This window comes from Zonotrichia leucophrys, chromosome 12 (genome assembly GCF_028769735.1).
Source record: "Zonotrichia leucophrys gambelii isolate GWCS_2022_RI chromosome 12, RI_Zleu_2.0, whole genome shotgun sequence".
NCBI classification, from domain to species: domain Eukaryota; kingdom Metazoa; phylum Chordata; class Aves; order Passeriformes; family Passerellidae; genus Zonotrichia; species Zonotrichia leucophrys.
In genome coordinates this window covers 1014274-1082693 of record NC_088182.1, presented here as the reverse complement: position 1 = coordinate 1082693, position 68420 = coordinate 1014274, and the positions used below count along the sequence as shown (strand labels likewise).

The window sequence follows — 68420 nt, the reverse complement described above, 5'->3', positions numbered from 1 at the left end:
CAGGGAGGGAGCAGAGAGAGCCCCCCTTGTCCCTCTCGTGTGACATGGTGGCAGCTCCTGCAGGGCAGCCTTTGGGACACCCTGGGGCTGCCCTGGCACCAACGCCAAAGGCTGCAGGAACCTGAGACAGAGTGGAAATTTTCTAGAGTAGAAATCTACTCTGGTTTAGGTGAAATGTGCATCTTTGAGTTAAGTCTGTAGTTTGAAAACAAAGCTCTTTAGTCTGCCTGTTCTGGTAAAAAGCCAATGCTCAGAAAACACTGCTGCAGCTGAAGATCAAGAAATAGGAGAGAAGCAGACAGAGAGACAGACAGACTGCTGTGAGAGCAGGCCAACCTGACCCAGGAATTCTTTCTGATAAAGAAGAATTAGCAGCAAAGGCAAAATCAGTAAAAGTGAATATGTATGAACCTCTTGTGAAATTGCATGCATATGGATTTGACACGGTGATAAAAAAGGATCTGGAGTTCCCAGAGGTGTGCGTGCCTTTAAAAGAGAGGGATCTCCACATGTGTCCAGCACTGTAATAAACACACAGGCTTTACAACTTTCACAAAGCTGTGGAGTTTGTTTGCTTGTGCAAATCAAACCCCATGGCACCATCCAGCAGCTCAACATCATCCACCAGCTCACCAACATCCAACACCCAACATCCAACACCCAACATCCAACATCACAGCATCATCCACCAGCTCACCAACATCCAACATCCACCATCCAACATCGCAGCATCATCCACCAGCTCACCAACATCCAACATCATTGGCATCATCCAACAGCTCACCAACATCCAACATCACAGCATCATCCCACAGCTCACCAACATCCAACACCCAACATCCAACACCCAACATCCAACATCACAGCATCATCCAACAGCTCACCAACATCCAACACCCAACATCCAACATCACAGCATCATCCCACAGCTCACCAACATCCAACATCTTGGCATCATCCCACAGCTCACCCGTGACCTCCTGAGCCCAGCAGGGTTTGGGAGGGGTCACTGCAGTTTGTTCTGCCCCAGGCTCTGCTTTGGCTCCCATTCCTCAGGAGCCAGGGACCAGGGCCTGCCCCACATGCTCTGGGTGGGAGGGGGTGAGTGTGGTGGTGCTCGCAGGGGTCCCAGGATGAGAGAGGGGATGAGAATCTTGACTCCATGTTTCAGAAGGCTGATTTATTATTTTATGATAGATATCCCAGCTCCCAGGAGCAGGGAGCTGTGGGGGACCCCTGTGTTCCCTTCCAGCCTGACCCACTCTGGAATTATCGGAACTTTCCTAAAAGTCTCAGAATTTTAGGATTTCAGAGTTTCCTGTCTGGCCCCGTGCTCTGCTTGAGTTTAAAAGACAAGCAGCAGGCTCTGTGGCTACTAAAAAAACCCCAAAAAGCTATTTTTATTTGTTTTTTTTTTCCTTTTGTGTGTGAAAAATGAGTTTCCCATTGAAAGAAGAGCCTGTTCCACACCGCTACATGTGTTTCATGCATATTCACAAAGAAGCAGTTTGAAAAATACACTGCTGTGCTCTTGCTGCTGGAGATGGAGGAGAATATTACAAATTCCATTTTTTCCCTACTGCTCCACTTGTGCTGCTGTGCAAACAGCGAGTGTTTGTTGTGCTGTTGGGATTAACTGGTGTTTGTTTAAGGTGGGAGAGGTGTTTTTAGCAAACAGATGGATTTGGACTGTTGGCTTCCCCCAGGAGCTGCAGGGATGGAAGCTCATTTAGAATTGCTCTCTGTAATTTTTGCTGCTGGCTCCGAGGAGGTGCTGAGAGTCTGCATTTCCCTCTGTCCTCTCACCTGCCCTGCCTCAGCTCAGCTCCTGCTGCTGCTCTCTGCTTGTGGGGCTCCAGAGGATGAGAAATGCTCTGCAGATACACTCAGACCTCATCTGCCAGCTTTGGGGGCATTTTGGGTCTTTTATTCTGGGTTCTGCTGGGGAGAATTACCCACACAGGGTGGGTGTGCAGATAAATGAGGAAAGGCAGTGGAGCACTGTGGTGGTGTTTGCAGGGATCCCAGGATGAGAGAGGGGATGAGAATCTTGACTCCATGTTTCAGAAGGATGATTTATTATTTTATGATATATAATATATTAAAATGATATATTAAAACTGTACTAAAGAATAGAAGAAAGAATTTCATCAGAAGGCTTGCAAGGAATAGAAAAAATGGAATGATAATAAAACCTTGTGACTGACCAGAGACTGGACTGTGATTGGCAATTAATTAAAAGCAACCAACATGGACCAATCACAGATGCACCTGTTGCATTCCACAGCAGCAGATAATTACTGTTTTTCTTTTCCTCTGAGGCCTCTCAGCTTCTCAGGAGAAAACATCCTAGCAAAAGGATTTTTCATAAAATATTTCCATGACAGAGCACTGAGATAACACCTGGTGGGTGCCCCAGGAGAGTCCCACAGGGAAATTCCAGGTTCAGAGCAAGGCCAGGACACGGGGACAGCTCTGGAGCAGGTGCTGGGTCTGGGGAGGCAGCAGCACCTGGCACCTCTGTGCCTTTGGCTGCCAGGTGAGCTCAGCAGCCCAGCTGTGCCCAGGGACAGCAGTGCCAGGCTGCAGGCCAGGAGCAAAGAGCTCATTGCAGAGTTTAGTGCCCAAAACCAACCAGAGTTGGGGCAGAACCTTCAGAGCTCTGCTGCTGATGTGCACCCACTGCCCTTGGGAGCTTCCAGAGGTCAACCCATGTGTGACATTAGGAACACAAAGGTCCTTTGGGAACTCAATTATAGCACTGAAATATCCATTTTAAGGATATTTGAGGTTATTTTAAGGTTTAAGGAAAAATTGCTTTCACACAGAGCAGGAGGGGAAAGCCCTGCTTGCTGTTTATTTTAATTATATAAAATAAATTTAATTATATATACACACAGAGGGTGATGTTGGCATTGCCAGTGCCATGAGGAGCCCACAAATCCCAGCCCATCCTCTCCACTGCCAGCACAAACAATGAAGAAAGCAAAGCAATGAAATTTCAGGCTTCCTTTCAGCAGAGGACACCTCAAGATTCCCCTCTGTTGTACTTCAGTTCTGCTCTGCCAAAGGAAACAGCTCCTGCTCCTGCAGAGAGGGCTTGGGGGATGCTGAACATCAGTTCTGGGGGAAAAAAGAGAGAAATCATTAACAGCAGAGAAGGGAAAGGGCCCAGAACTGCACAACTTTTTCCAGCTTACAGATGCAAAAAGCAGGAGAGCATCTTGGAGGCTGCTGGGGTTTGGATTGGCCCTGGGGGTTTGTTTGATGTATGATCTGCCTGGGAGCAGGCAGGTACTGTGGGTTTGGGGGCAGTGGAGCACAGCCCCATAATTCAGGGGAAGTTTAACCCCAATGGGGGTTGGGAGTGGCAGGAGGGGGCTGTTCTGGGGTTCCTGGGGGTGTTGTTGGGGATTTGTTTGGGGGATTTGTTTGGGGGTTTTGTTGGGGTTTTGTTCGCAGGCTGGGAGCTGAGCTGGGGTTTTGTTGGGGTTTTTGTTGGGGGTTTTGTTTGGGGTTTTGTTTCCAGGCTGGGAGATGTGCTGGAATTTTTGTTGGGGGTTTTTGTTGGGGGTTTTGTTTGGCGGTGTTGTTGGATCCCAGGATCAATTATCAGCAATGGCCCTTTGGTTTGTTCCCAGGCTGGGAGCTGTGCTGGGGTTTTTGTTGGGTTTGTTTTTGGGGTTTTTTTTGGGGGGGTTTTGTTCCCAGGCTGGAAGCTGTGCTGGGGTTTTGTTTGGGGCTTTTTTGGGGGTTTTTTGTTTGGGGTTTGTTCCCAGGCTGGGAGCTGTGCTGCTCACACCACCCTCCCTGTGGGGCTGGGGGAGTTCTGTGCCCTGCAGGACCTGCTGAGCCTCCCCTGGCACCGGGCTGGGGGTGACCCCAACTCAAACAGGGCTGGGGAGCTCCTGCTGATGGCCGGGGGAGCAAAGCCATGGATTTCATTGATGTGTGACACCCTGGCAGCCCCAGGATCAATTATCAGCAATGCCCCTTTGGTTTTCCCTGCTTTCCTGGAAGCTGTGCATGGGCTGGAAGGTTTGCTGCCATGTTATTGACTGAAAACTGCTTATCCAAGTCAGCCAAGCTGAATTTATCCCCTGCTCTGGGCCACGAAAGCTTTGGGGTGTCACACACATTCGAGGGGTCAGTTGAGCTCAGCATCCCTGAGACTCTGGCCTGACATTTCCAAGGAAACCTCCTGAGCCCTGGAAATGTGGGGGGGTTTCTCTGAGCCATTGCCCCAAAGGGATCAGGAGGGAGGAGCTGAAGGGGCTGCTCTGAGCCCAGAGGTGCCAAGGTCCCATCCAAGGAGCAGGGAAATCAGGATGCATCCTCTCATCTGTCCAAGCCCAGCTCCTGGAGGCACAGAAGTGTTTGTGTCACATCCTGACTGAGATCTCAGGGACTCTCCAGGAGATAGGAGTGAAACCACCTTTAAGGGAAATATTGCCACAGGATTATAGGCCAGCAATTTGAAGGGTTTAGAATTGCTTGGGCTTTTTTTATAAATGAGAGCTTACTAAGAAAATGGCACAAAAGAGTGCAAAATCCTGGCTTTATTGTGAAGAAAAGGAAATGTATTTTAAGGTGCAGTAAGTAGAAAATATTCAGACAATCCTGAGTTCCTGATATAACCACGTTACACTGGAGTGCCAGTCACCTGCATTTCTGCATTTCAGAATTTTGTGTGATGCTATCAGAGCTGGTGAGAAGTCTGGAACATTTGTATTTCTGTCATCAAACAAGAATTATTTTCAGAAGCAGGAGGTGGAAGGGGTTTGTCCCTGTGTGGCTTAGGGACAGTGCATCAGACAGATATAATTAAGTTCCTCTCATTTAGACATGACAGCAGTGCTGCTCTCATTGTTCTGCTAAAATAAACTTTTTAATTTAAATGGAAGACATAAAACTTTTCCTCCCCTATATATATATATATATTGGTTTTTTTTTTTTTTTTTACTTGGAGAAAACAATAATTCTGAATCTATCCTGATATCCAGCCAAGTTTCTCCTCCTTCTCTCCCATTCCAGCAGAGCAGGGACTACAAAGCTCCCAGACTGGCACTTCTTTGATCACAAATATGAAGATGGTGCATGAGAGTAATTAAATTTTTCCTCTCAACTAATTGAATTTGTTAGCAAAAGAGGGGGAAAAGCTTCATTGCAAACAGGAAGAGGCAGCTTCTTCCACCTGACTTTACTTGTACTTGACTAACTGCTTCATTAGAGCCCAGGCAAGTCCAGTGACACATCATTAATTTCCAGGGCTGCAATCTGGGAAGAGAAGAATTAGGAGGGGCTGCTCTGCCAAACCCAGCCTAACTGAGTTAATGCTTATTAAGGCTAAGCCTTAAGTCTGTTCTCGTGCTGCCTTTGTCATGTTGTGGATTAATTAAATGTATTAAGACAGCAAAGGCAAAGATGCAAAAACAAATGATTTTTTTTTTTTTTGCAAAAAATGCAAAAACAAATGCAAATGACTGTGGGTTTATCAGAAGGATGTGGTTTCCTATTGGAAGAGGTGATGGCTGCTGAAAAGTGGGGCCACAGCTGAGGGGGGTTTGGGCAAAACAATTTTATTTGGTGCTATTTGGCCTCCATGGTTTTATGCCTTGCATCCAAGTCCCCATCCCTGCAGTGGCTTTTGGCATTTGGGGACATGGACTGGGTGATCTTGGTGGGTTTTGGAGTCCCCAATGGGTCTATGGGTCATTGCCTTCCAGCCCCAGCTCCTGCAGGACATGTGAAATTCCCTGATGTAACAGAAACCTGTGTAGGAATGCACAGCTGCATTTCAAACCAAATAAATCCATTTAAATTTATTAGATTTATTTAATGTCCATAGCATTTCTGCTGCTCAGCCACCAGCTCGTTAGGGCTCTGCTTGTTTGTTCTCTGTGCATCCATTACTGCAAGCTGAGGGAATGGGGCTGGCACTGCCTTCCTCTGCAGTTACCTGTTGCTAAAACCCTTTTATTTGGGCTGTAACTTTTTTTCCCTGCCTTTATTGCCTCTGCAAGGATCCAGCCCAGCTGCCAATAACCCCGTTGGTGGGACTGGAGGTTGTTTGCACAGAGAGAACACTCTGCCCAAACCTGCAGTAAAGCCAGGACAGAGCCTTTGTTTTCTGCAACACACAGACGTGAAATTTGATGGCAGCACTTCCAGCTTCATTAAGTCCTTTCCAGGGCCTGATAAAAGTGGCATTCATGGGAGAGGCTTCTGGAGGAGGAGTTCTGCTGTTTGTTTCAGTGGGAGCAGGGGGCCCAGCAAGGAGAAAATAATATTTATTTCACGCACAGGCAGTGGGTGAAGCTCTCTAACGTGAGGCACAGGGAACAGGGAGCATTTTGCAGGGTTTTTCCATCTCACAAGCTTTGCCACGCATTCACTCATTCCAAACCTAAAAAAGCTATACAGATTTTTGATGCTCATTCATTTAGGCAACGTTACAAGGGCCAGGAGAGGAAAAAGTGAATCACTGGGGATTCAGAGAGCTTCCATTATTTCCACAGCCGTGCAGAACACGAACTCCTGGAGAACCTGCCAGGTTTGAGGTCTCTCACCAGGGGGAGGGGGTTTAAGTGCTTCACAGGATTGCTCTCTGAGCTATTGGATGATGTGTGATAGAAGCCAGTCTGGAGCTCCCAAAGACTGGCGGTAGTAAACATAATTCTGTTTAGTGTTCTGCAGCCTCACAAAAGGATTTGTTGATTCCCACAGTGGTTACATTGATTTTATACCTTTCTGAGCACACAAAATAGCAATTAGTCAATGCTGCACATTGCATTTCTGACAGGTATAAAATTATAGTGCCAATTATTCTGCACAGGTTGATGAACAACAGTAGGGGTTTCTGAACAGTCTCTGAGACAGTGCTGGCAGAGAAATCTGTCACTTCAATGTTTGAAAGGTGTGACTGTAATTTCCAACACAATTGAATAAAAATCTTTGTGATGTGTGCATGCTGTACACTTATTATAATGATGGCCTCCTCTTTAAGTGACACATAATAGCATTTGTTATATTTTAACCACTGCAGAATAATTTAGTACTGTCTGAGGTCTCTCTGACTTTACCCTTCCCAGAGGAATAATGTGAGGAGTTCTGAGCTTCCAGTTTGAGGGAAATAAATCTGATCCCACCTGACCACAGAAAATCTTTACCCATTTGTGCCACTTATTTCACTTGCAGGCAGCTGAAACAGAACATTTTGCTCCAGGCCAAGTGGAATTCCACACCTCCAGGAAGGTGGGGTTTGCACAGAGGTTTAGTTTAATTTAAACCTTTATTTAATTCAATTATTTCATCTCTGTCAAACGAGTAAATGACAATTCCAACAAGCTCTGCTGCTGGCTTGGGCTGCTGAGGGACAGCTCAAGAGTTCTGCTCTGTCCTGCAAGGGAGTTTTCCAAGCAGGAATGCCCTGCATGGGAGCTCACACAGTGTCATTGTCACTGCAGAGCCCATCAGTGAGAGCAGGGTTGGGAATTCCAGAATTCCATTTCAGAGCTGGCAGGGGAGCTCACACCCTGTGATGGCAGAGCCCCATCACTGAGCAGGGTTGGGAATTCCCTGTTTCAGAGCATGGGAGCTTGTGGTGCTGTTCGCAGGGGTTCTTGGATGAGGGAAGAGACGAGGATCTGACTCCATGTTTCAGAAGGCTGATTTACTATTTTATGACATATATTACATTAAAACTATATTAAAAGAATAGAAGAAAAGGTTTCATCAGAAGGCCAGCTAAGAATAGAATAGAATAGAATAGAATAGAATAGAATAGAATAGAATAGAATAGAATAGAATAATAACAAAGGCTTGTGGCTCAGATGGAGAGTCTGAGCCAGCTGGGCTGTGATTGGCCATTAATTACAAATTAATTATAAATTACAACTCTATGAGACCAATCCCAGATGCACCTGTTGCATCCCACAGCAGCAGATAACCATTGTTTACATGTTATTCCTGAGGCCTCTCAGCTTCTCAGGAGGAAAAATCCTAAGGAAAGGATTTTTCATAAAAGATGTGTGTGACAGGAGCTCACACACTGTGACTGCAGAGCCCCATCAGTGAGAGCAGGGTTGGGAATTCCAGAATTCCATTTCATGGCACAAATCCCTGCCTGGCCCTGGCAGATCCTGGGGCACATCCCAGGTGTTCCCCATTCCCTTGTTGTCCTCATGGGATGGTCCCTCCCAGGGGTGGGGGCACAGCGAATTTAAGGCTCCAATTTCCTCCTCCATTATTTTTACTGAGCTGGAACCTTGTTTGTGGTTTCCCTCCAGCCAAGGACCTCATCCAGCTCCTTCCAAAGGTAATTTTTTAGGTCTTAGGTTGTGTCAGCCAACCCAAGTGCTGGGGTGAATTTATTTAACCCAAACTGAACAGTAATATTTAATTTCTGTGCTCTCAAAATCCATTTTTGTAGCCTGAGTTTGCCTGCTCTGCCCCCCTGCAAGCAGCTCTGTGGTGTAGGTCACCCTCTAGGGAAAAGGGAATGAGGTTCTCAAACTTTCTTCTCTCCTGATGGCATTGTAACAATTTGATAAAAATTTATTAGCTGGGAATTTGGGTTGAACATATAGATGTCTCCTGAATGAAAGGTTTTCATAAATGTGTTTAAAAACCTGAACTGCACCCAGCTGTTGCCCTTTGGTTAAGGGGAAGGTTTTTCTTGTGCCAATAAAAGTAAATTCTGTTCATCCCTTTCACCTTTACACTCCTTAATTTAGGAACTGTGTTTAGTAGCTTGCTGAGCCTGTTGAGTTTTATAGAAATCATTATTTTTCCTCTGGGAGAGCTGGAATTTTTGGGAAGGAATCTTTGTGCTTTTGGCCTCGGGTGGCTGAATGGGGCTGTGCAGGGTCTGGCTGCTTTTAGGGGGGCTAAATTTGACCCCATTTGTCCACCCCCAGCTGGGGACCTTGGAGATGGGGCTGCTTGATGGGATGGGATGTTCCCTTCCCTTGTATAGGGCTGCTGAGATGGGCATTTTAAATCCAGTATAAACCAGTAAAAGAGCTATCTAAAAAAGAAATCCCTTCAAAGATGATGGTCATTTAGAGACAAACAATATTCTGGTTTTTGCTCTTGTTTTCCTGCTGCATTGATGATGTGTAGCTGACTCAATTCAAGCCCCAGCTATTGTTTTTCAGGTCGACTTTTGATTTTAATGAAGTGGAATAAGTGGTTTTGAATCGGTTATCACGCTAAGGGAAGGAAGGCCAGGGAAGTGTCGGGTTGGTTTGACGGGTCAGGTGAAATATTTCACAAATTAGCGGCACATTTAGCTCTAAGCAGAGGCAATGAGTGGAATTTCCCTGCTGATGTTATCGGCTGGGAGGGAATTACAGCAGGAGCAGGACAGGAGCCAGGGGCAGGGGGAGATTTTGGGAATTGGGGATGGACCTGGCCAGCCTGGGGGGTTCAGCAGACCTGGCTGTGAACAGCTCTGAGCTGCAGCCCAGCCTGGCCAGGGCACTCTGGGACTGCTCCTGGGTACTCAGAATCACAGAACGATGAGGGTGGAAGAGACCTCTGAGAGCATCATCCAACCCGTGCCCTAACACCTCAACTGTAGCACCCAGTGCCATGGCCAGGCTTTGTTAAACACATCCAGAGATGGTGATTCCACCTCCCTGGGCAGAGCATCCCAGTGCTTTATTGTTCTTTCAGTGAAAAATTTCTTCCTGCTGTCCAACCTGTCCCTTCCCTGCCATAGCTGCAGGCTGTGTCCTCTGGTCCTGTCAGGGACCAACCCCACCTGTCTGCAGCCTCCCTTCAGGAAGGTGCAGAGAGCAACAAGGGCACCTCTGAGCCTGCTCTTCTCCAGGCTAAACAACCTCAATTTCCTCAAACCTTCCTCAAATTCTGGACAGAAATTAAGGAATTGGGACTGGGAAGGGTTTTATAACTCGAGAGTTTGTAATTGCAGCCACCTGGACCTCGTGTGGTTTCTGTGGGAGATCTCAGTGCTTGATTGGTTTTCTACATTAACCACAAAGAACTTTCTCACTGAACTTTGTTCCCACCATGACTTTTGCCAGAACAACAACAACAAAATATTTGGTGGGGAATTGCTCAAGGGGTTTCTTTCACCACTGAATGTGTTTTATTTGTATGGCAGCACCTGTGCTTTGTCCCTGCAGAGGCAGAGGAGGAATTGAGCAGATTCTGTTCCCTACCAGCCCTGGCAGCAATGCAGAGTGTGGTGGGCACCTCCTGCTCCTGGAGCCAGCAGATTTACCCTGCTCACGGATGCTCTTCAGCTTCCTTAGCTGTATAATTCATTCACAAAGCTCCCTTCAGGAACTGCTGTTTTATTGCTGAAAAAGCATTTGTTTTAGTTTATTTTTGAAGCATTTTAGTTGTTCTGTGGGGAGCCCAGAGTCTGGGTTTGCAACTCCTTGAGATTTTGGGGTTGGTGTGAAGAGAAGCAGAACCAGGGAAAGGCAGGGGTGACTCCAGCACCCCATTCCCAGGTGCTCTGTCCCCCTGGAGTGGAAGGCCAGGAGAGTTTGGGTGTGGATGTTTCTGCTGGCTCCCACCAGAACTCTCTGCTGTTACTGCATCAGGAGCAATTGCTGCTTCCCTTTTGCTTGCTGGGTCTCAGCAGTTAAATGGAAACAGCCTGTTCTGATTTTCTTAACAAAAACAATCCAAGGCGCTTCCCAGAAGGTAGGGATCATGAATAATGAAAGATTTTATTTTTAATTTCCAGAACAAAATAAGACTATGAAATGGTTAGGCAAAACACTTGAATCCAATTAGGAAACAACTCGGTGAAGAAGAAAACATTGACACTTATTTTGAGTATTTGATTCCCTACAATATCAATTTAAATGTAAATTGTGCTTTGGAGGAGAATGCTTCCATCGGAGGCTAAAAGCATGTGGTTTATGCTCAGCGTTTTACAGCTGGATTATCTCAGACCTGGGTTTATAGTTACTGCCTGTGGGCAGAATTCCACCTCAGCACTCAGAGCACAGGCAGTAATGCCCTTGTGCATCTATTTTTTCAGCAGATTGGTGATAGAATTGTGTGATTAAATAAGGAATTTTATGATTTCTTTTCCCATGGTAGATTGCAATCGGTATATTTAGGTTTGATTTTGGCTATAAAGTTTGTAGCCTGCGAATAAGTGGGGTGAGGAGTTGCAGGTTGAATTGTTACTGGCAGAATTGAAGTGCTGAGACCTCAAATATTTAAAGATGAAAGGTCTCAGGGGGAGCCCTGAGCTGTGTTTAGTGCCAGGTGGGGAGGTGTGTTCATGGCTGTGCTTTATCATCTCAGAGCTGGGCTCTGTTCAGCTGGACCCTTCCAGAAAATTCCATGTCCAGCGTTCCCCATGGCAGCTCTGAGATCCCTCTCAGGTGCTCCAGGTACAGCAAGAGCCCTGAAACCAGCCTGGATCAGCTCCTGACTGGGGATCAGAGCACCCCAGGTAATCTGTGGTGTGAGAAGGGTCACAGTGCCTGCAGGAGATGCCCTGAATAATCCAAGGGGCACGTGGGGTACCTGGAGGGGGAAGAAATGTCAAACAAAATGATGCTGGCTGTTATTCCCAGGATCTAACAAGGTTTTTAAAACAGTATCTCAAGTGTCTGAATGCATTTCAGACAAGCTGTTAGTGCAGGGCTTGGATCCCTTCAAATGCAGGTTTCTCACCAGCCTGGCTGGTTCAGGTTTGGCTTTGAGCAGCTCCATCCAAATATTGAAGGTAATAAATGCTCCTGTATGGCTGCACTTGGAAATAATCTCTTGAAGCAGTGAAAATTTGAAGGCTCAGTGGTTCATACTCCACAGCTGTGGTGTGAAATACGAGCAGGCAATGCCAGGGAAGGGAAGGGTGGTGACCCTGCCAGGAGCTGAGGGGCACCAGCCTGGCAGCCTCCTCACCATGGACCTGTCCTGTGTGTTATGGATGATTCTCACATGTGCTCTCAGGCTTTTTTATTTTTGAAAGGGAGATTTAGTTCTTCCCATTTTAATCAGCGTCTTAAGTCTCATTTTTCCTTGTATTTTCCTCAACAACCCCATGGCTGTTGGGTGTGGAGCTGAGCAGGGGCTGGGTCAGAACTGCTCAATCCAGGAGATTCCTTGCACTGCCCAGCTGTCACAGACATATTTTATGAAAAATCCTTTTGTTAGGATTTTTTTCTCCTGAGAAGCCTCAGAAGAAAGGAAAACCAATGATTATCTGCTGCTGTGGAATGCAACAGGTGCATCTGTGATTGGTCTCGTGTGGTTGTTTGTTTGTAATTAATGGCCAATCACAGACCAGCTGTCTCAGACTCTCTGGTCAGTCATAAGATTTTATTATCATTCCATTCCTTTCCTTGTTAGTCTTCTGATGAATCTTTTCTTCTATTTTAGTATAGTTTTAATATATCATTTTCTTTTAATATATTATATATCATAAAATAATTAATCATCCTTCTGAAACATGGAGTCAGGATTCTCATCTCTTCCCTCATCCTGGGACCCCTGTGAACACCACCACACCCTGCTAACAGGGATTTGTCCCTTCTTATTCCCAACATGTGTTTGTTACACCTTGGATTGATGTGTCAGGGCTTTTTCCCCCTTTTCCTTCAGGAACTTTCCTCTGTCTTGGCATTTGCCAACTTCGTACCTCAGCCTTGTTGTTCTGCTCTGTTCATATTTTTAAGATGTGTGCTCTACAGGCAGAAAATAAATTCTGAGGTGGAGGGCACCCGTGTGGAACAGCCCCGTGTCAAAGGCAGATAAAATATCTCCCACTCACTGACAGCATTAGATTTTTGTCACCCTGCTAATGCTGCTTCCATATCACTCAGGAGGAGAAACACTTTGCTTCTTGATTTATGGGCCCTGACAGGGAGGTGTCCAGGATGATTAATTACAGCCCTAAATGACAGTGCCCTCATTCACACCTCCCCGGCCCGATGATTGAAATTAATAAATATATCTGTAAGGCTGTGGAATTTGCCATTGCCTGTTCAAATATTGATACACTTGACATGCTGGGAAGGGATTTAGCAGAGGCACAGCCCTGCAGTCAGTACCTTGCTGCATTTAATAGCAGTTGGTAGGGAGGGAAAGAAGCAGAAGATTCTGGAACTGATTGGAAGGCTATGAATAATTTTCAGAGAAAATGTTATGACATTTCTTTGGCAGTTTAAACCCTTGCTTTCTGCAAGTGTTTTGATGATTTTGTCTTTATATTTGTCATTTATTTTTTGAAAATATTGGCTTTGAAAGCCTATAAATTATTTTTGGGGCTGTGTCTGGCACGTTGGGACTCTCACGAAGCTCTGCCTTGCCAAGAGGAGAGCACAGCCAGAGGAGCATCCAGAATTATCTGTCCTTGTCTAGACGCCTCCTTTTAGCTTTGTTTGGGTGACTCTGGGATTTAATGAATTGGGATGTGAGCAGAAGGAGCAGAATCCCATCTGGAGCCAGGGCTGGGGCTTGGGGTGACTCAGGGGCTGCCCAGGGCTGGCAGGAGGTGCAGCCCCACCTCAGGAGGGATGCTGAGCTCCCTTTCCCAGCTCCTCCAGGTTATTCTTGGAGCAGCTCTTGCCCATGCTGGGTGGAGATTCCACCTCCTGAGACTCTGCAGTTTGCACTAAAATTCTCACCAGTACCCCTGGGATCAGTCAGGGGATGCCTCTGCCTCCCTGGTGGCTGCAGCAGGGCTGGGAGGGCTCAAGCAGCCCCTTTATTGTGTTATTGCTTTATTCTGGTGATGGAGAACAGGGAAAGTGAGTGCTGGCCCCACAAAGCAGGAGCTGTGCAGTGCAGCCCCTCAGGGATGCAGCAGGTGATGAGGGATCCCTAATTATGTGAACTTGGAGAGTGGTGTTTGCTTCTCTAGCAGCACTGAAACCCTGTCCTTTAGATCCCTTAATGTTGTGTTTTTGGGGCTGCATGGATCCCTCATTACCTGAACTGGGAAAATGGTGTTTGCTTCTTTATTAGCAATGAAACCTTTCCTTTAGATCCCTTAATGCTGATTTTCTGGAGCTGTGTAGATCCCTCATTACCTGCACTTGGAGAGTGGTGTTTGCTTCTTTATCATCACTGAAACCTTTCCTTTAGAAAGGTTAATGTTGTTCCCTTAATGGTGCCTTTTTGGGGCTGCATGGATCCCTCATTACCTAACTTGGAGAGTGGTGTTTTCTTGTTCATCAGCACTGAAACCTTTCCTTTAGAAAGGTTAAGTTGTTCCCTTAATGTTGATTTTTTGGGGCTGCTTCACTTCCAGTTCCATCCATGCATTCACATGGGAAGCCCAGCATGGAGCACCCAATGTGGGGCTGGTTTGGGCTGCTCTGAACCAAACTCTGTTTTCAGGCTCAAGGTGTAAATCCAAGCCTTCAAAGGCCAAATGGAAATTTTCTGTGTTCAGGTTGTTTTTTTCTGCATTCACCTGAAACCTGAGCTTGTCCAGGTCCTCCTCCTGTGCCCTCATGGAAAGGCAATGCTGCTTTTGGAGTTTGTTTCAACCACAATATTTCTGTGGAGTTTATGGCCAGCTTTCCTTTCAACTTGAACTCTCTGCCTCAGCCCCCTGTGTGCAGAGTGGAGATAATTTTGCTGCCTTACCTTGTCAGTTTAATTAATGTTGTGGAGCATTCAGATAGCGACAAACAGGCTAGAAAAGCCCAAAGGAAATGAAAAATTCTTTCTTGGGAGCAGTGTTTGGACAGTCGGCAGCAGATAAGGCTCAGGCACACACTGAAAAATGAGGCAACCCCAAAATATTAAATCCAGGCTGGTTTGGGAGGGAGGATGGAGCTCGGTGTGCTCAGAGCAGTGGGAAGGGCTGATGATGTAATTAAAGACTTGCAAATGAAGGAGCAGGTGGGGCTGAGGATGGAAAGACAAAATTATGCCATGTCACTAATTCCTGTAATTATCGAGGGCCTTAAATGAGATGTTCTGGCTGGTTTTGCCCTGAGCTTGTACTAAAAACACTAAAAACATGAACACTTTTATTTAAAAAAATGAACCACTTAAATTTCAATTAGGAAAAATATTTCCCTGTGAAGTTCTATCTTCTTATTATTTCTGGGTGGTTTCTGATAGGAAAATGTGTTATGGATTACAGGGACAGATGTTCTACTGGAAAAAAATATATTATTTATTCTCAATTGAACCTTAAAAGAGAAAAATAAATGTAGACAGGCACTAAACCTGGGTTTTTTGATTGGGTTTTCTTTTTATTAATATGAGAACATCCCCTGATGTGCCTGAAAACCCACCTGCTTGCGGATGAATTAATTTGGCCGTGATGTTGTGCTGGTGGCATCAGGGAAATGATGGTCAGTGCTGGGAGGAGATGGGATGAGCGGCTGCCACAGGTCAGCTCCTGCCCTTTATTGGCTGCCGGGGCTTCCAGAGGCTGCTGACAGCTTCATTCCCATGCAGGGGAGGGGAATTGCAGCCTGATTAGGTCCAGGTCATCCGAGGGTAAAGCTGAACATCTAAATTCGTGTTGGGAGCCCTTGGTGTGGTGGAATCCACACCCAGAGCAGTCGTTGTCCTTCATCTGCCTGCTGAAGGGCCCTCCAATGCACAGGGCTCCTCCCGGAGAGGAAAAAACCCTGAGATTAATTGCAAATTCCATTCACATCGTTCCCCAAATGATTTTTAATTTCCTTTGAATGACAAGCAATTATGGCCTTTTTTCAGGGCTGCATCGGGAGATAAAATGTCTCTCAAATTCTTTCAGGTATGTTGTTAAACTGTGCTCGTAATTGAGGGCTACAGGAATTAGTGTGAAGTCTAATTGTGAGTAAAGAATGAAATGAAAGATTCTGTAAAGCGTCAGAGCTGTTGCTGAATTGTTCAGGTTTAAACAGGTGTGGCACGTTCCTTCAAGGGCTGGGAAAAATAATCTGGGATAAACTGCGGGGGAAGGAGTGAGCTTGTGTGGAGTGATTTACATTTGTCTTAGGGGTCTTGGAAAAGACAAAACTGGAATAAAATCTCTTCCTGAATCTCCTCCTTTTTTCTGAGAGCCTTCCTGCTCTTGCCTGCACTTTTTGACAGTTTTAAACCTAAACAGGGGCTGGCTCAGTGTTGTTTGTGGGACAGCATAAAGCAATCTGCCATCCCCAAAATCCCAAAAGGATTTTGTGGCCATAAAAAACCCTTTTCTATCAGCAGCAAACCCCTGTGGGTCTCGGCTCTGGTTTGCATCCAGCCCTGGAAGGGATAAACGGCAGGAACACCAGAGGGGAGGCTGCCACAGGACAGGGAGGGAAGGGAAGGAAGGCTCTGCTTGGAGCACAGATCTGAAACGCTGGGGAGAATCCCCATCAATCTGGGGCTGCTCAGACCCAGTGGCAGACGGCAGGGAGGATAATTTAAGTACTGGATGTGTGCATGTGAATGGGTTCATTTGCATCATAAATTGTTACTGCACTCCAGCCTCGCTGCCTTTGTGCCAGGTCTGAGGGAAGGAGTATTGACTCAGGGAATAAAACTGACTTTTATTGGGATGAGGAGATCATCCAGGAGGGGCTAGCAAGGAGTTAATTGTGGCTCCTTCTGTGGTGGAGCTTTTGGTGAATGGTTCTGGTGCCCACTGAGGGAATTTTCGTGTCTTTGGATGCTGTGATCAGTGAGTTCACTCCAGTGTGATTTGTGAGCTGTCTGAGGCAGCAGAGATGTTCTCCTCTGCAGAAATACAGCCCTCAGGAGTCTCCTGAGGCTGCTATTGCTCATTTATCCTCTCGTGGCACCATGGGATCAGCAGAGGTTGGGTTCCCGTGTAAATCATGGATTCCTCAGGGGCTCTGGGCTGGCTCTGTGTGTCTGCACATGGCTTCTGCTCCTCACAGTGACCCTCCTGCCCCCAAAATGCTTCACCTTGGCCTGAGCAGAGCACTGTGCCCATCAGTGACCCATCCCTGGGAGAGGGGAGCCTGCAGGGAGCTGCTCCTGCATTTCCTGCAGCCTCTTTGGTGCTCCAGCCCTTGGATTGCCCTCTTCTGGCAGGGATGTACCTGGAATGAGCCCCACAGGCTGCCCCAAAGCCCCCAGACCCTGGCATGGCTGTGGCTGCCCTGGATCCCTGGCAGTGCCCAAGGCCAGGCTGGACAGTGAATGTCCCTGCCATGGCTCTGGATGGGCTCTAAGTTCCTTTCCACCTAAGCTGTTTGTGATTCTAATAGAATTTCTTGCCTTCTCTGTCAGTGCTTCCACGTGTTTGACAAACAGCTCAGCAGCCTAATTCTTATTTTTACAGTTCACTGCTGTTTCATATTGACAGTGTCCATCTCCCTCCCTTTATAGTGAACCTTTCATTGATTTATTGTGATGGTTCTTCAAATCCCTCGTGGAACAGCAAATAATCTCTTGGCATTTCACACACCTTTTAATTATAAATAAGTTAAAGAATGGAAAATCACTCAGAAGCAAAAAACACCTGCAAACAAAACCTGTGGTTACATCTTTTAGAAGAGAAGAAGTGATTGTAAAGAAAGGGAAGAGTCTGGAGGATCATAAAGGAGCTTACTCTGAGTTGTTTATTCCCTGTGTGCCTGGTGTGATGTGTCAGTGAGGCTGAACTGTGCATTTTATGGATTCCTCCCCGGATTGTCTCAGACACGTGTCCATAAAACCCTGCTGGGTTACAGCAGCCTGAGGAGCATCACTGCTGCTCTTCTGGAGCTCTTTAATTCCCTGGCTCTTCCCAAAGCAGCCTCACCTGTGCTTGGTGCCCTGCTGGGAGGTGGGATCTGGGCCAGGGGCTGTGGGAAATGGAATATCCTGGGCTGGGATCATGGTAGGATCATGGAAGGGGCAGCTGAGAGGGGTCAGGAACGGTAATATCAACAATAATATCAATAATATCAACTGCCCCTTATTCAGCTCTGGATAACTGACATGCAGGGAGCTGGCAAACAAATGCAGTTATCAATTCACTTTGGCCATAATTGCAAAGTACAGCTCAGTGCTGCTCAATTCTGCTTTGCTGCAGGATGGATGAGGCTCTCACCCACTGAGGCAACACTGGAGCCCTTTTAATCGTGCTTTTTGAAACAGAATTTCTTGTTGTACCCACCAGTGTTCCCAGTTATCCTGTGCCCATTCCTGACTGGGCTGGAATTCTGGTTCAATGAGATTCTGCTGTTAGATCAGCACCTGCTCCCTCTTCAGGGAAATCACAGGGAATTGATCTCTGATTTGGGGTTTTCCTGAAAAACCTGCACATCAGGAGAGAGAAAAGAGCCCTGCCATAACTGCTGAACAGATGCCTCATGAAATAATTCCTAGAATTTTTTATTTTCAATCAGGAAATTGCTCTCAGGGAAGTTCTCAGTGGGGCAAACTGAGAACTTGATGCTTCCGTGGGCCTGAGCTCTCCTGGATGCTCTGGTGCTTTCATCAGGCTTTTGGCTGATCTTTAGGCTTTGTTACATCCCTGCCCTTCTGCAGAGGTGAAATGGGCAAATAATTCCTGTGAAATTCTGCTCAGCTGTTTGATCCCTGCTGTTCCTGACTGCACAGGGTCACTGTTACTGTCTGTGAGTTGGAGTCAAACTGAAATTTAGGAACTGGTGTTGTTGCCTTGGATGAGTTTCTCTCTCCTGAACAGCAGGTTTTAATCCCAGCCCTGCAGAGACAGGCACAGCTCTGCTGTGGAAATAAATTTGGGTAAATCCTGCAAGTCCACAGAGTCCTGTGTGTCTGGAGAGCCCAAATCCCTCTGATCCCTCCCGTGCCTCAGTTTCCCCCAGCACATGTTCCTGCCCCTGTGGCTGGGAGGTGAAGCTCACCTCTGTTTCCATGTGCTTTGAGCCCCATTCACTGAGATAAGAGTTCCTATAGAAACAGCCCTGCTAAAATGACTCATGCCTGGGAGGTCCACAAAAATCTTTATAGACACACAAGGTAATTAATTAGAAATAGTCCATTACTGGGGAATTGGTTTAGGATTCAATTTTTAATTTAGTATTAAATTGCTTAGGGACTATTTTCTTTTACATTTTCTTATATCCTTAGCTTGCAAAGAATTCCTGCCACAATGTTCTGTAGAACCTGCTGATGCCAGGGGCACTGAAAGCCTTTCTGGGAGGGTTAGTCAGGGTGGAGCCAGAGTGCATGGAAATGTTTTGGAAAGAGCGTTGCAAAAAGCAACAATGTGATTTATGAATCAGTGGAAATGGAAGTGATAGGCCATATTTTCACTGAGAAATATCATAACTGTCAGGGAACAAAATTGTCTTTTGATTGTAGCAATATGCATTGAAATCACTGCTGGGGAAGTTCATCTCCTCAAGGTTATGGGATATTTTTTTTGGCTGAGGATACACTTGTAAAAGCTGTGGTTTTGTTGAGTTGTTTCCCCCATCTAAATTACCAAAGGGTGGAAGGAAAGGAGAGAGAGCCAGGTGCCCTGTGGGTGTTCTTCCAGGAGAGGGGACAGGCTGGGTGACATCCCCTGCAAACCCTTGGGTCTGGGAAATGGTTTGTGTCCTGATCCTGGAGAGTCAGGGGAGCAAGGCATGGGGTGGCTGGGGCTGAACAGATCCCTGTGCTCGTCCTGCAGGATGGGACTGAATAAATCCCTGTGCTTGTCCTGCAGGGTGGAACAGGCTGATCCCTGTGCTTGTCCTGCAGGGTGGAACAGGCTGATCCCTGTGCTTGTCCTGCAGGGTGGGACTGAACAGATCCCTGTGCTCGTCCTGCATGGGAACAGCCTGATCCCTGTGCTTGTCCCAGAGTGGGCACAGCCTGATCCCTGTGCTTGTCCTGCAGGATTCCCTGCAGGGCTTTAAAACCCCTGTGGATGTGGCACTGGGGACATGGGCACTGCTGGAACTGATGGCCTTGGTAGCTTGCTGAGGAGCTCATTTTTAATAGAAATAACTTATTTATATGCTTAGTTTGCTCATCACTCTAATTTAGGAGAATGTTACCCCTGAGCTGCCTGTTAACCAGCTGAACTCCAGAAATTCACGTTCCCCTGGCCTTGGAGGGCTTTTCCAGCCTCAGTGATTATTCCATGACCAGGAGCAGCTTTTCCAGCTCAGTGATTATTCCAGGAGCAATCCCCTGCAGCACTGGGGGAAGTCCTGCAGCATTTTGTTTCACAGGTTTGGTTTTTGGAGGCCAAGGAGAGCCCAGGATGTCCCAGCCCAAGGAGAGGGAGCCCCAGGGGATTTGTCCCCTCCCAGCACAGGGGAAGGGTCCAAAATCCCGTTTTGTGCCTCACTGGCCGAGTCATGATGGGCTGATTGATATTCTACATGGAAATTGGATTTCCAAGCACCTTCAGGAGAGCTGCAAGGAGGCAGCTGGGCTGCTGGGGAGATTATTCTGTGATATCAGTGATGATGGAGCTAATGAATTAGATCCAACCACCTACGGTGAAATCTGTTTGCTGTGTACAAAAATGAACAGGAAAATGAGGTTTTTATTAAAAATATCACAACTATTTTTTCCTTCAGCCAGAATGTGCAGCGCATCAATACATCACCCACACAGCTGTAAGGGCAATGCTGCTACACCACAGACATTCCATCTAAATAACAAAGTTAATATTGAAATATTGTTTTTACCAATGGCAGGGTGGTTTTTAGCAGCCCACTGACATCAAATCACATGAGCAATATCCACTCCAGCTGCGTTTTTCAGCTCTTCAGGCAGGTGGGAATTCCCTTCAGGTGCCATCTCTCTCCCCAGACAGGGATGGCCACCAGGTCCCCTCTCCCCCTGCATTCCCTTGGCTGGGTGTCAGGGAGGAGAGATGAGAACTGTTGGTGAAAAGAGCATTATGTGGTTTTTTCTCTGGCAGTGGTGGGGCTGGTGGAGGTATTTTGATGTTTTTGGAGGATATTGGTGGGAACTTGATGCTGTTTGTTTTGTCATTTTATTTAGGAATTGGATTTGAAATGTAAAATCATAACCAGAACTATAAACAAAACAAATATATGTGTAGAAATGGGCATAAACATTTATGTGACAATGCCACCAAACACTGTCAGCTCACAACTGGCTCTTTTTGGAATTGTGTTTAAGGGGGAGGTTTGGGTGCTTGTCCCAAAATCTGCTCAGGAACTCATTTTTAATAGAAATCCCTAATTTATGTGCTTATTTTGTTTATCACTCTGCATTGCAGGAGGCTGTTACCCTTGAGCTACCCTAAACCAGCGGAACTCAGAGGTTCCTGCTCACCTGGGCTGCAGCCAGGTGAGAGCTCTCCTGTCTCACATTTGTTCTGCTCAGAAACCTCTCCTGGCAGCTCTTCCAGCTCTCCCTCTTGGTGGGGCTTTGCTGGGGCCCAAAGGGGCTTTGCTGGAGGTTGGGGCCAGATCTCAGCGTGGCCTCAGCAGCACATGTCCCTCTGAGAAGGTGTCCTCCTCTCCTCCAAGAGGTTTTCCATCACTGCCCAGCACAAGGTGCAGATGAGGAGAGCCTCCAGAAGGTTTTGTGCTCCCCTCCAGCAGGACAGTTTCTCTCATGGGATGGTTTATTTCCATTAAACAGCAAACAGAGGTTTCTCTCTAATTAACCTGGGCTCCAGGGATTTGCTTTATCTCTCCCCAGCCCGGGGCTGAGACCACCAGCCCCTCTCTGCCAGGGAAAGGTGGGGATGCAAATAGCCAGACAAGCCTCAGACTTATTAAAATTCCAGGAGAGGAATGAGCTTTGATCAGATAGAATCCATTCTCAAGCTCAGTCTAATATCCCTGGATGGCAGCTCTTCCCTAAATCTCTTCTAGGTTTTTTTTCCCCCTCTTATTTTATCAGGCAATTTTCTCATGAACTTTCTCCTTTCTCCCTGCAGGACCTTCAACGTGGAGAGATTTTTTCACAGTGATGATCTTAAATAGGGATCAGCTGTGCCAGAAGAGGGATTTTTTTTTTAACCCATGCTGGAGCTCAGCCTGCAGCAGCTCTGTCCCTGCTGCCTCTCATGGATGCACTGACTGGGTGTCCTGGATGTGCAGAACCTTTCCACCTCCTGGAGCTCTCCAACCTTTGCTCTGTACCTGTGCAGCTTTACCACAAGCAGCTGACAGTCTCAACAGGAGGATGTGATTTTGCCCAATATTTGAATTTGCTCCAACATCCCTACCACCGAAGTGCTCCTGATCCAGAGGTGCTGCTGCATCCAGAGGGACACGGCTGGCTCATGGACCAGAGTGTGGCTGCCATGGCAACAGCCTGAAATTAGGAATCAATTAGAGCTGAAAAAAGTGCTATCACTTCAGCAGACTAAATGCTTTCCCCTATCTCCTCAGTCTCTGTAGCTTCTCCATTTTGACTCGCAGGTAATTGAAGTTTTAATTTGTTGCCGTGTATCAGGTTAATGAAAGGAGCTGGAAATGGAGCTGAATTCCCTGGTGCCCCCAGAGTGAGTGTGAGAGGAGCAGGGCCCTCCCCGTGTGCCTGAATCCCTGCAAAACACAGCCTCGAGGGCTGACTTTGGGACTGAACCTGGGAAAATGCTCATTATCAGGCAGGGAAGGGGCATCCAGGGCCTGCTAATGGCTCAGTCACTCTGCAGAACAATTTGGGATTAAAAAAAAACCAAAAAAGGAGTTTTCTATTTCTGCTGATTTCAGGAAAGGGAGAGTGTGCTGAGCAGTGACAATAATTGGCTGTAAGCAGGCAGTGTTTGCTTTATGAACTGTCTGGGAGTGGGATGTGGAACACAGCTCTGGAGCAGTCCCTGCTCATCCTTTCCAGGTTAATAAACCCTCTGGCACAGGCTCCTGCTTCAAAGAGCAGCTTGAAACTGCTCCAGGAGCTTGGATGGCCCTGCAGGTGCTCAGGGCACATCCAGGTGGGATTGTGGCACTCAGATCTCAGCCAAAACTTGCTCCTTGCTGGCCTCTTTATTTGGCATTCAGATCGGGATTGTCACCTGCCCAGGGAGATCGAGTTCCGCTGAAAATCAATGGGATTTTCACACTTCTAATGACTGAAGCACTCAGAAATGCCATCTTTAGGGCTCTAAATGAGTCTCTCATTTCCAGGAGTACTCAGTGGCTGTGGTTGGGTTTTGCAGCTCCTCAATTCCACCTGGGCCTGTCTGACTCTGCTCCATAAAGGTGAGGAGGGTTCTGGGAGCTGTGCTCAGGGCACACCTTGGGGGGTTAAATCACATTTTTAAAACACTTGATACCAACCTACAGCATAGAGGTGAAGCTCTGTGTTATTCCCTCATCCCTCTTTGTCAAGGCCTCAATTCCCTGTCTGATTTCCAGGATCTAAATAAATCGGCCTTGCCAAAAGTCTAATTAAATATGGAGATTGCAGATCTACTTGAACTGAACAATGAACCCTTGGTACATTTTCATTGAGATCTGGGGTTATAACGAAATTATTTGTAATTTCCAAATTGGAAGCATCAGAAGGAGCCCCAGTGTTTGTGCTGGCTGCAAACTGCTTTGTTTGCATCTCATTTTTTGGTGTCAACACCTCCCTCTTTGGTCAGTGACTGCCCTGAGAAGGTGGCATTGCCCATGAGGGACCTTCCTTTTCTGACTGAAGCTTTTCCAGACAGAGCAATGCCTCAGGGAGTGGCTGAGCTTTAATCTCTCCCATTTCTGGTTCCAGTAGCTGAACTCAATCTGAGGCTTGAAATGCCACACTAAAAATAACATTTGGGGCTGCTGCAGCTCTTCTCCTGCCTATAGTCTTAACTTTGGCTGAGTTCCACAAACGCAATTTAACATCGGTAGCTAGTTTGATGTTTTTTCAGGAATAGTTTTCAATTGTTCCATAGGTTTAGAAAGTGTGTGGAGGTCAAAAATGAAGTTCTTGCTGAGGTGATCATGGTGGCATGATAAACTTGGTGGTAAATCCAAATTTATCCTCATGGCAATGAGATGACCAGGGCAGAGGGTTGCAACCAGAGGCTCTTTAAGGTCCCTTCCATCCCAAACTGTTCTGTGGTTCTGAGAAGAAAAAAAATACATCTAAACACTGATGGGATAAGTCCTATTTGCAATATTTACCAGATAGTTGACAGATGAGATTAAGAAAAAGACCTTTTTAATTTAATTAAAATCCATATAAATTGTGTAATTTATTAGTGAAAATCAACTCTTGTCATCTTTGCTTTGGGTTTCCCATGATCTGGCATAAAACTAATGTGTAATGTAAATGTTTGTACCTTGGTGGGTCTCGTTAAGCCATTTAAAGTTAAGTAATGTTTGCCTATTTCAAAACTTTAATTAGCATTTAACAAGAAAGCAACAGTCTAGCCAATTAGAGATTTAAGCAATAACACACACTCACTTCCATTTTCTAGCAATTAATTGATAAGTAGTTTACTCTGGGCTAATAATTAAAAGGGAAAACATTCTGAGCAAATTGAAAGCATTGATGCAAATGAGTTCTGCATTTCTTCTTTTCAGACTCACTGACCACGGTATCTAATCTGCTGTGAGCAGAGGAAGCTGAATTATCCCAGCCCTGCCTGGGCTGCCTGACAGCCTTAAAGGGACTGCAGGGAGCAGAGCTGGGGCTGGGATTGAGGGGTGAGGGATGGGCTGGCTGGGATTGGGAATGGGCTCCTCTGGATGCCTCAGGTTTGGCTTTTCTATTTTCCACATTCTGTGCTGCTTTAGTGTGTGGGTCTGGGATTCACATCAGGGCATGGTGAGCTCTGTGCACAGAGCAGGGAGACAAAACAATTCCTGCTCCAGCTGGGCACCAAGGACAAATGATCCCAATCTCAGCCCAGGAGCACAAACCCCGTGGGCTGGAGAGAGAAAAACAAGCAGGGTGGGACTGCCTGGGCTAAAGCTGGGATGGGACAATGAACTGCAAGGTGCAAATGGAGCAGAACTGATCCCAGGGACAGAGCCCGTGCCCCTCGTGCATTTTGGGGCCATTTTGGTTCATCTTGGGTGCAGCCCTGGCTGGGCTCTGGTGCTGCCCAAGGTGGATCCATGGAGGAGATGCTTTGAATACACCCCTGCTTTATTCTGGAACTCCATCCGTTCTCTGTTCCAGGTCAGCCTGCACAGGGCACCACTCTCGCTGTGCTTGGGATCAGGGCAGGGGCAGAAATCGTGGTGGTGCTGCTGGGGCTCTGCACCCCCTGTCTGCCTGGGTCGTTCCCAAGGGAAATCTGCCCTGTGCCTGGATCCAGGGGCTGTGGTTCCACTGAGCAGCAGGCCTGGCTCTCGCTGCTCTGCCAAGAGCAATGGAATGTTTAACAAAGAAGGATCTGAGTTGGCCAAATCGCTTGGTGCATTCTGCCGGTGGAAATTGAAGGCATTTTTCTCCAGAATGCAGCAGTGATCACTGGGAATAGCTCCTTACAAACGGGAAATATCCCTGGCTCCTGCACTTCAGGTGCAGCAATCTCCCTGGATGGAGGAAAAGGTCTCATTTTGTCTCGGAGTTCACTCATTTATGAGCTCTTCCTCATCTGGACGGGCAGCGAGGTGAAATTGCCTGAGCTCTATTAAGCTTTAAACACGAGCCGTCCATCCATCCCAACAAAACACTCCTCAGGAGATTGTGCTGCTCAGTTCCCCTCCTGCCTGCTCCCAGTGTGCAGGAATAAACTCAGGCCATGTCCGCTGCTTCTCCAGCAGGATGGAGCTGTGAACCTGGGAGGTGACACCAGCAGTTCCTGTGACATTCCTGTTTGTTTATCCTCTCTGAAATAACTGCTGGGCTTTTCCAGGGGGAGCTCAGTGTATGGGACCTCCTGGCAGTTCTTGAAATAATTAATTAATCCCTTTAATCTCAGCAAGAATTGCCCAAAATATTAATTTGTGTTTGAATTTTAATGCATTGTGTTTAATATTGTGTTTTCCCTCACTAGGCTGGAGATGATGGAGAAATGAGGATGCCAGCTATGCTGAATTCCAGGTTTAAGGCTTTAAACAGATCCTTCTGCTTTCCCTGGAGCAGAGCCTTGGGAGAGGAGCTGAGAGCAGCCCTGGAGTGGCCATGGCAGGATGGTGACCTGGAGCCTCCTGTGAGTGACCAACCCCTGGTTCCAGGTAATCCTGTGAGTGACCATCCATCCCCTGGTTCCAGGTGTCCTGTGAGTGACCATCCATCCCCTGGTTCCAGGTGTCCTGTGAGTGACCATCCATCCCCCGGTTCCAGTGTCCTGAGTGACATCCCTGTTCCAGGTAATCCTTGATGACCATCCCCTGGTTCCAGGTGTCCTGTGAGTGACCATCCATCCCCTGGTTCCAGGTAATCCTGTGAGTGACCATCCATCCCCTGGTTCCAGGTGTCCTGTGAGTGACCATCCATCCCCTGGTTCCAGGTGTCCTGTGAGTGACCATCCATCCCCTGGTTCCAGGTGTCCTGTGAGTGACCATCCATCCCCTGGTTCCAGGTGTCCTGTGAGTGACCATCCAACCCCTGGTTCCCCCTCCCCTGCCCTTTCCTGTTTTATATTCCCAGAGAATCCATCTGCTGCTTCTCCCTCAATTGCTGTAAATACAATTTCTCCCAAGGCTGCTGTGGCCATTCCCAGACAAGCTGAGGCAGGGCCTGTCCCTTCCCAGTTATTTAATAACCAGCATTTACTGGGATCCCCAGTAAGAGTCTCTGGCTCTCCCTGAAATTCTTTCTGAGCGGAAAACCAGATAATATTGGGAGTAACTTGGACATTTTGGGATATTTCATGTCAGAGAAATATGGTAGAACTGCACAATAAGTATTGGCTCCCATTTATCACTGCTTCATAATACTTTTTTATTAAACTTTATTTAATCCTCGCTGTCCAACTCATTCTGTTGTCTCTGGCTGTGCCAGGCTTTGATGATTTATTATCTCCTGTTAATAGATATACATTTGGAGCTCCAGAGGGGAGAGCCAGATTAGTTCCTTCAATCTTTGCCAGTGCCCAGGGAGGATTACTTTGGGGAACACTTGCCTGAAAACCCTTCCTAAAGCTCATTTCCAGTTGGAAGTAACTCCAGTGATGGGTTCAGAGCAACCTCAGCCAGGGTTTGAAGAAAAGGTTCCAATCTGGGAATCATTCTAAAATCTCCATTTATCCAAATTTGGTTTTTATTCCTGCAGAATGTCACATTCCATAGGATCTGGGGTAATGGGGTTGTTTCACATGGAAATAAGGGCAGAGCAAACCTCATCCTTCCAGTTCGCCCCTCCTTCCCAGCAGCTGTTGGGAACACAAATATTATCCTGCTGTATATGCACAGCTATAATTTGAAATTATAAATAGTGCCTAATTTTACTGGTATTTACTCCACAGACATAAATAGAGCTCAAATGAACTGGAAAATAAAAATAAAAGAATGTTTCTATCTCGTGGAGATGTCAGTGCTAGGTTGAATTTATTTTGATCTGATTAAGTATCACATATAATTTTTCATCACACTGTATATTTAACAAAATCAGTCTGTGATTTAATATTTAGAAGAAAAATAGTGACAAATATAAATGCTATTTATTAGGAAGCAAATGAGCATGCCCAGTCACCAAAAGGGTTGAATTTTATAGTGAGTGAGTGTCAAAGTAATATAAATAGTATGGATACTTCAGGTAAAAATGTATTTTTTTTTAATGGGCAGATTGAAAATTCTGAAATTTGGCAAAATAATTATTAACCATAATGCTCAGGAAACAATTTATTCAAGAAATAGAGCTCCTTATTTGTGGAGCTTTGAGACATTTCTTGCATTTATTCCCACGTTACAGCTTATTTATGATTTATTCCGATGTCCTTCAGAAGTGTCCCCTCTGTGGGGTGGAAGGGTGTTGTGCCATTGCCATGTGCAGTGGGGACCCCTCCAAAAATCCCCTGTGCTGGGTTCATTCATTGCTGTGACGGCCCCTGAATGCTTTTTGCTCTTTTATTTTAAACCTGCTCGTTTCTCCTGGAGCCATGACTGAGGTTTGTGATTGCCATCACCCAGTGCAGCATTTTCAAACCCAAACCACGTCCTCCAAATCATTTCAGGGAGCAACTGAGACAATTTGTTAATGAGCTGATGTCTGGAGTGGCTCCTCATATTGAGTAGCACCCTAGAGCATGGAAATTTTCTTTATTCCTGGCTGTTAATAAGTTATTATTCCCCCATTATCATCACTATTATTTATTAATGGCTGTTCCAGTGCTTTGGTCATGCTCATCATCCCCTTTTCCAGCAGCCATGCTGGGCTGTTGATGCTGTCCCACTTTCCCTGCAAACACAGCCAGAGGTTTCTCTGCTGCAGGAGAAAATCCAGATTTGGGTCCTGGTGGCTTCTGGGGTGGAATTTCCTGGGAGGGACGATCTGAGCCACTGCTGGGAATTGGAGTTGTTCCTTAAATTCCGGGCTGGGAGCTTGGAATGGCCCAGAGCCACCTTGAGCCCCTGGAGCTGTCCCTGGTCCTGATGGGCAGAACGGCACAGGGCTCTTAAAGGCTCTGAGAGATGAGAACTTTGAACTCATGTGTTTCCAGAAGGTGATGATTTGTATTTCTAGATATTTGTATATGATATTAAAAGAAACTATATACTAAAACTATACTAAAGAGAAAGGAGACATCAGAAGGCTGGAAAGGAATGATAGTGAAAACCTGTGACAGACTCAGAGTCTGACACAGCTGGACTGTGATTGGTCATTAATTAAAACCAATTCACATGGAACCAATCAAAGATGCACCTGTTGGTAAACGATCTCCAGCCCACATTCCAAGCAATCAGATAATTATTGTTTCATTCTTTTCTGAGGCCTCTCAGCTTCCCAGGAAAAGAACTCCTGGTGAAGGGATATTTCAGAGAATATCCTGGTGATGAGGAAGTGTTTGAGCAGCTCCTGCCCCTCTCTGTGTGTTGGGTAAGGTTTATCCTGTTCAGGGCAGAGCTTTAGGAAGGCAGCACCTGGAGCTGAGGGGTGCCAGAGCCAGCAGGGCTGGCACCAGCTCCCCTGGCATTGCCCTCCTTGTGTGCAGGATTTCTGCTCTCCTCCAGCAGAGTGCATTGCAGCAGTGCTGTTCAGCTCTCCTGCTCCGCTCTCCTTGTTTTGCTCAGTGCGCTGTTGCTGGTTGTGTTTATTTTTATTTATTTATTTCCGGTGGATTGCTTTCAGGGAAATATTCAGCAAACACATAAAGAGCCGTGGGACTGTGCTGCCCATAGGATCTGCAGACTCCAGCTGAGATGGGATGGGCAGGAGCTGCTGCTGCCTCAGACAGAAGGAGCCCCTTGATTGCACCTGTGGGAATCCTTTCTCACTGTGCATTACCAGGCTGTGCCCAGCTGGGCATGGGGGAGAGGGATGGGGAAAAGGGGACAGGATGTGCCAGGAACCCCTCTGCTTCCAGCAGAGTGCTGATGGACAGCTGGCAAATCAGTGTCCCAAAGGTGGTGAGTTTCTATTCACATTTATGAAAATTCCCCACTCTTCTGCCTTCTGTCGGGAATTCACTCAGTAACTCAAAGCATTTGGTGAAACTCTTATTTCCACATCAACAGAGCTCCAGGGGAGGTATCCCCTCCTGCCCAGCCCTGCATGCCAGCACCCTGCCTTTCCAAGCAGAAATATTTGTTTAAATAGTTTGATTTGTGTCTGCTGACTCACAGCTTAATGGGATTTTAGATCTGTTTGTCTCAGTGCCTGGTTCCGGTGTCTGGTGTTCCATGGGACAAACTCCAGCATCTCCCAGGACACCCAGCCCAAGGGCAGCTCAGGGGCTGGGGGTATGGCAGGACCAGCCTGCAGAGGGAACAAGGAGAGGAGCAGGGCTGGGTTGTGCTCTGCAGGAACCTTAACAAGGCAGGAGATCTGCTCCCAGTGTTTTTCCACTTGACTGCACTGGTTTTCTATGGAGGGGAAAAAACCCAAGTACTTTTTAGTGTTCTGTGTTGTTTTTAATAGCTCAACGCTTACTGGATCTGTGCAGTGTTCAAGACCTCATGAATTTTTAAAGAAACCCAACAGAAAACACAAACAGAACATGTTTGCACCCGGGAGGGTTTTTCACGCCTTTTCTGAATCCTGTGTCAGCTCTTGGGGTCACAGCTCCTCCTGCAAGGCTGGAGAGCTCCTGGAAGTCCTGGGGCTTCTCCTTGGTGTTTGAGAGTCACAGGAGGCACAAAGCACTGCTGGGTTTGACCTTGCTGGTGGGAAAGCTCAGTGGAGTATTTGGGATTGTTGGGGGGCACTGAGGGACACCCCAGGGCTGTCACCCACAGGGCTGGCATTGCCAAGCAAGCAGGAGCAAGGAAGGTTTATTCCCATTAACCAGTGGTGGTTCCAGTAAGGATTTTGGTGGTTCAGAGGAGTTCCTGATCTGCTCCAGATCAGGAGTGTTTCATGTCAGGTGAGGCCCTGGCACAGGTGCCCAGAGCAGCTGGGGCTGCCCCATCCCTGGCAGTGCCCAAGGCCAGGCTGGATGGGACTTGGAGCAGCCTGGGACAGTGGGAGGTGTCCCTGCCACGGCAGGGGTGGCACTGGGTGGGATTTAAGCTTCTGTCCTATAATTCAAATTTCTCCAAGGTTGTGCATGCACCAGGCAGCTCCAAGGCCTCTCCTTTCCCTGAAACAGTTCCCAATATTTCTGCCTTACATTATCATTCTTCAGTGAGAGCATTTTCTCTTTTCAGCAGTTTCTGATATGGGCTTTTTTTTCATTCCCTTCTGGTCCATTTTGTGAGAAAATTGAAGCACATTTCAGGACAGGTTGTTTTGACAGAAGGGAAATAACCCTTTTCTTCCCTGGTGGAAGCAGCTCTGTCCAAATTGGTGAGATTCTTTCCCTCCCAGCCATTTCTGCTCTCCTGGAAGGGAAGCTGGGCAGTCATTCTCTTGCCACATGGAAAATGAGAGTTCTGCTGTTGGATTTCAAAGTGAGAACAGGATGCAGATGCCTCCACGTTATGGGAAAACAGTATTGCAAAATCTGCTGCAAACAGCTCCTTGGGAAAAACTGCCCATGACAGGGGACAGGCACTTTTAACCTCATTTTCTGTATTTATAGAAAATCTTTTGTGTACCTCAATGGAATTCATTGTCCTGTGCCAGAGGGAGGGTGCAGACTGGAGGAGGGACTGAGTGAGAGGTGTCTGAAATGAAGCATTCCAGCTTCTCTGGACATCTCATTTCCCTCACCCTGTGCCTGCACAGCCACGTGCCCAGAGCAGCAGGTAGGCCTGGAGAGTTCTCCTTCCCTGGCAATTTCATCCTACACAGGCTAGAAACTCCTTGGGATAGCAAAATCCAGGAAAAATACCGCTTTTATGGCCTTTAAATCAGAGATTCCTGACAAGCTAATAATGGGTACTGTGCTGCTGGTGACAGGGATTTTGCAGTGGCAGCGTTAGGAATTGCCTTTGTCATTGCTGCTGGCTGGACAGGGGTTATGGATGGACCTTGCCAGGGTGCTGCAGAGCAGGAATGATGCCTGGAGAGACCCAACCTCCTCTCTGGGAGCCTTGGCAGGGTAAGGACAGGGCAGGACATTGCAGCAGTGCTGAGCAGCTCATTGCCATGAGGGCTTTATCTCTGTAGGGTGATGTGAGTGAGGTTTTCCCCCTTGCCAGCACTAATTGTTGAGGATTTCCATAAACATTTGCTGTGCAGAGGGAAAAGGGTCAGGATCAGCTCTTCAGGGAGATGTTCTATTAGGAGGCTGCTTTAATAGGCTCCCTTGTACTTCTGAGGCTTCATGAGGAAAGGTTGTGGATATTCTAGCCTTGATCTTATAAATTGCTTTTTAGCACTGTTTACAGTGACATTATCAGTGTGCTGGAAATTGTCTGGGTGCTGGAGTGAGGCAATGGGCCATCCATGGGGAGAAACCTCCTTTCCCCAGCAGCTTTTGCTTTTATCAGCTTTCAGAGAGAGCCCTGGTGAAAATCTCTTGAATCTCTCCCTGGCTGGGAAACAAACAAACATATATTTAGAATATATGTTGAGGAGGGGAGATTCAGAATTTGCATGTTGGCCCAAGCTCTGTGTGTGGGAAGGGCCATGTGTGGATGGGGAGGAGTGAGAAGGTTCCTCAGCCAGGTGTGGTTTCCAGGCCAACTTTGGAAAGTCTCCCAAGCAAACTTGTTTATCCCCTGCCGTTGTATTTCTCTTTCAATGTGCGCTGGAGGTGACGTCAGGTATACATCAAGTAAATGGCTCAGGAGAAGGGAGCTGTCAGGCAGCCATAAATTACTGAGAGTTATGGTCCAGTTTATGGTTCTTCAACTCTTAATACACCTTGCAGCCTTAGCATAGCACTTGAGCTCTCAGTGAGACAACAGTTGACAGGATTATATTTTATTTTAAGAAGTTTATATTTTAAGAAGCCCATTTGCTGCTTTCTTTTTCTCCTACTTCAGTTTTTGTCTTGGAAACAAATGATTATGGAATTTGGGCTTCCTTGTCACTGTCTGAAGTGCCCCCTCAGGTCAGTTTTTTTTTCCTTCCCTCTTTTCCTGCAGGTTTAGGAGCACCTGGCCCAGAAGATGAAGTGTGGCTTAGTGAGATGCTGGGTTTGGAGCTGGGCTTTGCCTCTCCCAGGTACCTGCAGGGTCAGGACGTGGAAGGAAGGCAAGGAACAACTCTGAGCTGAGGTTAAATGTTAGTCCTATGGCATCTCCATGGGATAAATACAAATATCCAAATGGCTTAATGATCTATTAAAAAACAGATGTCAATAAATATTCTCATTTTTTATATATGCATAGATGGAGGGAGGTGGTTCTGCCCCTCTGCTGCCCCTTCCCACCTTTCCTGGTGAGCAGGACAGAGCCTTGTCCCAGGTGAGCCCTTGTGCTGAGCCCGCAGGTGTGCAGGGATGCTGGGGCAGGGATGGCTCCCAGCCCACCACTGCCTCCTGACAGGCAGGCATTTGGCACTCTGCTCCCATGGCAGGCTCCAGCTTCATTTTCCTGTGCTTTCAGCCACTTCTGACTCACTGGAACATCCTGAACAGCACAAAACTGACTGGAAAAAGGACAAACCCCAAGGACTGTGTGTGGTTATTTACCCCAGTTTGTGCCTGGGGCTCTGAAGGAATTCAGCTCCTTTTCCTGGCACAGGTGAGAGAAGGCAAAGCTGGGGTGGGGATGTGCTGGGCACTGGGTAACCCCGGGGGACACAACTGAGCAGCTGATGTGAGCAGGTCTGCCCGGGGTTGCTGGTAGATCTGCCAGAAGCAGCAAAGCCTCTTTGCTGCTGCCTCTCTGCTCTGGAGCTCTGCTCTCAGTGCCAAGAGCTGCAGACCATTTCCACAGAAACAGTTCTGAGCCATGACAATATCCTGTAGAACAGCAGGCTCTTGGGAGTAGGGAGAAAACAGCATTTAAAATTAAAAAAGAAATTGTATTCAAATAGACCAGTTTATGGTTCTCACATTCATTTTTAACAGGGCAAAAGGAGGAAAACCCCATGAGTTCACCTTTCTGTGTACTCCTGCAAACTGGAACACCCTGTGCCTTGTTTATTTGCAATTCTCCCTGCATTTTTGCAGGGTGAATCAGCTTGGATGAAAGGAGAGCCAGCCTCATTCCTGCCAAACCCTCGGGGACCTGGGGACAATGAAACCGAGCTGGATCCTGCAGGATGGGCAGAACTTTGGTCCTGCAGTGCAGCCCAGCCAGGGTGAGTCTGACACTGGTGTGGGTGAGCTCTGCCTGGGGGACAGACCTGGATGTGCCCTCACCACGCAGGGCTGGCCCTGTTTGCCAGCCATGGACAGTGCTGGGGGTGCTGTAGCAGGGTCTGGGAATGGGGAGCTGCTGCTGCAGGGCTGGGGGGTCACTGATGCTGAACCACCTCCAGAGTGGTGCCAGAGCCTGCCCAGCCTGGGGGCTGCCCCGGCAGTGTTAGATGGAAGGTCCTGGTCCCTCCCAGCCCTGGTGGTGTAGAATGTAATCTTATCCCCCAACAAGTTGCACCTGAACCAATTACTAAAGATTAGGAGCAGACTGGATGATAACAGGCCACAGCTGTACCCAATAAGAACAAGTGGTATAAAAGAGTGGATCGGTGGGAACTGGAGTCAGATGATGACTGCAAGGACCAGGAACAGTCAGTGCTTGGAGGAGGTATGAAACCCTGGTGGTATGGAATCCTTGCACTATAATGATAATAGAACTGTTGCTGTATAAGATAACACTGCCCAAGGGCTCTGACCATGCAGGATCAGGGGCTGGCCCTTGCAGGGTCACTGAGCCATGCCCTCAGTCCCTCTACACTCCCATTTTGTGCTGTACATGATCTGTAATGGATCATTCACAGCAGAAATGCAGCTGCTTTGGGTTGCAAATGGCAGCTGGGGCAGGTCCCTGGTCCCAGCTGAAGCTCCTGAGCAGCGCTCTGATGAAAGCAAGGAGCAGAGAGCTCCTGGTCTCTGCTGCCAGGCTGGCTGCTGACCTTTGGCTGCCAGGGCACCAGTGAGGGATGCTGCCAGCTCCCAACTGCAGTGCTCCACAGGTGGATTTGTAGTCAGGAATGAACAGGGAATGTGTTGAGAGCCCAGTCAGTGCAGCTGGCTGCTTTCTGCAGAGGAAGCCCTGGCTGATGTGTTAATTATCCCATTTTTATCTTGTCTGGCTAATGCCACATGAAAAAATGAAATCCTGTAAGGGGAGAAGAGCCTGAGGAGAGCAGTGTGTGGAACATGTCCATTCAATGGCACAGCTCATCAGAGGGAATGTCCTTGTGGGTAGCTGCCCATGATAATGGTGATTACCTGAGTGAGAGAAGCAGGGGCTGCTCCTTCACCCCGTGTTTGCTGCCAGCCCTGAGTTTGAGGGAGGAGCTGAGCCCTTCCCAGCCTTGCTTTGCTGTTGGGTACAAATAAAACTGAATTAACAGAGCCTTCCCCCCCAGCTCCCATTTGTGAGGATGCCTTTGGAAGCTCCACGGTAAATCAGTAATTGTGTGTTGGGAGATGGCAGAGACGAGTTCATGTACATTTGTTACGCACAGAGACCTCTCCAGGTGCTCCTCTGCTCTGCCATTACTGTAATACATGGTTTATTTTACCAGCTTGTGTATCTCACTGAGAAATGGAGCCATCAATTTATGTAGGCATTGTAGTCCTCTTTCCATTCCTGTAATAGCTGCTGTATTTCAGCCATTTATGCACTGCACTAAACTCTTTATTTTTGTTCAGAAAACATTTTTGCCTTAAAACACAAGTTGTAGCTGATACAGTTGTAGAAAGGCCCCATTCTCTGGGAACATGCTTGGAGTAAAAAGCTCATTTTAGTGCAGGTTTTTGGAGATGTCTCTAAAGGCAATTAAAAAAGCAAAGCCTAAAATTCTATGGAGCTCTGAGTGCCCACAGTGGGGGTTAAAGTGATTTTTAGCTGTGCCTGGGATTTTTCTGATCTAGGGGTACAATCGGGTGATTTTCTGTCTACTCAAGCCTGATACTGCTGGGTCTGAAGTACCCAAGGCCCTTTGGGATGTTCAGCCCTGGTGCCCCTTAGATTGACCACATTTTTCCCCTTGAAATTTTGCATTTAAAATATTCCAGGCCCATCCCAGCACAATGCTGGGACTTGTCTCATTCCTGAGACAGGCACAGTTGCAGCAAAGTCTCCAGAAACTGAGCTAAAGATGTACAAAACTAAGGTCAAAAGGATTTCTGTGGGAAAAGTGGGATGTTTGAGTCCTTAAAGAGAGCTCAGAGAAAAGATGGTGTGCCCAAACTTGGTTTATTGTCTGTCTAGACTTCGCAGCCCTCAGGATGTTTTTGTTTCTGCAGCTCTGAATTACGAATGGCCTTCACTTTTTCTACCTTACACTCCAACAAAAGAGCAGGAGGCTCAAAGCAGCAGGGAGAGTGTTCCCAGTGGGAATGGGTGGAACTGTGGCACGTCAGTGTGTGACAGTCCAGGACATTTCTATTGTCTCTGCTGGGTTATGTCTGAGCAGACAAAGCTCTGCTGCAGGGAGCGAGGCCAGATCCCTCTGGATGCATCCTTTGCTCCAGCAGATCCCTCTGGATGCATCCTTTGCTCCAGCAGCACCCACTGTGGTGTCCTGGGACACCTGGGGAAGGTGTCCCAATCCCCCTGCCTGTGTCAATGTGACACATACAATGCCAGTGCCATCTCTGCTCTCCCTGAGTGGACATGGAGCTCCTGGAGCAGGCAGTTCCTCATCCCTCTGTCACTATAGGACACAAAACAACACGACATGGACTTGCTGCTTTTTCCAAGGTAAAAAAGGACTGCTGTTTTCTGACTCCAACATTGATAGATTTCCAGAAGTGACAGTGGATTGGAGGGTGACAGTGCCACCTCTCCAATGACACTGGACAAACCAACAGTCCATCAAATTTCTCCTCATCCATAAAACAATGCAAAACAGTAATTTATTTACATAAAGTGTGTAAGAAAGTTCCTTACAAGAACGTAAACATCAGAAAGCTTAAAAAATCAGGGTGACATCCCTCCAGGTCCATTTCCATTCTGGAGGCAAGGCTGGCACATGGGCAGCACCCAGTGCTGGCACAGTCCCAGCAGCTGCTGCCACTCACTCCTCCCTGCTCCACCACACCAGGACTCCCTCCCAGAACGCCACCAAGTCTGTCAGCTCTGATTAACCTCCTGTCTCCTCCTTTCATCTCCCCTGGACAGCTGTGGGATAAAAGATGTGCTTAAGATCAAAGGAAGAGCACCACCACACAGAGGCATTAAAGCTCACAGAGCTCAGCAAGAGGATGGAGTCTCTTATCCCAGCTGGAGCATTTCCCCCAGTGAAAACGTGGCCAACCTGGGACATTTCTCCTCCAGGGCAGCCTGGGACTCACTGCAGCCCTGAGGAGCTGGCCAGGCTGGCTGGAGCTCCACAGCCACTCACTGGGCTCACGCTGGGTCACAATAGGACACAAAATGAGCAACGTGCACAGGCTGAGATGTCCAAGGTAAGAACAGGGCAGTTTATTTCTGAACCTTCAATATTTATAGACTTTGAAAAGTGACCATGGATTGGAGGAAGAAATTGCCACCCATGAGCCAGGAGCTGTATCCAAACACAGCTGTCCAAAATCCTCTGGAGCTGCAGGAGCTGGGAGAGGTCTGGAGCAGTCACTGTGGTAACAGCATGGGCTCAGGATTCACCTGCAATAGAGGGTGGGTCAGACCCAGGGAAATGGAGCAGCCTCTTACACCAATATTGATCTGGAGCAACAGGTTCCTTCAGAAATGTCTGTAACTCAGAGCTGCCCGAGAACATTGCAGAGCTGAGGCTTCCAAAAGCTTCAAAATCTGTTTATAAATTACATAAATCTCTTTATAAATTTATAAATCATAAATGTATGAATTTACAGGGTTTTCCTGTAAATTTAACTGACCTTTTTTTTCTTTGAAATTAGGGGATGTTCACAAGGCTGTGCACAAAATAAGTCTGAAAATTGTGGCTACTTCAAATGAAAGTACATGGAGATAATGTCTCAGTGTGGAGGTGGTGCCCTGAACGCTGTTCTGGACAGTTCCTGCTCTCTCTCCATGGAGGATTTTGGCTGCTGTGCTTAAGAGCAAGTGGAGCTGCTTTGCCACTTCATTCCAAGTTTTCATATGACAATGAAAAAATGTTTTGGATGATCACATTCTCTGGTGGGGCCTTTCCCTCATTTGTGTTGTTAACCAACATTAAGATCTGCATTTTCATGCCAGCAAAGTCTCCACAGGTAAAACTTTGATGTACAACATATGGAATACATATTTTAATAATTCAGTGTAATTGTGATGGAAAAGAAACCATTGGTGCTGGTATTTGAGCCTTAATGAATATTGTGATGCCTTTAATCACCTTGATCTCATTGGCATTTCAGCAGAGCTGGGTTTAGAAAAGGTGATTATAATATTTTAATATTATAATCAAATATTCATGAAGCAACAGCAGTAGTTAGTTCTTCCATATTACAACTTGGATATTGTTGTAATATTACTCCATTGTTCTGGAGATGGTTGGACTCATGATCCTAAAGGTCTCTTCCAATCTTAATAATTCCACGATTTCTGACACCTTCCAAAGCATTGTCCTGACCCCTTCACTCAGTTCTAACAGTCCCAGTGACATCTGTGAATGAAATTAATTTATATTTGAATGTGGGACCAAAGAGCAATCAAACAGATCCTAAATAGGCAACAATTGCTCAATAAATACTTTTAGTTAAATATAATAAATAAATTAAATATCTGTTTGTTTTAATCTTATTCTCAGATGGCAAACAGTTGTTCCTTATGGCTCATGAAACAAATGCAGCTCAAAAAACCTCAAGCATTTGTTTTTGGTATAAAAACAAACATATTTGACTGATTAAAGAAATTAAATTATTATTTGATTCATTTGGACACTTTGTGCTGTGCTACAGGTGAAAACCAGGAGCTCCTTAGTTTACATTCATACCTCTCCCATCATCTCTTGGCTTCTGAGATGATTTTGTTGTTCAGAGCGGCTCCAATCAGTTCCTGATTTTACTGTCAGCCTGAAAAGAGCATATCTGAACTTCAAAAAAAAGAGTTGAGGGGGGGGAAAAAGAAGAAATAGATTCAAAAATAGATTCCTGCAGAGAGTATAATCAGGAGTAATTTTCTTTCTGCAGAAATACTGCAAAACAAACCGTGCTTGTTCTAAAGCAAGGGAAATATTGGAAGATCACTCTCTAGTGGTAGCAGCCAAATAGGTTTTTGAAAGTGCAGCGAGTCCAGAGCAATTTTACATCTAATTCTGTGCTCTCCTCATAACAATTTACTGTTTGTTTTCCCCGTGTTCTCAGCCTGGCTTGCAGGGCCCGGTGGAGGCGTTTTCCCTGACACGACAGAGGAATGGAGGTGCATGGAGATGAAGGGAGAGCAGCAGGGCAGGGTTTGATCTCCAGGGCCTGCTCTGACACCCTGGGGGCCTTGGGCAGGAGCTCCGGGGGGGACACACTCACAGAACATCAGGGGGATGCTCTGAGCCTTTGCTTTGAAGCTGTTGCTCTCAGATTTCACGTTATTAATTCGTTATATTGCTTGTTAATAACGTGATGCACCTCTGCTTTGTGAGGTGATGGGTCCTGAGCTGGCTCTTGTGGGAGCTTGTTGTGTTTTCTGGGGGGTCAGCACTCCATCCCCTCCAAGGTGGCAATTCAGGGTGTCCTGATTTAAACCAGCCAGAGCCCCAGGAATCCTCAGCCAAGGTGATTTTAGCTGTGTTTGCTGTGCCAGGCTGCCTCCTTGGGGTTTATTGCTGTGCTTGCCCTGTGAATTCTGCCTGGGGGGAGAAGGGGAACCAGTGTTGGTCACTGGCAGTGAAACTGAGAAAACATCTTTTCTGACATGGCCCTGCCCATACCAAACATTGCTGATGGGAATTTAAAGGAAATCATCAAGATTTCCCAGTGCAATGAGATCTGCAGGAAACTCTGGCCACAGTTAGGCTGGGATGCCACAGGATTTGGAGCTAGAAGAGAAAACCTGTTTGCTAAGCACAGGAGGATTTTTTCCAGGTATAAATTCTGAATTTAAACTGTAATATTTAAACCAGGTTAGTCCTGGTGAGGAGCAACTTAGTCTGGGAGGAGATTTAGATTGAGTTACAAGTTATTGCATTCATCAAACCAGCTCTGGCAGACTTGGTCTTAAAGGCACAAAATATAATTTTCAGAAGTGTTTATCTAATCATATCAACAGGATAAATGCTTGAGTACTTCTCAGAATACCACTGGGAATGCCAGGAAACAGTTAAAGTGTCTGGAGCATGGGTAGCTGTGTTTTTATTGTCATTAATACTCAATTTCATACCACAGGAGCTGCTGGCATTGCTAATTTGTCACAATGTCACATTCTTGTTGTACCTGGAATATTTAAGGTTTGTGCCGGTGTCATTGTGGGCCCCTCAGTCTGCAACCTCATTTCACATTCCCTTTGTCCACTGCCTGCCAGTGAAACATCTGCTGCTCATCTGAAATGATTTAGTCACTTAATCACCCCGGAGCATTGATCTGTCCATAACCTTCTGCAGAATAAAGATTTAATGTCAGTCTTGGAGGCTGTGGCAGATACCTCCAGTCTGGTCTTGCTGCAGTTTAGCTAAGCTGTTAACACATTTTTATCTTTTGAGAGTCCTTTTTGAATAAGAAAAGCAAGCAAAGAAATCTTTTATCTCAGTTGTCTTAACAAGTGTTTAACTTGCTGTTGAATATTTCAATAAAAAGGAGTCAAATATTATGCAGAGGACACTGGTCTGCTTTTAAGAGCTGAAACTGAGTAAAGCAAGGTGGTCAAACAGCCAGAGCAGGTCTGGCCCTTTCTAACTGCGAGGAGGTGAAGTGACAGCATTGGCATTTCCCTCCTTGCCCCGGGGCTGCTGCAGGTGTGGGGTCAGGACGGTGCCCAGCAGCCATAAAAGGGTTTTGTGAAGGCTGCAGTTCATCATTGGCATCTGGGGCCCTCTCCCCAAGGCTCTGCAGCCTGCAGAATCACCTGCATCCATCTCTGCCTCTGAGTGAGCTCTGCGTGGCAGGACTGCTCTGTCCTGGAATTGAGTTAACGTGACAGCCACAGTCTCATTGTTATTGGCTGGATGCCATTAATGTTGATGTGACATATTTCTTGCTAATGGGAACATTCATATTATCAGTATTTTCAAAAGGCAGCAGGAAGGAAAAAAGCTCTCCCACAACACTATCGATATTTCCAGGGCAGGCAGTGCAGGAGGGGGCACTCTGCCTTCTGGAGCCCTGCCTTTATTGATTGCTAGAGGTCTTCAAAACATTTTCACCTTTTTTTCTGCACGCTTTTCCCCTTCAGAGGCTGCAAATGAAGGGGAAAATTAACATAAACAGGTAAAAAAATGGAAAAGCAACGCATTTCTGTGAGGATTCCTGAAATACCAGCTGTGTTTGGGTAAAGGGAGCACTGTGATAGGAACAGCTCAGAAGGGAAATGGAGTTTAAAGCAGATTAAGGAATGACTGCTGGACCCTGAGTTATCTGGATTTGTAATAGGTTGAAATCCTGCTTTCCCCTGATTTTTGTGAGCTGGGAAAAACTGATAGAGGTTTTCATGTGGGACCAGGTAAGGTGGTCACTGGGATGGGGGCGGTTTTTAAGGAATTGATGCAGCTGCCCGAACATCAGATGAATCTGATTTCCACCTCTGCATTAGCTCTGTTTGAAATCAGGTAATAATAAAGTAGGAAACTTTGAGTAAGAAGAGTAATAAAGTAGTAAACAGGCAAACTGAAGGGGGAAGGTGACTTTGGAGCAGTGTGAGAATGGCTCTTTCTCTGCTTCCTTCAAAGGAAGTGCTGTGTTTGGGTAAAAGAGGATTATGAAAAGAAAACTGATTTAAAAAACACCTAGAAATCCCAAGAGGCTAGGAGACTGATTTTTAAACTATTTTTATTATTTTTCTCTATTTAGAAAATCACTGGTAACTGATTTCTGGATCCATAATGATATTAGAAAATAAATGAACAGACTTTCTCTGCCCAGTGCATTTTAACTTTGCAGGTACTGCCAAAGTTCCAAATTGAGGCAGACTTGAGACCCAACTTCCCTGAAATGAGCCATGACAAAAAGTTAACAGGATCCAGCCACTCTGCTCTGAAATACCTCATCTGGGCTGATTTCACAAAGCTGAAGGAGGGAATAATTCAGTCCTGTGGGTGAGTTTGGTCAGAGATCTCAGCGTTATTTCAGCCTGTTATTTCCAGCTCAGCTTTTCAGATTTGCAATTACTTGATGCCAGTGTGAGAGAGGCACACGGAGTGAACTGAGCAGCCCCTGTGCCACGCCTGGGGATGCTGAGCTCCAATCCCAATCTCCTCAGAGCAGCGTGGGAGCTCTCCCTGCTCTGCCAATGAAAGGGCCACGTGAAATCAGAGCACTCTGTGTCATGCTGCTGGAGAGGATTGGGGTTTCATGAAAGGAAAACCCATTTCTCAGCAGAATTGGAGCTAATGTGTGACACCTGAAAAGCCATGTGAAGTTCTGCATTGTGATTTGCTTTCGGAATGAGATTTTCTAGTAAACACCAGGAGATATCAAAGCTGGAGAATGAAAAGCCCTTCAGATGGGCACCTCCACAAGTGTCAGGAGCCATCAGGGAGGCTGGAAATGCTGGAGAAGCCCCAGGGCTTGCAGCAGATCAGCCCCCACAGGGTGAGGGTGTGCCCTGCCTGCCTCTGCTCAGGCTGTGCCTTGAGCTGAGCATCTTTAAATGCTTTATCAAATCTTGATCCACATAGGAGATACTGTGAGGCTTCAAGCTCCTGTGTAAGAAAAGAAAATCCTGAAATATCCAGGGATGACCTTCAGCAGTTCAGCCACAAATGTATTTAAAATGGCCAGACCCCACTGCAGAGGGGCCAGCACCTTCCCACCATCATCTGATTATTTCCTGACCTTTGGCAGCCCCTGCGCTGCTCTGGTGTGAAAAGATTTTATAAATTCAGCTGTTTGTGATGCACTGCCTTAGCTGGCCAGGAGAGAACACTGAGGGGGCTCTGATGGCAAACAAACTTCAGATCCATGCAGGACGTGCCAGGTGGGTGCTCTGTGGGAATGGGGTTTGGGATGTGGGACTGCACTTTCCCTCACTGCTCCTGGAGGTGAACGTGCCTTGCTTTAAAGCCTGGCTTTGGGCATTCCACCATTCCTAGAGGTTCACCTGCCTTGCTTTTAAGCCTGGCTTTGGGTATTCCAGCACCTCCAGATGTTAACCTGCCTTGCTCTAAAGCCTGGCTTTGGGCATTCCAGCATTCCTAGAGGTTCACCTGCCATGTTTTTCAAGCCTGGCTTTAGGCATTCCAGCCCCTCCTCCTGCTGCCCCCACACATGGAATGACAGCACTCCTGGTACCTGTTCCCTGCACATCTGTGGGTTGTGAAAGCTTCTAAGGCTCAGAATTTACCCTTTGATTTTTAATCCAGTGACAGCTTATCTAACTTTATTTTCATTAAATAACATGATTCTGTGAAGTGCCTGGGAATATTATTTTTGAGAGACTGCAGGTTAATTATTGAAAACTTGAAAAAGGAAATATTAAGCCAATTATTAAATTAGAGTTGATTATTAATCCCGGAGAGATAATTACCAAGGCCTGAGGCAATTTGTCTTCTGTTTGAAATAGATTTTTCCTTGATTAAGTTGTATTTGTCACTTAGTCCCATGGTTGTTACTGCAAAGGACTTTATTATCCTGCAAAGTAGAAAACACTTCTCTGAAGTTGACCCCAAATATTTGGGAAAGTTTTGAGCTGAATTTTGTGCAAGGGCACACCAGCATTGGGGAATAATCTGTCCTTGCTCCACTCAAAGGCAAAATGCTTCTGAGTGAGTAGGATTTCTACCACAGCAACAAAAAAGAGCAATTTATAGATGTAAAAATGCATAAAATGCGATTTTTGTTTCAGAAACCCACAGGTAATACTGAGCATTAAATGCACATCTTGTAGTGCAATCAAATGATTGTGGTGAGACTTAAAAACTGCAATAGTAAAAGACAAGATAAGTGATGTTTGCTCTGAGGCAGCATTAAAATTCTGTGCTTGAGTAAAGCAGAGGCTGAAGACACTTTAACCCTTCAGCCCACGAGCTGAATCTCAGTGCATTAAATGGATCTGAGTCCATTATTCTGGGCTGTGTGTTGGTTGCAGTGTGGCATGTAAATACAAAGCATCTGGGAATGTTCCGAGTGTTTGTGCTTAAACCCGAGTTTAAATCACTTGTGAAACAGCTTTTCTGGATATCTGAGTGATAAATCTCAATTTAATTGCTGTAGAATGCTGGAGAAGCCCTTCAGAGTGAAGTGGTTCCAGGAGGGCAGAGCCTGTGGGTACCTGGCAGATTTTTTGAGCTGTGGCAGCCCCTGGGTTTGAGGAGCACTACAGAGGACACTGAGAGTTGTTTTCTCTTTAATATTTCCCTAGCAAGGTGAAAATGTACTCATGTTTTCCCTAAAGATGAGGCTTGCAGTGCATCCAGCACAGAGAGGATGAATGTTCTGTTCTTCCTTTCCTGGAAGAATCAGCTTGACAGAAGAACCCTGATTCTTGTGCTCAGTCACTTTTCATCCTGGAATTCAAAGAGCATTATTCATAACCCCCTTCTGGAAATTCACCAAAAAAGGCTCCATTTTCTCCTCAGCTTAATTTATTTTGCTCTGTGTAGAGAAAGAGAGAGGATGCTCAATGTCCATTGTGTCCTGTGCCCCCCATCCCTCCCCAAACCTGGGAGGAGGAACATTCTCTTGGGGATCTGTAACAAATGCTGTGTGTTAGCTCAGACTGAGCAAATCCAGGTTCCTCTCCATGGACAGCACTTGTGAGGAGGTGCTGCAGTGCAGAAATGGGGTGCCAAGAAGGCTTAGATGGACAGCTTAGAGAAAAAATGGGAACTATTTTACTAAAGAAGGCAGAATGCTGTTTATGAGGATTCTGGTCTGACTTGACACTCCTGTGTTGGCAGGGAGCAGCGTTCCTGCCACCAGGAGCAAGAGGGAAAGGCTTCAGGCTGTGCCAGGGGAGGGTCAGGCTGGGCAGCAGCAGGAATTCCTCCATGGAGAGGGTGGCCAGGCTTTGGCACTGCCCAGGGAGGGTTGGAGTGCCCATCCCTGGAGGTGGCACTCAGTGCCCTGGGCTGGGGACAAGGTGGGCATTGGGCACAGCTGGCACTCCATGGGGCTGCAAGGGCTTTTCCAGCCTCAATAATTCTGGTATGCTATGATTTCTGAATTTTTTTTAAAAATCCCAATACAGAGCTTATCTTCCATTCAAGGACATTTGGCACCCAGGGCAAGGTGCCCTTGACTCCTCTGTCTGTACTGTGGGCAGTTCTCCTGTTTGCTGTGTGGGATGACAGCCCCAAACTCCTTTTCCGTGCTGGAACACTCCTGGATTAGGGAACCCCTCAGAGGTCATTTGGAGCACAGTTTGCCTGACCTTTGCATTTACTGCTGTGCTGCTCCCCCACTCCAAGGCAATTCCACACTTGGCATTCCCACAGACAGCGAGCAGGCCTGAGCTTATTAAACCTCCCCCCAGCTGTGGGAGGCAGGCAAATATTTATTGTCTCATTTCATGGCTAAGGCAACACGAGCTGAGACAACATAATGATGAATGATGAGCAAACCTGCCGTGGTGCCTGGCCAGAACCCGGCCAAGCCAAGGAACTGGCGAGGCTCCCACTGAGCCCGAACTGTGCAGAATCAGAGCTCTGCAAAGAGCTTGTGCTCCTCAAGAGCTTCTCTCTAGGTGTTTTAAGCCCTCCCTGCATGGGTCCCAAACAAGATTCATAGAACAAAATAACTATTTTTTTTTTTGTAATTTACAGACTTTGAAAACCTGGTGCCGATTTTTTGTTTTTCCTTTGCTATTTCATTCTGCTTGAGTGAGGATTTTATATCTTGGCTCTTCCTAGGATGTAAGTACACCTGATAGAGCCTGAGCCCATGCCCAGAGGAGGGGTTTTGCTGCCCTGTGAGGCTGGGCACGACGGGAGCTGTTTGTCCCTCGAGTGACAAACAGCAGCGGGGCAGTGCAGGGTGGGAGCTGGCAGCCTGTCCCTCAGCATGGCAGAGGTGCTGTGGTTAATAAAGCTGCTCTGGAGGAACAGCAGAGCTCTGTTCAGCAGCAATGGCCCCAGGGACACTCTGTGCTTTCCTGGGGAGAGCACAACGAGCCCAAATTGCTGCCGAGCTCCCTTGGGACGGAGCTGCGGGAATGGGCTGAGCTCCGGCTGCTCTCAGCTGCCAGCCCCTGACAAATAACAACACCAGCAGCCAGGCTGGGGAAACAAATAGGATATTATAGAGTTTATTCCTGTGTGCTGCTTCCACCCCATTTGTCAGCATTTCATCCCACCTGCTGCTGGAAAGGATTCTGCTGCTCCGCGATGCCTGCGAGGCGTTGTTGGCATCTCGTACTACACGAGAATATCAATATCTGCTTTGAATAACCTCAATGTATTTTAAACAAGACATTTCCAAATGGCTGCTCTGTAGCTGTGCGTGAGCTCTGTGGAGCTCCAATTAAGAGTCTGTCAGCATTTGCAATGTGATCCATTGTGAAAATTTATTCTGGGTAGAAATTTGGCATGTAATAACCCAGACCTGGAATTCTCTTTTCTCCTTTCTTTCCTGTTTCACTGGTTTTGTTCCTTGTCTGTGTTGGAAAACAACATCTGATGCTGTAAGTGCTAAATAATGGAGATAAAAAATTGCTCTGCATGAGAGGCCAGAGCAAGGCAGAGGAATGGCTGTTGCAGGGTGATCACAGCTCTCTGACTCCATGCAGTGAGGCAGAATGGAAAGGAGCTGTTCAAATAGAAAAGGGTTCTTATGAAGTAACAAATAATGGCTTTAAGCTGAAGGAGGGTACATTTAGGTGGGATATTGGGAAGACTTCTTCCCTGTGAGGGTGGGCAGGTCCTGGCATAGGTGCCCAGAGCAGCTGGGGCTGCCCCTGAATCCCCAAGGCCGGGTTGGACATCCACCTGGGACAGTGGGAGGTGTCCCTGCCATGGCAGAGGTGGCACTGAATAATATTTAAGGTCCCTCCCAACCCTGGGCAGTGTGTGATTCCATGGTTCTGAGATGGCACATCACAGTTCGAGGCCTGGAGGCACCTGCAGCTGAAGCAGAGCATCAGAGGTGCTGCAGGATTTCTCCTGTGGTGATCAGACTGTGATGGTGTAAGTGGGACACACATGATGGGAGAGGCACACGGTGAAGTGCAGCTGGAGCTGCATCCCCAGCCCTGCTGGGTGCTGTGCCAGGCTGTACAGATTGCCCTGGGGGCACTGAGTGCTGGGCATCATCCCAGCTCTGCACTGAGCCATGAACTCCTGTTAAAAACTTAAAAACTGGAGCTGCTCTCACTTGAAGTTTTGAACTTGTCCTTCAGGGTGCCCATGTGCCGCTCCCTGGGGTTGTCTGGCTGCAGAGGAGGTTGGGTGCCAGTGCCAGCATTTTTGGGATGGTTGAATGGCCTCCAAGCTGCTTTGTGTGAAGACTCTGCTCCCTTCCAGCTTGTGCTTTGCCAAGTCCATTATCCACCTTGGATGGCAGTTTGCAAACTGCAGCCACCCGTTATCCCAAGATGTTGCTGCTGGATTTTTCCAGGTTCTTGTCACTGGTGAGCACTCACAGAACATCTGCAAGCAGCAGGAGGGGCTGGCACGGCCTGTTCCCCTGGCAGATGACATCTGTAACACTGTGCTGAGCTCCTGGACAGCATCCAGACAGGGGAGCTGGGAGACATCACCTCCAAAATTCAGCCAGGGTGCCACGAGGAGAAAGGAAATCCTGAAGAGAGCTGGCCTGCAGCAAGGTAGGATTTATTATTAGGATTCTATTTCAAATATTTCAAATACTTCAAATATTATTAGGATTATATTTCAAATAAATGAGGCCTTTTTCTCCAGCAGCAGTGAGGTGGAAAGGTGTTGGAGGGAGGGAGTGCAGGTGCACGTGGAGCTGCTGCACTTGGCTCTCCTCGTGGCCTCCAGTGCATCTGCAGTAAATGTTTGATCTGAGCTGTTAGAGGTGTGCTGTGAATCTTATTATGCACCTCAGAACCGAGCTTGGCTCTGAAATTTGCAGTGAAGAGTCCCTGATTTCCTCCACATTCAGAAATTAATTTGATTGCATGCTGTGCTTTTAGATGCGGCAGATCTCTGTGGTTGTGGGAATAATTCTGTAACAGAAAATGGAATGGGCATGAAATGGAAAATTTGTGTTGAAAAAACCCAGTGCACTCCTTTATAGCCCAAATTCCTGTTTGCTGCAGCCATGGGGGTGTGTGGAGGCCAATGGATACTGACCTCAGTAAAGACTGGGGCTGGTGATGCCTGGTTTTAACTTCTCATAATTTAAATAATAGTGTTTCTTATCAGAATGATAACAGCTGTGGAGGGGTGCTGTATTCAGGCCTTTTCAGGTATTCTTTAATATATCTGAAATCTCTCTTGCCACAGCCCCTTCCCCTCTGTCCTTGTGTGTGTGCTCCTTTGGGGAACACCCTGAGATGTGCAAAGGATGCCCAGCGCCCTGGGTGCTTTGGGGAGCTGTGATTGATGGTTGGAGTGCTTTGCCCCACCAAGGAGCTGTGCCAGGAAGGCAGCTCCTCCTGTCTGGGGCTCCCAATCTCAGCTCTGTGCTCACTGGGCTGTCAGAACTGGGGATCCCCCAGCTGGGCTCTGCACTGGGGCTGCTGTGGCCACACATTCTGCCTGCTCTCTACCCTGGGCTCAGATTGTGAGCTGGAAAATAATTCCTTTGTGTTTTTCTTCCTGTCATCCCTGGTATGGTGTTCCATTCCCTGAGGTAAATGGATCAGGAGTCTGCTGTCTGCCATGGCTGAAAATCCAGTTTAACTTCTCCTCCCTCAAGGTAACATCAGAGCTTTTAGAAATCTATTTTATACAAGGGAGCTCTGACTCTTGTGGCTATTTTCTCTGAGGTTTGTCATGCTGAAAGCTGCCATTGCACCATATCCTTATGGTGCATTTGGGGACAATTCCCATCCTGTGTTTGTGGGAGGAGCAAGGCAGGTGTCCCATGTGAGCAGGGCAGGTACAGTGATGGCACAGCTCAGAGCTGGGCTGATCTTGGGGGGCAATTCCTCCTAGAGCTCTTCTACTCTGCATTTCTACTCTTATGAAACCAAAAATCCTCATAAAATAACTTCTAGTCATTTCTCTGTGGGGAAAATGTACAGCAGCAGGTGGTCACAGAGAACCGAGTTAAATATCATGGATTTTGCAGAGAAGACAATGAGATTTTAATGTTCTTTCCTGGTTATTATTTTTACAATTTAGATTTGAGATTGGATAAAGGAAAATTGTGGAGGAAGATAAGGATGCAGACCTCCAAGGATGTGGTAAACATCTAGAAGAATTTATTGTATCTAATGATTTGAAAATTATTTCATGCACTAAAAAGGCAAAGGAAAAACAAGTTAGAGACAAAGGCAGCAGAGCATTTACTACAGAAATCTTTGTGTAATGTATCTGCAGGCACAAGTTTCAATGACCTTAAGGCAGGAAAAGAATTTACTGGTGTTTTTAATCCTGTGTAACCCTCTGCCTCTGGCACTATTTAAAAAGTCCTAAAGTTCATGTTGTTAGAAAATCTGTGTGTCTGTCACAAATATATTTACAGCATGCTTGGCTTCCTTTTTCCCTTTATAGCTCTCAGGGCACTGAGGGAAAGTTTTTGTCCCTTGCAGTATTTGTTTAGGGCAAAGTTAAATACAGGTTGTGTAAGTAGGAGGAAAATGGGAAAACAAATCAACCTCAGCCTCTCCTCACAGAGAGGATGCTCAGAAAGGAAACTCTCAGACTTTGTGCTCCTCTCTTGTCTGGAGCCAGAGATGCTAAATCGTGTCCTTGTCCCTTGGGAGGCTGGGCAGAGGGATGACCTGGCAGAAATACGGCCCAAATAGGCTCCTAAATCTCTAATTTGTGTCTCCTGGAGGCATCACCTCGTGCTGTAAAGCCCTGGTCACCCAGGGGATGCTGAGGGTGCCCAGCAGCCTGGCTCTCCTCAGCCTGCCTGGGCCCAGGCCAGGCCCAGCATCTGCAGCACTGGAGTTTCATCAACTTCTGTTAAGTGCTCTTAGCTCAGACGGTTTCTGGGGAGAGGCCATTTGGACAGCAGTGATCTGGAAGCAGAAGATTGCAGTTCTCATCCCTGGAAGATGGTGCTGGGAATGCCCAAAGCCAGCTCATTAAATGTTCATGTTACTGATGGGCCCTCAGGGGCCTGTTCTTAATGAGCAGCTGGTGGTTCCCAAACTCAGCTGGAACACTTGGCCAAGTTTGATTGCTTGGCTTTGAGGATATTTAGATCAGACTGATGTCTTTTTATTGCAATCCAATGGTTTTGGTTTCTCTTGGATTCTTATTTATTTCCTCTTATTAGCTTATGTTTCAAAACCTGCAGCCAGCATCCCTGTGTGCCTGTGGCTGAGCAGGCCCTGTGTGTGTCAGCCCTGCACTGATGGCTGGGTACACCTCACCAGAGGGAATTCCAGAAGCCCAGACTGCTTTGGGTGGGAAGGACATTAAGGATCTGTCCCTTTCCACTGTCCCAGGCTGCTCCCAGCCCTGTCCAACCTGGTTTGGGCACATCCAGGGGCAGCCCCAGCTTCTCTGGGCACCTTGTGCCAGGGTCTGCCCACCCTCCCAGGGAACAATTAATGTAATGAATCCAAATTAAACTTACTCTCTTTCAGTTTAAAGCCATAAAATCCTTTTTTTTTTCCCCTTCTGATGCCACGTTTCCAAGGATAATCTAAAGCAGCAAAGGTTTTTTATTTGCATTTTGAATCTTTGCAGGAGTGCTTGTTTTCCCAGAACACAATGTCCCATGGAAGCAGCACAGGTGTCTGAGAGCAGAGAAAGCCACGTGGAGTGCAGTTAGTCCAAGGAGAAGAGGGAACTGTTGCTTCTGCAGAATTCCTTTATTCACTGTGCTGAATTATACTTCATTATGAGAGGCTGCCCAGCATCCCTGGGGGTGTAATGGTATTATCAGCTTCGAGGAACTACAGCAATAATAGCTTACCTTACATTTATGTAATGCTTTTCATTTGCAAATGCTTTGCAAACAGCAGTTCCTCTTCTCCGACATCTGGAATGCAGATAAAGGTTATTGGATCCATAAAGCAGCAGAGGAAGAAAGAGGGAAATGTTGAGCTTTATTTAATATTGAATACAATGTGCACAATCTCAGATCTGCTGTTATTTCTCAGAGCTATTCATGTCCAAGACCAGGTTTTATGTCACAGTGGAGGGCTGAGATCAATGAGGATACAACAGCAGAGCTCCAAAGTGCACAAGTGTCTGTGGAATCACGTGGAATTTCTCCCACCAGTGCACAAATCCCTTTGAAAAAGGGGATGTAACTACTGCAGCAGTTGTTAAAAATGCATGTACAGCCCTCACATTGGGCACACTCCATCTGGAGTTGCAGAGGCAGAATGGTTGCACTGGGCAGGGCAGGACTAGCACGTGCAGCTGTGAATTCAGCTGCACCCAGTGGCTGGGTTACAGAACTCTTGGGCCCCTCTCTGTCTCAGATGTGCTCAGTGGCCCCGGGAGCTGCTGCTCATCCCAAGGAGCAGCTCAGGAGCTCCTCAGCACTCCCTGGAAGGAGTGATTGAAGGGATAAGGCTTCATTCCCTGCCCTGTAATCCTGTCCCATCATTTCCTGAGCAAACACTCCTGGGAAGGCTGGGCTGAGCTGGGTCACAGCTCTGCAATTGCAGGGTCTATGCAATAAAATGTCCAAAGCCCTTCCTGAGGGGACAGCAGGGCTCAGGGCTGTCCATGCCCAGCCACACTTCTGAGCAGCTCCCACAGTGAAGAGTGTTTTAATCAAGTGAAATTCCAAGATATTACAAATGCATAATGTCCCTATTTTATAAGCTGGCTTCCAGGCACTTGGGGATTTCTGTATTATGAAAAAGACACTTTTGTGATATAGATATTTGTGTGTATGGATGTAGTGTGCCCTATCACAGGGTCCTGTAGTGGCAGGACAAAGGGGAATGGCCTGGAGCTGATGGCATAGATTTAGGTTTTGTTCTCTTTTCTGTCTCACTGAGAGTTGGTGACTTTTCCTTGTTTAAGCACAAAGGAGGAGAGGACTGGTTGCTGTCTTGCTGTAGGTTCTGTGTGCACTGGATTGAGTGGGAGCTCTATAAAAACCAGGGATATTTCTGAGCTAGCAGCAGGTGTGTTTTCTAGGGACATCATTATTTTCTGTGAGTCTCATTACCCTGACACTAATTCTGCAATTAGCAGCCTTTAGTAAATATTACATATTATTTTCAGCCCTTCTATGCTGGCAGGACTGAGTTTTCAGAAAGCCATGGGGAGTGCTCAGTCACCCGTGGGTGCAATGAGGGACTCGGTGTCCCCAGCAGCCCCTGGGTGCTGTTTCCCCCTGGTCCCAGGATTTCCCAGCCCGTTTGGAGGATGCTTTGGACCTGCCTTCAGCCAAGGCTGAGGGCCAGCCAGCTGCCCCAGCTCCAGGGAAACATTCCTGGTGTGGCACAAAGCTCAGGGACGCAGAGCAGCAGCCATCACAGCCAGAGCCAGCTTGTTTAATGCCTGTGAGCCTTTGTATCTCACACAGTGTTTGTACAGCTTTGCTGAACTTTTTAACCCACTTTGGGTGTCCCACTCTGTTTCCTTCAGTTGGCAGCCAAAGTTTCCAGGAATTCCCTCTGCCAGTGCCCTGATAATTTGAATTACCTGAATTATCTGAGCAAGCATTTGTTTTGAAAGCCAATATTTAGATACCGAGCTGCTCATTTGCATTTATACCCCCTGAGACCTCAGATGGGTTTGTTTGTCCCAGAACTCAGCCCAAACCCTTTGTCCTTGTCCTTTGCTGCTGCTAATCCCCAGCCCTGGGACCTGCAGCATGCTGGATGTGGGACTAAACACACTCAGCCAGTGCAGGTGGTGTTTGCAAGGTGTTCCCTTCTTTATTTGCCTTCTGCAGGACATTAAATAAATCTGCAATTCTTCTTGTCAGAAACCTGGGTGATTTAAAGGTGTGAGCCTGTGACTGCCTGGGGAATGGAAGGCTCCAGGGAGACCTTAAATCCCCTTCCAGGAGTTAAAGAGGGCTCAGAAAAAGGAGGGAGAGCAAATTTTTTTCACAGGCAGAGAGTGACAGGAAAGGGGGTTGGTTTTAAGGTAAAAGAGGGTGAAAGGGAATGTCAGCATTTGTTTAAAAAAGCACTTCACTTAACTCATGAGAAATAGAGAGTGGCAGGAAGCTATTTGGGAGCTCAAGTTGAAATCGTTATGACTTAAGAGGGAAATTGTTGCTTGTCAGGATTAATTAGTTAATACAATTCCTAAGAAGAACATTACAGATTCCCTTTCCCTAATATTTTCTCTCTCTGATAGTTATACATTCATTTTAGTGACTCTAATGAGAGTATAATGCAGAAAAATAGTTTTTCCAGTGTGATCTGAAGATGTGATGAATATTCAAGGTGCTTTGAATTTTTGTCCATTTGAGGTGAAGTTTTCCATGTATGTTTGCTATGAAGGCAGGCCTCCTGTTTCAATTACATGTCACATGTTATTAATTTATCAGTTTTTAATGCACTTCACCTAAGCTTCAAAGTTTTGATTCAATTTATTTTTGGAACCTCATTAAGTAGATAATCTTGGTATGCTGTGTTACTTCTGGAACACTTTTCCAGTGCCTAAATGCCTAATTTTAGCACTTTTAAAATTCCTCTCCAAAAATAAATTTAGTTTCTCCGCTTTCCTAAATAAAACCATGAATGCAAGACTTGATTTTTCTCAGCACTTTGTAAAGTAAACTTTAAATATTTCCTTTACTTCTTTATGTGTGTTTTTTTTTTTTTTTTTGAGTTGCCTGGTGAGAAGATGCAAATGTGGCACATATAAAGATCTTTCATTTTAATTTAATTGCTGAACATTTTCTCTCCAGTGCAGCCATTATGTGTTTGGCTTTTATTGCCTTCTCCAGCAGTTCCACCAGTGAGTCAGCGAGTCCATGGGAGCAGCAGGAATTCTGTCCCTGCCTGTCCCCTGGGTGTGCTCCTGGATCCATGGAGCTGATGGAGAGCTCTAAGCACCATAAATGGGGATGGTAGAAAAAGGATTTTTAAAGTATTTGTTTATTATTTTAAAGAAAATATCAAATTCTTTCAGGCGTTCTGAAAGTGGGAGTGAGGAGTTTGTCTCCACAGAATGAAAATTCCTCCAGCTTCACTGAGGGTTCCTGGCTGGGGAAAGCAGGAGTGAAATGCCTTAATTCTGCACCCAGCTGGGCAGTTCAGGGATTTAAATATCAGATTTAAATATCACAGAATATCCTGAATTGGAAGGGACCCACGGGGATCATCCAGTTCCCATTCCTGGCCCTGCACAGGACACCCAAGCACTCACAGCTTAAATCCACTGATACCAGCCATGAACAATTTCTGCATCAGATGTTTGCCAGGAAAGAAATGGGCTCAAAAGTAATGAAAATAAATTTCCTTTTTTTTGGAGTAACATTTGGGCTTGGTCCTGATGCTCCTTTCCTCTTAAAGCCTGAGCTCTGTTTCAGCCACTGAGAGATGATTTTGCTGAAACATCCCAGCAGCTGAGACTGCTCTTCACAAATCAGCACAGAGAGCCCTGTTGTCCTCCTGGTTCTGCCTAATTAATTAATATAAATATTTTTCTCTCACAGGTACAGAACAGGACAATTTAAATCAAGCAATCTCTCCCCTTTCTTGGCCTGGAGTTGGCTGTGTCAGTCTTCAGTTTTCAAGGGGGGAGGAAATCCAGCCTGTGGGTTTTGTGCCTTTCTAAACCTTTATTTGTGTGGTGATTCCATATTGGAGCAGATCCTGCTTCTGCAGAGGGGTGGGAGCAGGAATTGCTGCTGCACAGGAAAAGGGAGTGAGTACCCAGTGATACACAGCCCTGTGCTGGGCTGGAGCGAGTCTGTTCACAATTTCCATGGCAAATGTTGTGCTTTAGGGGGGTAAGTGATGTCTGGGGATACAATATTATATTTTATATATAAGTGATGTCTGGGGATATAATATTCTATCTGATCTTTAGGCCAGGCTGGATGGGGCTTGGAGCAGCCTGGTCTAGTGGAAGGTGTCCATGGCAGCGGTTGGAATTAGATGCTCTTTGAAGTCCTTTCCAGTCCAAACCATTCTATGATTTATTCTATAATTTTCCTGTTTTGCTCTTCCCTTCCTGATATAAACAGTGAATTCCAGCAATAATTCAGAGTTTTGAGGTGGTTTTATTTTTCTGCCCTGTCCCTGTGCAGTTGCCACGCACTTGGCACACCAGTGGGTGACAAATAATGCCCAGCACCTCCTCGTGGGAGCACTGTGGGGTTTGGGTGCTTGCCCAATCTCACATACACATCCTTTGACCCCATGAGAAGTCTCTGGTGAATAAAGTGGCTTTGCTGGCTGTGGTGTTGGAATCCCCAGCTGGGTTTGGGACAGGTCCTTGAGACAGGCCTGAGTTCAGCCAGAGTTTCTCTGTGGCTCCAACAGGTTATGGGAGCTCTTAAATCAAACCCCAGTGCCTCGCACAGCCTTGCAAGGCTTCTGTAAATTACAGCAGCACTGGGAGGGAGCTCTGACTCTGGGCTTTTATACCTGATTTATGGCCCTCCTCAGGAGAGCACAGTGAGGACAATGACTTTCACATGCTGAGTCAAACAAGAAACAGCCCAAACTTTGAATTGTTTTGCTCTTTAGCTACTCCAGGAAAGCACAGCACATATTTTGGACCTGTCTGGGGCTCATATATCTTCTCTGATAGATGTTATCTGGTGAGAAATGATGTTCTGGTTCAATAATGAGTGAGAATTGTGGGCTGAGCCCACCCTGAGCCCCTGCTCTCTGCAGGGTCGTGTTTTCATTTGCTTTATGAACTGAAGCTGCTCCCACTTGTGATGTCCTCTCCTGGCTCCAGCACATCCCTGGTCCCCAGGTGCCTCCCCTGACCTTCCAAATATTTTATGGAATATAAAATATGTTTCTATAACGCAGAGCTGTTTTAGAAGGTTTATTACCATTTTATATAGTGTACAATGTATGAAAGTAATGGTCCAGTTATTTATGTGACAAGATGTCCCTGAAAATGTTCCTGTCTGTGCTGTTTTAATAAGGCACTAAAAGTACCATAACCCTCTGCTGCTGCAGCTTCTCTGGGTAACAGCCCTCAATTATATCCCTGCTGCAGCTCCACGCAACATCTGCATTAAATCTATTTTGTTCAGGTTTTCAGTTAATGCAATTAAACAGTAACATTAAATCCTGGTGGAGTTTGGGTTTTATCCTGTCCCAGTGAGAAGTGCAGTAGCAGAGTGACAGGGACATGCTGCTGTAACACTCTGTGTTTAACACCTCTGACAAGTGTATTTATCCAGGGGAATGAGGGAATTCAGCATCAGGCTCAAGTGGAGCAATGTGTCTCCAATTGATGGAGTGCCCAGCCCTGGGGTGTCCCTGGAGATGGCACTCAGTGCTCTGGGCTGGGGGCAAGGTGGAGACTCCATGGTCTTGGAGGTTTTCCCCAGCCTCGATGGTCCTGGGATTGTGTTCAGGCCATTTTCACTAGAAACAGTATTATATCATGTCACAGGTCAGCTTTTTGGCCTGCTGGTCACATTACATTACAAAATATCACACGATTGGTTTGGTTTTTTATTTTTAAGTATTTTTTCAAGCATCTTCAGTAATTTGGCAGTTGTGTTATAAAGAACATTTTCCCTCAGGCAGCAATGGGTATGTTTGTTTATTTCATGCACAGTTGGATGAGTACCTTCCACCTGGCCAGAGGAGATAAATGCAGGTGTTTTTGTCTGGAAGTCTGAACAAATTAACCATGAGAAAAGCCACGTGGAAAACAGATAAAATATTTTAAGTTTGTCCTTATAAATGCAGGAAAGTGTGAAGGTGCATTTGTTTGACAGTGAGGAGATGAATGAATAAATGAAAGGTAGTGGCTACTGATGGTGGACAATGAAATGCTCTGAGATTCCTTGAAGTTTCAGCTTTAAAAATAAAGTGAGGAAAACATTTTTTTTTTGTATTGTGGGGGGAACAAAAGGAAGAAGCAATAGCTATTAATGCTGTCAGATAGCTGGTGGGTTTGTGTTTAGGAATCAGTCTGAGACAAAAATGAGCTCTGGAGTTATTCCCATTAATGGATATTGGCAAAATCTGCAGCAGTTTTATATCCCTGCTAAAGCAGAGTAAATGAAACACCTCCAGCTCAATTAGCTCTGGAAGGAGTCTCCTGGCCTGGAGGAGGAGCTGCCTCTGAGGAAAGCCTGTGCCCGGTTATTGACTGGCCTTTGCCTTTGGGTCCTGGCATTGTCCCCTGGGCAGAGCGACCTGGCACAGCCTCTGGTCTGTCTGGGGGCGGCCTGGACTCAAAGGGAGGGAGGTGAGGGAGAGCTGGGACTGTCTGCTGAGCCCAGGGGAGGAGACTGGCATCAATGTGACTGTGAGAAAGGAGGAAACACTCCCAGGCTGGACTGGGCTGGAAGGGACATTAGGGATCACCCAGTGCCACCCCTGCCATGGCAGGGACACCTCCCACTGTCCCAGGTGCTCCAGCCCCAGTGTCCAGCCGGGCCTTGGGCACTGCCAGGGATCCAGGGGTGTAGGAGGACACAGTATGGGTAATGTGGAATGCAATCTTATCCCCCAACGAGTTGCAGCTGGACCCTAGGGAGTGCCTACAAACTCAATTAGCACCTGGCTAATCACCCTCACCCCGTTCCCTCTGCCTTGCTGCATTAGCCCCACATTTCTCCTCACAGAGAAAAGCAAGGCACAGTTCTTCCCAAGAATATTTCTGGGTTTCACATTCTCAGAACCTCAGAGAAAGGGAAAACAATTCTTATCATTTGCTGTGCCTGTGTTTGTGCAAAAGCAGAATGCAATATGGAGATTGTTCACCCACAGGGATGGTGGTTTGGTTCCTTGGCCTGTCAGGGCCAGGTGTGTAACCCCACATTTCTCCTCACAGAGAAAAGCAAGGCACAGTTCTTCCCAAGAATATTCTTATTTTCTGTTCCTGTGTTGTGCCACAGTAGAATGCAATATGGAGATTGTTCACCCACAGGGATGGTGTTTTGGCTCCTTGGCCTAGCAGGGCCAAGTGTGTAACCCCACATTTCTCCTCACAGAGAAAAGCAAGGCACAGTTCTTCCCAAGCATATTCTAATCTCATTTGCTGTGCCTGTGTTGTGCCAAAGTAGAATGCAAAATGGAGATTATCTACCCAAAGTGATGGTGATTTTGTTCCTTGCCGAATCAGGGCCAGGTGTGTGTGTTTGTCAGGACTGAGGGTGACAGCCATGGGATTCTGCGCAGTGTGTGCAGAGCTGAGTGCTTGGCAGATTCAGTTTGGATGTAATGTAATATAGTACAGAATGATATAGCATAATAAAGTAATTAATTAGCCTTCTATCACTAGAGTCCTCCTCATCATTCCTCCCTCCCACAGGGATCCCTGCAAACACTATATTAGCCAGCCTGCCCAGAAAAGGGGAGAATCAAAGTCTCTCTCACCGTTCTGTGGCCCTGCAGAAGCAGTGGAATGAACTGCAGACAGGAGTTTTAGTGTCTGATTCAAATCACTTTTAAAATTTAATGAGCTCACAGCTGTGGCACCCATGTGCTTCAGCACTTGTCCCTTCCCCAAGTTATTTTTGTCCTCGGAGTCTGGTCAGGGAACAGCTGCAGGAGTGGTGGTTCTGCAATGAAGTGTCTGAAAGCTGAATTTTTAGCAATATTTAACTGAGAATATTGAGGAGAATGACCTGCACTTATGAAGGTTTCACTGCTTAAGAAAGAACTACTAAATTCAGGATTGCACAGTAAATCTCTTTTTCCTCTGGAGGCTGTTGTATGTGGTTACATCACAATTTATACTGGTTTTTGGGGTGAAAATCTGATCCTGAAGGGTGCTTGTTGTAAACAAATACATAATTCCATTTATGGTGGTTAATGTGAACAACTGAGGTAAGTCCATGATTCTGGTCATTATGGAAAAGAGATGCATGTAAGAAGTATTTAAATGAGACAGGTAGAAGTAGAAATGCTGAATTTAATCAGTTAAGAAAAAGTCGAGGCAGGAAAGGGGGTTAATACGAAATCCTGGTTGGTCTAAATGCAATAAATCTTATTCTGAGGGGGAAAGGTGATTCTCTGAATGTGGGGCACGGCACGAACCAAAGCAGCTGAGCAAGAACTAAACCAGAACCCATTTTCCTGCTTGAAGATTGAGTAAATTCTGCTGTGTTTTCTCCATGTGGGAGCACAGGAACATCTCTGGGTGCCTGACACACACCCACAATAAATTACCAGCAGTATCTGTGGCAGCAAATGAGGATTTCTGGGGGACACACTGGATTTGAAGCTAAAATGGATTTTTCTGTGGTGATCCAAGGCACTGCTGGTGTTAGGATATTAAAAGGACACTCCTGTGAGTTGCCAATTAACTTAAATTTACCAAAGGGGGAAAAAGCAGTTGTAATGTTATGGGAAGGGGTTTTGCCTGGCTTTTCCTGTGCAGTAATTGCAGGTGGGAGCTGTGGCCATGGGATGGAACAGCTCAGCAGGCACGGGGCAGTGTCACAGCCTGGAGCACTCTGCAGGGACAAGCTGAACACAATTTTGGTGAAGTGTCAGGTTGGCTGGGGGTTTGTGACCTTCACCTGCAGGTTTTGCCTCCACCTCACACCAAATGCTCTGATTTCTGCAGCTTTCAATAAATCAGCACAAATGCAGCCAGACAATATCGCAGCCATTCAGAGACCTAGTAGTTCTATCACATTGTCTGGCTGCACATAAGAATGGAGTATCTGACACTGGAATTTGTATAAATGTCTCTTGTAAATTATCATCCACCTGGCTGCTTTACATAGCAGTAAATTTATTTATTACTGGATTATTGGTGATGTTCTTCCCTTTATTTCAACCCTGACATTGACCATAGAGAAAAGCCCAGATCAATGATTTGCAATGACTCTCAAATACCTGTAGTGTGTTTGTGAGGATGTTTCTGAAACCCTTTTTGTGGGCTTTAATGAGGTGTCCTACCCACTAATGAAGTGTGTTTTTCCAGAAGATATCACAGCAAAAAAAGCAGCTTGTTGTGGTAAATAGCATCTCTGGTGAAACACTGGAAAGCTTAATGTGTGCAGCAATTTCAAATCAAGTTACAAGTTAATCAAATAACATCAGCTTTGCCTCATTTCAGTCCTGAACAAGCTCTAAATTGTGGATTTTAAACAAATGCGAGCACACGGCTGCAGCAGGTCAGGCCCAACCTGGACCTGCGTTCCTTGGCTCCATCAAACTCTCAGATTTTCCACCTGGATGTTGTTTTCATTGGAGCTCTCCCAGTCGGAGTTTGCTGGCTCCAGAAGGGGGGCTGATTGATTTTTATGCTAATCCTAGGTGAAAAGCAGCTGCTGTAGCCACGGCTTGCACTCGGCTAATCCAGCTCATCAGGGCTGTAAACAGGCAGATAAAGCCGGGGGATTTCAGCCTGGAAGGTGCTAAATCCCTGCAGTCTGGGGCTTTCCTGGGCTGGGATTTGAGCCCCTGGCCGGGGTGGGCCCTGCTCCCTGTCCCGGTGCTGATGGAGGGGGCAGAAAGGATGGAAGGCTTTCCCAGCCAGCTCTTCCCAAGGAGAATCCCTGGGATAGAAGGGCAGCCCCTCTGTATTTCTGCTGGATCCCTGCATTTTTGTGGGTGTCCTTCCTGTCCCTCTTCCCCCAGCCAGAGCAGAGCCATGCTGTAACGAGGGAGGGATTTACAGCCCGCTCTAAATTTGATTTGTTCCCACAAATGTTGTATAAAAAGGAGCTTGTTCTTTTATTAAACACTCCCAGCCTGAGGGCATGGTTTATACAGCATCATTACACCTGGTAGGACGAGTCAATCCTGTTCCTTTCAAATGATGGATGGCAGGGGCTGTATCCAGGAGAAAAGGGTTGGGCTACTCATTCATCCACTTGCTAACGAGCACTAGTGGATTTTAATATATTCTTATCTATATATAGATATGTATGTTTATCGATGTCCATACATGTATGTGTGTGTATATGTATATATATGTGTGTGTGTATGTAAAATTTTTGTTGTATACTGGATGGTGCTCTGATTAACCTGTTCTAGTGGAACATTTCCTGAGCATGGAATGGGGCTGGAGCTAAATGGTCTTTAAGGTGCCTTCCAATGCCAGCATTTCTGTGGTTCCATGATTTTCTCTGTACAGAACTCAGGGATGTGTTCCCACACCTCCCCTGTCTCCCCTCCACTTAATTACCTCTACATTCACTCAACACCTCTAAACTGCCACACACAACACTGAACACAGAATTAACTTCTTCTAGTGCCTATAACAGAATTAAACCCCAGCTTAAGCAGGGCAGGCTTCAGTTATTAATCCTCCCATGAGGAACTATAATTATTTTTGCCAGCACTAATTTCATTTGCATATGTGTTGTTAAGTTGCAGATCACAGGGAAGCGAGGGGGGCGAGGGGGTTTTGCTGAATGAAGCAGCGCTGTCAAAGCACAGAGACTGGGGGGAGCAAAGTGCTGATTTAAAGGAGGGGAAAAGCAGCAGTGCCCTGCCAAAAAAGGCAAATGAACCACTCGGAGCGTTTCTGATCTCTCTGTTTGTGGAGGATTCCTGGGAGAGGTGGTTGTCCTACATCTGTCAGGAGTGACTGGATTTGACAGTGAAGGTGACAGGGTGGTGGGGCTGAACAAGCTCAGTTCTGCTTTCAAACCCAGCAAAAAGAATGACAAAGAGCTCCAGTTAGAGATGGGAAATCAGTTTTATTGGACTTTGCCTCTCATCGTGTGTGCTCGGAGTTCTGAGGTGATACCAACACCTGACTGTTGGAAAAAGGACAGGAGCAAAATTTCATTTGGGCCAGTGGACGTGCCACAAATTTTTCCTTCAGGGACTTTTTGGAAACTTCAATCTGTGTCACTGTGCTTTGTTTTGCAGGTTGTGGTGGCCTTGGCTGTCAGAGTGTGGGGGTTTGCTGGCAATAATTTCTGTTCCAAGCCAAAAAAAGCACTCACGTAAGTCAGCTCAGATGGTTCCTCCTTTCCCTCCTTTCTCACCACTTATTTTTGGGTGCTAAAGTTGTCACTACCAGTTGGATGGGACAGCACAGGCTTTGCATTTTCCTTGTGTGCTGTAGTAGGAGAAGCAATTTCCATAATTTTTGTTGGGATTTGCCTGGAAATGTATTCAGTGCCAGCTGGTGCAGGAGAGGTTTGGGAGGGACGTGGGTTGGCTGATGTGTGTCCACCTTTGCCCCTGTGGGCTGTGCAGTGAATAACCAGGCTTCCCTTTCCCTGGGGCCCTGAGATCCATGGCTGTCTCTTCAGTTCTTGCTGATATTTATTTTTGGCAAACAAGCTCAGCTTTCTGTGCTCAGGGATGACCTCGAGCAGCTCTGAGGATCAAAAATGTGAGAAAAGAAGCTACAAATGCAACAGAGCTCACCAAACCTCTGCAGGGCACCCAGCGAGCGCTGTGACACTGAGACACCATACAAACATTATTAAAATATTATAAAAATAGGCATGTTAATAAGGGAGAGGAGTTGCCAAGAACTGGGGAGCAGCAGTATCTCAAAGCCACAGCTGGGAGTTGCACAAAGCTTTTTTCTTGCTCAACAGGCAGAGTGAAATAAATTTATTTTATTAATGGAAATCTGGTTTTCCAATAAGAGAGCTCAGAAGGCAGAGGGCAAGAAAAGGGGAATGGTCAACTTAAGTTCTTAATGCATAGCATTTTAAACTCCTTCCTTTTTACAAATGTTTAATTCATCACTAAATATTCCTTCATTTAGTGCTGCTGAAATGGAGTCAGAAATAAGAAATCCTCCAAGTCATAAATGTTCCATGTGATTTGTGTTGAAACCTTCAGTGCTGGACACCTCTGTACATTTAATATTGAACTCTTGATTTTCCAGATTGTTTCCTAAACTGCACAGTGGGTTTATGTGTCAGTCCAGTTCTCCCACACTGGCTCTAAATTTATCTAATTAATTTGCTCAAAGCCAAATGTTTAATGTCTAGATAAGCCTTGTTATTTAATTAAATACCTTCCCTCTATATTGCTGCTCATAAAGTGAATTTAACATTAAAATAACACCACATTATTTCTATCCCAAAAGCTCTCAGTGGTTTCTAGAGCTTCTGTCAGTGCAGTCTCCTGTCACTGTGGAACCAATTAAAGCACAATTAACCCATTTGTCTGAGGGCTTCAAACACTGACCTGGTGTGGGACCCAAATGCTGGGCTGGAAGCAGCTGGTGATGTGAAGGGAAAAGGGGAGAGGAGGTTGGGCAAGGGAAATAAATGAATTTAATATTGTTCAGTGAGATGTTAATGAATTTCAGGTGATATTTGCCATGTTTGCCATGACTGGGTCTGGCTCTGGGACAAGTTTCCATCTTCCAAGCAAACATCCAACAATTCTGCTGGCCCATCCTGTGTGGGTGCTTGCTGTAAAACTGCTGTCCCAGCTTTAATACCCCAAAGCTCTCTGCTAAGTGGAGAATTGTTCTCAGGCTGAGGAATTAATAGCAAAGTTTCCCTGACAGAAAGAGCCAGGCATTCATCCCACAGCAATTGTTCCCAGAACTGGCAAATACAAATTAAAGCACTTTGCTGCTGCATTTCTTTTTTTCTGTGAAGGTCTTTATTTATAACATTTGCTGTTTAGGTTTGCAGTCTCAGCCCTATATACAGTTACACACAAATTACACATGAAAACAAAATGTGACTGGAGACAAGAATGAATGTTATCACCAAGAGAAATGATTGCTTTCAGAAATATATCCAATATATACCCTGTTTTCTTGGGTAAAAACTGAGCTTTGCTCCCCAGGACTTTGTCAGACTAAGTAAAAAGATGTTCTGGCATTAACTCTTTTGTGCTGGGGGTTTTTCCTGTCCTTCAGGGAAGGAGGAGGCTGCACCCTGAAATCTCCCAAGATCCACACGTGCCAGGGCCAGTGCTGGTGTGTGAAGAACCATCCTCAGTGTCTGAAGAGGGCACAGGGACACTCTCACCACTAATAAAGGGTTCTTTGGAAACCTCTCAACACAGCTGGAGTGCCAAAATTACTTAAAGTGCTCCCAAACCCCACTTATGGGGCTGGAACTGAGCTGAGAGCAGCTCCTGATTTCTCCACAGTACGTGGGAGTTGTTCCATCCCATCACTTTTAATGACTTCAGAGTAAAAGGAAAGTTATTTCAAAGGGAGTAAAACATTTTCACTTCCACCAGTGAAAAACGTCCCCCCAAGGTCTAATCCATGGTTTGAATGAACTCTCTAGACCAGAGCTGCTTGAGGTGTCTGCTGGGAGAGGGGCAGGGGAGCAGCTTTGGGTGGGAACGGCTGAGCTTTGGTCACAAACCTGTTCTTGCTGTTGCCTTCTGTTTAACTTCAGTGTGTGCTGTTATGTAATGGAAAGAGAAAAACACATCTGAAAGCAGCAAATAGGAAAGGTAAGAATGCATTAAAATTATACCAGATAAGCACTGTGCAGGAGGAGGAGACCCTGGGCCAGAGACTGTCACCTCTGAGGAGGTTAAAACTGAGCTACTGACGGGAGCGCAACGCTCTGCTTCTGTTCTTCAGTGGCAGAGGTATTTGTTTATTTTGGACCTGAAGTAACAACTACATAAGCTTTTCTAGTTTTTCTCAGAGTCAGTTTTTCAGGCCTTTTTAATTAATGTGTATTTGTCTAAAGGTGCCAAAGCCAGGAAGGATCTGGCAGTGCCAAAGCACCTTTCTTATTTCCCTGGCTTGAGGTGTAGAGGCAGCAGAGCGAGCCTGTCTGCCCTGCTTAGGCTGATCTAAGCAGGAGCCTGAATTCAGCTGACACACAGATGACACCCCCAGCCAGCTCTTCCCTTCCCCAGAGTTATTCCCATCTGTTTCTGAGGAGAGGAAGAGCAAATCAGGTGCTGGGTTGGTTTTATTGCTGTTTTGTTCAGGAGAGAGCAGGCGCTGCTTCCTCCAGGTGCAACATTCACTCACCAAAGCAGATTTATTTTCTTCTTTATCCTTTAGGCTTTAATGTGGGGCTGGAGGGAGTTCAGTCCTGTAGGTGTGGGAGCAGGACCTGCACAGGGGCTCCAGCATCACTGCTGGAAATTCCTCATGGATATCCAGGTTCAGGGCACATGGATGGTGCCTTGGCCACCTCTGGACATGTCAGCTCCATCTGCTGAGGGACATCAATTGGTCATGGGCTTGGCAAAACCACAGAATAGCCCAAAATGAAGGGATTTCCAGGGGCCAGGGTGGCCCTGCAGCCCCCAGCTCCCCCTGTCCCCTGCACAACCTCAACGTGAGGTTTGGGAACATCTCCCTGAAATCCCTCTCTGCTGATGCCCAAATTTGCAGCACAGGGAAAATCACAGCCTTCATTCAGCACTGAAGAAAATAAGCAAAACTTTCTGTTCCTAAACTGTTAAAGTAAGAGCTGAAAATCCTGGAAATGCTCCATACACTTCAAAAATCCTGTGTTCCATTTCTGTATTTTCTGATTGTTGCTGCACTTTCAGAAGCTCTCATTTCACACGTGGAAATTGGTGATGAGCAGATTAAGGGATTTCCTACCACCTGTGGAGTTATTAGAAAGAGCAGATGCTGCTAATGCTGGAAAGAGAATTCTGGCTTGGAGTTCAGACTTCTTTCATTTGCACATTTCTGAGAAATGGAATGTATGTGACTCCTAATGATCTAAGTTATTAGGAAAAGAAAGCTTTAAGGGATCTGCCCCGAGACTGTGTCCTATTAATTCTAAATGTAAAATAATTTCTCTGATGACAATGGAAAACTGCACAGTAATTACAGTGGCCCAAGAGAAGAAATTACTGTGCGGTTTCAAGTTATCAAACAGCTCCAACCTTTTTTAATATCACAGAAATACTTAGGCTTCATGCAAGAAAAGCAAAGTACCCCAAGGTAGTCTAATTTCATCTCCCAGCAAACAGAAATCTTTTTTCCTGTGAATGCAAATCACATTTTTATTACAGCAAAGAGCAAGGAGTACTTGATTTTTTTTTCCCTTTTAGCTCATTGGAAACACAGCTGATGTAATTGGACAATTGATGTAATTGCAAATGCAACTGCAGTAATTGCACATGCAAATAAGGGATTGTTCTCAGGGCTATAAAGCTTGTGGGAGCAGGTACAATGTACTCCTGCATTGCCTGGCTCATAATTGGATGGGTATTTTGCACCAAGGCTTTAATGCAGCTTCTACCTCCTTATTTATCTGGGAACAGCTCTGTTCCCTAAATATGAAATATCCTTTACACAGCAAGCAATAAAAATAATGGGTTCCCCATAATACTCAGGGCTGGGAACGCATTATTTCTAAACTGTGGTGCCTTTTACTTTATGGAGAGTGAAATAAACACTTACTGGAGATAAAACCTCCTTTAAGCTCCACAGCCACCAGGAGCAGCTGGAACATTGGCTGGCTCCATGGCAGTGGGAAGGGAACGTGGCAGGCAAAATTTATGATGGTTTTTGTAAACCTGTTGGTGCTAATGATAACATTTTAAATGTAATAACTTTTCCTCTCACTCCTTATCTTTGCAGTTTCCTTGGCATCAGCAGCTGCTGCCTGGTGAAATCTCCTTTGTGTGTGAGGAAAGGCAGCAGTTTGTGCAGCCCAGGTGTTTTACAGCTCTGTGCTCGAGCTGCTGGAGCTCAGCTCATTCCTTGGGCTGGGAAAACTCCTCTTTTCCTTGTTTTCCCCTCCTTTTTACCCCCTGACTGCAGTGGAGGCATCAGCAGAGTGTTCCAACAGCACCAGGCTTCAAGGGAACTGCTGGAGCCAGATCCAGGTAAAATGAGCTGAATACATTGAATTTATTACTTTTATTGTCTTCTGTTCCAGAGTAGGACTGTATACAAACTCCAAATCTGCTGTGAAAGAAAACTTTGAATTTATGAGGCAAGCAAAACCTCATGCTGGGATATCATTGTTGGTAAAATCCAGTGGCACTACAGGAATCAAAGAAAGATCCCAGTGATGCCCCCTGACATTTGAGAGGGCCAGGCAGGTTTCTGCTGCGGACAGAAACATCCAGGTGTGTGTGGCACGAAGGGAAATGAGGGAGAGCAGGGCCATGTTCTCAGCTGTGGGGATCAGCAGAGATCAATTACAGATTACAGGAAATGCTTTTCCATACCACCCCAGAAATATCTCCTCCAATATGTATTTAGAGCTAGAGGGATCCCCAGGAGGAGCTGTGACACTTTATTTCTGACAGTTTGCTGGGCCAAGAAAGGGCTGGGAAAACATACCTTCCCATTCATATAATTATGGCCCAAGGAATGAATTATTCAGATTAAACCATCACTTTTATCCTGGTGTGGTCACTCTGCATCCAGAATTGGTGGCCTGGCACTGCCCAGTCTGGGTTACTCAGACTTTAGCTCAGTGCAATTCTTGCCTTCTCAAGCTGGCAGTTCTTGTTCCCAAGCCACACTCTGCAAACCCAGAGGTGCCCAGAGCCCCAAGGTGTGCCCTGCACACACAGGGCTGTGATCTGTGTTACCAGGATATTCTCTGGAAAATCTCTTCACCAGGATTTCTTCTCCCGGGAAGCTGAGAGGCCTCAGAGAAGAATGAAAACAAGAATTATCTGATTGCTTGGGAATGTGGGCTGAGGATCATTTACCAACAGGTGCATCTTTGATTGGTTCCATGTGAATTGTTTTTAATTAATGACCAATCACCGCCAGGTGGGTCAGACTCTCTGAGTCAGTCATGAGCTTTCATTATCATTCCTTTCTAGCCTTCTGATGTAATATTATAATATAATATAATATAATATAATATAATATAATATAATATAATATAATATAATATAATATAATATAATATCCAGCCTTCTGAGAACATGGAGTCAAATTCTCACCTCGTCCTGGGGACCCTCACAATACCACGGATCTGCAGGGTAAAAACTCCTGGAAGTGACCTGAGTCAGGTGGGCAGCTCCAGCTGTGGCCTTCAGCAGTGCCCTGTGGTTGTCTGGACAAGGCAGGGTTGTGGCACTGCCCTGGATGAAATTTGAGAGCAGGATTATTTGCAGGTCCTTGCTCTGTTTAAGCTCCCTGGGAAGGCCCTGCTGTGCTTTGTTGAACAAACACTTCTGTGAGATGGGAATTTGATCTTCACATGACATTTATAGCTTGATAGGAAGAACCTCTGGCTTAATCTGTTCCACTGAGAGATGGGGATTTATTCTATTTATCAAATTCAAGTACTGTTTTGGGGTTAGTTCTTCAGCTGGTATGCTCCAGTGTGGAATGGTGTCAGATCTGGTGGAGAAATTCTAATGTAACAAAAGGCTTTATGCTTTCCTCCTTTCACCTGCTCTCACTTTCTTTATCTTCTTTCCCATAGAAAGGCAATGTGTTTTGTGTTGGATCATGTTTGTTCTCAGAGTAAGAGCTTTCAGTGCTCACCCACTGCTGTCCATGGATTGGGAATGGCACTCCTCTGGATCCAGGGTACCCTCACACTCCTGCTGGGCAGGTGAGCTCATTTTTCCAGAGAATAACTCAGTGGCACAGTGGGTTGGGTTGGAAGAGGTGGTCTGGTTCCATGGGCAGGACCTTCCATGGAGCAGGAGATGAGGGAGCAGTCAGTGACATTGATCCTTCACTGATCGTTCCAGCAGAGCTGGAATGCTGCAGTTCCTGACCCACAGAGCTGTGGGTGACACCAGTGGGTGAGACAGGAATGAAAACAATGCCATGGGAGCAGAAAGTGCAGGTTTGTGAAGGGGAAGGTACCCCCAGCCCTTTGTGGACAGAGCTGTTTGTGTGCCTCAATTCCTGAGGCTGAACTGGGCCTCCAGCAATCTCCACCTGCAAAACCCCAACCTGAGCCTTGTATTAAAACCAATCCCCCATATGGTGGCAGCCTT

The 68420-nt window shown here is 46.3% G+C and overlaps 2 long non-coding RNA genes across 5 annotated transcripts; both read left to right on the top strand.

Moving 5' to 3' along the window:
• Positions 1-8247: 8247 nt before the first annotated feature.
• LOC135453267 (uncharacterized) lies at positions 8248-24507 on the top strand. Of its 3 annotated transcripts, XR_010441824.1 has the most exons (5): positions 8248-8317; positions 21122-21192; positions 21791-22277; positions 22986-23060; positions 24372-24507. It is a non-coding gene; the product is annotated as an uncharacterized LOC135453267 (long non-coding RNA). The 3 variants fall into 3 exon arrangements; XR_010441823.1 differs by having other exon boundaries at positions 21791-23060; XR_010441822.1 differs by lacking the exon at positions 24372-24507 and having other exon boundaries at positions 21791-23198.
• Positions 24508-33429: 8922 nt separating this feature from the next.
• On the top strand, positions 33430-38271 carry LOC135453251 (uncharacterized). Of its 2 annotated transcripts, none has more exons than XR_010441813.1 (3): positions 33430-33537; positions 36531-36817; positions 37268-38271. It is a non-coding gene; the product is annotated as an uncharacterized LOC135453251 (long non-coding RNA). The 2 variants fall into 2 exon arrangements; XR_010441812.1 differs by lacking the exon at positions 33430-33537 and adding an exon at positions 33929-33983.
• Positions 38272-68420: the final 30149 nt, after the last annotated feature.